Source organism: Squalius cephalus (assembly GCF_949319135.1).
Source record: "Squalius cephalus genome assembly, chromosome: 23".
In the NCBI taxonomy this organism is placed as follows: domain Eukaryota; kingdom Metazoa; phylum Chordata; class Actinopteri; order Cypriniformes; family Leuciscidae; genus Squalius; species Squalius cephalus.
In genome coordinates, this window is record NC_137144.1 from 26,962,877 (window position 1) to 27,034,965 (window position 72,089).

At 39.6% G+C, this 72,089-nt stretch overlaps 3 protein-coding genes and 1 long non-coding RNA gene across 7 annotated transcripts; all 4 read left to right on the forward strand.

Moving 5' to 3' along the window:
• Window positions 1-15,855: 15,855 nt before the first annotated feature.
• On the forward strand, window positions 15,856-32,719 carry LOC307151446 (uncharacterized protein). 3 transcript variants are annotated; one of them, XM_079859473.1, is made up of 3 exons: window positions 15,856-15,922; window positions 16,012-16,098; window positions 30,248-32,719. In XM_079859473.1, the coding sequence occupies exons 2-3, from the start codon at window positions 16,017-16,019 to the stop codon at window positions 31,588-31,590; spliced, it is 1,425 nt and encodes a 474-aa protein (XP_079715599.1). In that variant the 5' UTR covers window positions 15,856-15,922; window positions 16,012-16,016; the 3' UTR covers window positions 31,591-32,719. The 3 variants fall into 3 exon arrangements, with proteins under 3 accessions (XP_079715599.1, XP_079715597.1, XP_079715598.1); XM_079859472.1 differs by lacking the exons at window positions 15,856-15,922; window positions 16,012-16,098 and adding exons at window positions 27,836-27,933; window positions 28,091-28,201; XM_079859471.1 differs by lacking the exon at window positions 15,856-15,922 and having other exon boundaries at window positions 15,950-16,098.
• On the forward strand, window positions 20,337-23,162 carry LOC307151447. Its single transcript, XR_013819879.1, has 4 exons — window positions 20,337-20,473; window positions 20,809-20,841; window positions 21,597-21,695; window positions 22,932-23,162. It is a non-coding gene; the product is annotated as an uncharacterized lncRNA (long non-coding RNA).
• A 5,471-nt stretch (window positions 32,720-38,190) lies between the features above and the next one.
• On the forward strand, window positions 38,191-43,080 carry LOC307151445 (GTPase IMAP family member 7-like). 2 transcript variants are annotated; one of them, XM_079859470.1, is made up of 3 exons: window positions 38,191-38,810; window positions 40,814-40,924; window positions 41,554-43,080. In XM_079859470.1, exons 1-2 carry the CDS (start codon window positions 38,245-38,247, stop codon window positions 40,920-40,922), a joined length of 675 nt encoding a protein of 224 aa, XP_079715596.1. In that variant the 5' UTR covers window positions 38,191-38,244; the 3' UTR covers window positions 40,923-40,924; window positions 41,554-43,080. The 2 variants fall into 2 exon arrangements, with proteins under 2 accessions (XP_079715596.1, XP_079715595.1); XM_079859469.1 differs by lacking the exon at window positions 38,191-38,810 and adding an exon at window positions 40,641-40,754 and having other exon boundaries at window positions 40,838-40,924; window positions 41,554-43,074.
• LOC307151443 (uncharacterized protein) lies at window positions 40,505-58,036 on the forward strand. Its single transcript, XM_079859467.1, has 3 exons — window positions 40,505-40,650; window positions 54,529-54,615; window positions 55,028-58,036. The coding sequence occupies exons 2-3, from the start codon at window positions 54,537-54,539 to the stop codon at window positions 56,557-56,559; spliced, it is 1,611 nt and encodes a 536-aa protein (XP_079715593.1). The 5' UTR covers window positions 40,505-40,650; window positions 54,529-54,536; the 3' UTR covers window positions 56,560-58,036.
• Window positions 58,037-72,089: the final 14,053 nt, after the last annotated feature.

The following is a 72,089-nucleotide window of genomic DNA, read 5'->3' on the forward strand; positions in this document are numbered from 1 at the left end:
CAATTTACACATTCAAAGGATTTTAAATGCAGAAGAAGAGGCGAAAAGCATGACTCGCTGCACGTAGAGAGAAAGAGAGAGAGAACGTTTCAGACAGCGCTTGAATACCGAATTGATTCCTCTTTCTCATTTTTTTGCGCTTGAACGGACACACATACACAAAATGATGTCAAAATACCCTTCTCGGCAAGTATTATTTCGGTTATGTCACAAGTGAACAGTTGAGAAAGAAACCAGGTTGTGTGTCAGTATATTCGGCCGGTGCATTCGGTCTTAAAGTGACAGCAGCCTAATATTCCTGCTGTTGTGTCATTAATGTTAATAAAATAAAATAAAATGATCATCATCATCATCCACCATTTTCGAGAGAAAAGAAGATAGTGAGGAGTGGAAAACGAGCCAAAACCTTAAAAAAAAAAAAGAAGAAAAGAAAAAATTTAAATTGAGTAATTATGCCATCTATCAACAGAGGCTAATCTAACGAACTAGCCAGATTTTTAAACTATATTGCTATTTTGTCAATTAATATTTCAGTAAAACTGCATCCATTTTAAAAGTATTAGTTTCTTCTTAATCAGTTTCTTGCATTTGAGTATTTAAAATGTCTACGGTTTTAAGCCGTTTTCATTCTGCATAAATAAAAATGCCCCATTAAAGCCATCTTAAACATTGCTGTGGTTATGACAATCAGTGAATCAGATCTGGACAAATCAACAATCTATAATTACTAACAATGGTTTCGATGCAAAACAATTAAAAACACTGCAGGAATTTGCCCATAAAATATATTTTTTTAACAATCAAATCTAATCTGACTTGTAAAATATAAAAAACTCTATGATAACCTCGCTGTGTTATTTCTGATGGCTTTTTTATAGTAACACATAGTATCAGTATAAGCAGCAACTTCCCATGTCCATTATAGTCATCAGTGAACTTGTTGTTATATGATAATTCCCCTTCTTCTAGTTTGGCCGAGATCCCAGATAAAGTTCAATTTCCCAGCTCGCCTTGGAATTCATAATGTGAAATTTTCTGTTAAAACAACAACAAAAAACATACAAGGTTAATGCACAGCAACTATTGTTCACCGTAAATCTGATCATCTTAGGCATGAAACACTCTCTGCTAAAGCATGCATGTGTTATTTCATCCTGAAATGTGTTGAAAATCCAAACGGTTTTCGTCACACAAGGGTTGATCAAGGGTTAATGATCTTATGTTCTTTTGATGTTTCGTAATATTAAAACAACAATTTAAAGGTACATTCTTTGTGGTATCATGTGCCTGTACGCTTGTGCTGAGAGAACGAGTCCGAGTCAAGCCACATAATAATGAGTTCTTCCACGACTGGAATCAAAACCACAATATTATTACAGACAAACAAATGCACTGTGTTTCGAATTAGAGTTTATAAAGTTCACAATAATCCCACGACTGTAATGTTAAATGCTGCTTTCAGGAACGTTGTCTTCATATTTTGAGTTTAATCCTAAACACATGTGCACAGCTTTGCACTTGCCTCGTTTTCTGACTGCAGATTCACTCAGGATTCCTTAATCGTGACTATTCAAAGCAGTTGCTCGAAACACGAAAGACAGGGGAGTGATCACTGGCTTCAAACTGATTTTAATTCAACCAGACTCGTCTTTGGACTGGTTCTGTCGCATGTTCATCATTAAAGTTGAATATGAGTTCTGTAAAGGAATGTCAGGAGAGAGAGTTTGTGGGATACTTAAAGGGATAGTTCACTTTGAAATTAAATTTCGGTATGTTTTAGCTTACCTGAAGGGCATCCAAGATGTAGGTGTCTTTTTTTCCACAGTAGTTTCAATTTTGATATTTTTAGGTCAAACCGTTCTTGTCTGACAGTCATATCATGCAGGTCTATGGTCACTGTCTCAAAGAGCATGCACAGAGTCCAAATTAAAACAATTCCCCATCGTCCAAATTAAACAATTCCCCATCGTCCAAATTAAACAATTCCCCATCGTAAGTACACATTGATGGCCTAAGACACGAAACGAGCGGTTTGTGTGAGAAAACGAACAGTATTTATATCGTTTTTACCTCTTATAACACAGCCACGTCCAAGTGATCTGAGGGCGCGCGCGCATCCTGGTGTGTGACGTGTGCGCAGACTGGTGCATAGATATATATACACTAGATGTCGCCTTGGCTACGGCAGTTCATTGGAACGAATGTCTTTAATGCGACATCTAGTGTATATATATCTATGCACCAGTCTGCGTACACGTCACACAGCAGGATGCGCCCGCGCCCTCAGATCTCTAGGACGTGGGTGTGTTATAAGAGGTAAAAACGATATAAATACTGTTCGTTTTCTCACACAAACCGCTCGTTTCGTGTCTTAGGCCATCAATGTGTACTTACGATGGGGAATTGTTTAATTTGGACGATGGGGAATTGTTTTAATTTGGACTCTGTGCATGCTCTTTGAGACCGTGACCACTGACCTGCATTATAGGACTGACAGACAAGAACGGTTTGACCTAAAAATATCAAAATTGAAACTACTGCGGAAAAAAAGACACCTACATCTTGGATGCCCTTCAGGTAAGCTAAAACATACCAAAATTTAATTTCAAAGTAAACTATCCCTTTAAGTCAGATGTTCAGTGTGTTGCACAGCGTATCTTCCAGTGAAATGCACCGACATTCTGCGCTTGGATCTCTCAAATAATAAATCACAAAGTGGCGAGGTAAATGCCTGATGGGAAAGAGAAAAAAATCAATGAATGCAATTTAAAATTTCCCATATTCCCCTGAGATTCTCAACCATCTTTTGAGACATTTGTGAGCCGCCATGACAATCTTTCTACCTCATTAATGCAGGTCAGCACGCCAGACGGCTTCCAGAGTCCTCTTGTTATAACGTCAAATGTCATCAGCGTTGTCATGACTGTAACGATCGGCCTTATTGGAAGATGTTAAAACATGTGTCGTGTGTGACAGTGTCTCATGGCGTTGCACTTGACGGCCTCTTTACGTTCAACCCTAAACATGTCTGGCCATTCTGACGCAAACAATATATTTGCATGCAGTATACAAGGTAGAGATGTACATTTAGACCTCATCCAAGTGTTATTATTTCATTGTAATAAAAGTCTTTTGTAAACATAAATCTGTGCTTTCTGCCTATAAGCATATACGTGTTATTTTGGTTGCTGTAGCATACAGAAACACTGTAAGAGCTAAATGAAAGTAAACAAATAAACAAACAAACATTAGACATCTCACTGCAAATTAAACATGTCCATAACATACACATTTACAAACTAATTGGCTTTAGTAAATAGTGTGACAACTTAAGTTTTTAGTGAGCAGGCTAATGTAATAACCTTGCCTTATTGTACTGTAGTAAACCTCAATATTAATTATAAATTGTTTTAATTACAACAATCTCCTTTTAACCCTCAGACGGTCTTCGTTTCGGAGTCACATCCTGGGCCTTCCCAGTCAGAAGTGACCGGACACCTAAAAATGAAACTTCCTCCATCCCAGTAAAACCAATGCAATTTATTTTTGTTCTATAATATTTTTTCTTTTTAATTTTGTATTTTGAAAGAATTTAATTGAATTTATTAATAATTATGCAGTATTTATGGTCTATTTTTGCCATTGAAAATAATAAGAAAAAATTATATATATAATTTTATATATATATATATAAATATATAATTTTATTTTTTTATTTTTTTTAATACAGTATTTTAGTTTAATATAGAGTCTAGGCCTTCCAAAAAACAAAAAAACAAAATGTTTTAAGCAGATTAGCACCATCTGGTGAGAGTATGGAGAGAAAGCGTAGAACCATGGTGTTACCACTAGATGGCATGTACAGCTCTCTATGGAGAGGCATGTGAATTCCCCAGCTGTTTATGGACACATTTACTTTTTTTTTTTTTTTTTTTTTAATTAACAGAATTTGTAACAAAAAATGCAATTCATTTAATTGTAACACTTTATGTAAAATAATATTTAAACATTTTTATTTTATTTTTTTATTTTTTTTTGTCAATTTCCCATTCATTTCCTATGGGGGTAATTTTTGACCGAAGACCACAAGTGTGACTTTTTTTTTTTACGACAACTTTGGATCATGACCTAATTTTTTGTGTGTGTTCACATACCTAATGTCATAAAAGTCACCAAGTTTTGTAACATTCCGATGAAGCTGTGATTTTTAAAAATTCAAAACAGATTTTTTGTAATCAAAATTTATTGGTGTGTATGTGTATAAAAGTGTGTTTGTATGCGTGTGTGTGTGGGTGGGTGTGTCTTTTTGCACTCTTGATGTTGTAGAGTGTCACCCCTTTACAGCTGTGTACTTTTTTTTAGGATTGTGGCCGATTTGTAGATTGTACAAACAAAAATTAGAAGAATTTTTTTTGTCAATTTCCCATTCATTTCCTATGGGTCGGTCATTTTTGACCGAAGACCAAAATCGTTACTATTTTTTTTACGACCACTTAGCATGCTCGGATCATGACCTCAATTTTTTTTTTTGTATTCACATACCTAATACCATAAAAGTCACCAAGTTTCATAACATTCCGATGAAGCTGTGATTTTTAGAAATTCAAAACAGAAAATGCTTCGGTCAGAAATGACCGAGGACCGTCTGAGCGTTAAAGTGCTAAATGGACTAAATGACAACTGAATTAACTATGAATTATTTTGTACAGCTGACGATCTCAATTCAGAGAGAAAAACCTAAAATATATTAAATGACCAAATAAAGGCCTAATTTCCTGTAAACAATCAATCAGACGTTCAAATCAAGAGAAACGAAGCAATAATACAGTGTTCTGCATGTGACAGTAACAATTAAGCACACACACTCTACATAACATATCACTGATTTACACTGCATAGCCTGAACAAACACTTTAGTCTCTCTATAGTTTTTTTAGCTCAGGTTTAACATTTGGCTCAGGTTTAGTAAGAGTCCCCTTTTTAGAAAACCTTTCTCAGGTATTCACACCGCCCTCTATGGCTGGAGATAAAGGAGATAGGGAGATTTAATGGTACTTTACAGTTGCATTAGTTAACATTGAAAAATACTTTTATTAATCTTAGCTGATGATAATTTTAACATACACTAATACATTATTAAAATCAAAGTTGTATCTTTTAACATTATTTAATGGACCTGAGCTGACACGAACAAACAATGAATGTTAATAAAGATTCATAAGTATGATAACAAATTAATTGATCATTATTAGTTAATTTTAGTTAATGCATAAACTAATACTAACTAAAGGGACCCTATTGTAAAAGTGTTATCACACACATATCTATCTATCTATCTATCTATCAAATGTCCAAAAGCAATATGTGATGTAGTGAGAGTGCTGCAATTCGTTAAACCCTCATCCCAGTGATTCTTTCATGCTGCAGACATTAATTATCAAACTCATAATGACATTCTGGGTTAATTAAGGTGGTTTTATACTGTGGCTGGTATTACTGAGATGATTAAGTCACTCTTATTAGGCACTGATTCTCATCATAAACCCCTCATATTTCAACAGGGTTTCAGGGGTGTGATATTTTAATTAAACACAGCAACAGATTCAATCATCCTCTAACAGATGATTTTCCTGTTAGTCACCAGATGTGCACTGAACTAAATTCATTAGCAATACCAATAGTCAAAAATGCCACAAAAAAGGGTAATTTCAATGCATTTCAATAAAGTCTGCTTTGAAGTTCTATAATTAGATCTTAAAAAATAAAAATAAAAATAAAGCCTAGATCAGCAGTCCAGTTTTACAAATCACATTATACAACCCAAAAAGCCCCTGAAAAATTAATCTAGTGACAAACGATTTTTTTTTCAAATCAATGTATGAACAGAGACAACCTAAATTAAGTGTTAATGCAATTCTGTCATGACATCTCTCCGAGTGTCGGAATGGAAATGACAGTGTTGATATGTTTGGTTTTGCCGGTATAGATCTGCTACAATACTTGCTATCATACATGAATAACCCGTAGCTCATCTATACAGGTGGAGCTGGGGAAGGAGGAGGGTTTCTGAAAGTGCACTGATACAGCAAATGCTGACCAAGTATTTGAAGGTTGAGCTGCGAGCTCATTGGCTACTGATACAGCAGGAACCAATCAGCTGTGTCCTATAGAGACTGATGTGATCGCAAGCATATTGAGTTAATTAATCTAATCTAAGTGAACTAAATAAAGAACTAAAATAGGACTAAATAAATTCCCTCCCCCTAAAAATAGGTTTTATTTTCTGTACACAGAATAAAAACAGAAATATATATTTTTTCTTTTAATACGTATTTTATTATTTATTGAGTCCTTGACATGTATGGACTGTTGTTGTGAGATCTCCAGTGTGCGGATTATTTGGCTTTAAAATATTTGAGATGATAATGATAAAGTCACACTTAAGCCCTATTCGGGATTAACTTTACTAGGGTAGATGGAGTAATGTAATTTCACCACAGGACGTCTGTAATATTAATGGCCAATTCGCACGGGATAAGAGATCTCAGTAAAACTAGCAGAAGTGGGAGAGTAACTCGATTTGCGCATCGCCGCCACTCCTGTCGTCATGTGTGTGTTACGCTGCTTCCTGATATCATGTGCGCAAACACATATAACCTATATTTAAGGGTTCAAGCATGAAATGAAATGCTGAAACCCTATTGTAATTGTTAGGATTCGTAAAACGCATCGTGCAGGCCAAACCGTAAGGCCTAGAGACGTGAAACCTGGCCAGATGGTAGGCCTCAATTTGGGGACAACCTATCAGAGTATGACCCCGATTGGCCCATAGGTGACGCTACAGCAACCAAAAGTACAAAACCGCTCATAACTCTTAGACCGTTTGACCTAGACTCAAGTGCCTTACACCACTGTGATCCCTGGCTCAAGGCGGACAAAATGGCTATCTCCAAAAATTTCTGCTATGTTCCATTTTGTCCAAAACCTACTTTTGCGAACTAGTCCCTGGTTTTTCGCCCGATCGGAACCAGACCAGTCTAGGACAATTCTCTGGACTCTCTAGATCAATAATTATCGAAAAAAAAGTTGAACTTTTGCATTTGGGTGGCTGTAACAGGGTCATGTAGAAAAGGGGCGTGGCAAAATACACTCAAAAGCCTATAAATCCAAAAAGAAAACTCAAAACTTCACGAAAATTGGTGGGCATATGTGGCATAATATGGTGAAGAAGCATGCAAAGTTTTATGGAGATCGGACTATAGGTGGCGCTATAACTGTTAAAAAGCTTTGAAAATCCATATATTTCCTATGGTAAATTGCCTGTATTGGCTATAAAAGGTCTTTTCCATCTATTATGTCAGTGGTTAAATGCTTGCTAAGTAAAACTTAATGTATTTAATGTTTATGTGCTTAAAGGCCTGAAATGCTTGAACCCCGATAAATGCTAAAACAGTTATGTCCGGTCGAACGATGTATTAATTAACTTCAGATTGGATTGTGTTGGTAAAACACACTTATCTAACGCTAAAAGATGTTTCGTGCCTCTTTCTGATCTGAATGGTGTGTGTGAAACACTTGAGTTTTGCCACAGACTCGTTCCAGCGTCTAGAACGCAACTGATGCTTTCTCAAGCGCCTCCATACTTGAAAAACCACGGAAAACTACTTTTAAACAGGAAATTATGAAATATTTACGTACATATTTACAGCGGGTCTATTCGCATGGGATTAGTATTACCTGAGGGAATTTTTCCAGACCTTTTTACTGAAGGTAAAAATCGCCGTAATCTTTACTGACATTGTCCGTGATGATTACTGAAATGCACATTTGGACAGGACTAAAATCACAGAGAAGCTCTGGTGATAATGACTTTACCCCTCCTCTCCATGTTAAACTAGTCCCGTCTGAATAGGGCTTTAATTTGTGAAAAAGACACTACAAAGGTGTTTTATCAAAATGGTGATTTGCTTCTGAACAGAACAGCCAAACCAAACACACTAACAACATCTGATCCGCTGGAGCTGAATCATGAGACACGACACAGCGCTGATTCACACTGACACGGCTCATGCTGCATAATTGGCCTAAATTGCCAGAAAAGTCGTTTCCACACATCATTCTAACGAACAATATCAGGTTCAAAGAATGTCAACATTAGAGCAGTTGACCTGCTGTCTGCTTTATTTAAGAGCGAACGAAATAATGCTGTGCAAGAACACAGACTTCTAACCGCTGGAGACAAGTGCTGTATTTAATCACTCAAAAGATCAAGTCAGAGTTCTGGATGTACTTTCTTGAGGACGAAAGATAAGGTTGAAATAAATTATTTGTGATTCACGCATCTCAGATATGTGACCTGACCGTGTGAAAATCATGAAAAACTTGAACTGACTTCAAAAATTAGAGGTGTTGCAACTAGGGGTGTAAATCGGACAGTTCATCACGATACGATACGATATTTTCCGATACTTCAAAAAATTCCACGATACGATTCGATTCGATTCAGGGCTATATCGATCGATTAATCGATATTTAGATATTATGTTCACACAGTTACGTTTTTATTAACTCACAAATGCAATCAAAATATATAACATGAACGTTTAATTAAACTCTTTGAAAACTGCACACCCTCTCCCAATTGGGACATTTATAACAGAAGTGGTAATTTGCAAGTAGGCTACTCCGTTCTTGTTCATTTTCATAAATCATGTTTTTTATTATTATTGTGCATCCAAGTAATATCAGTCAAACTGCAGCTGGGTTGTTTTGATTAATAATAATAATAACTTAAAAAATACAGGTAAATTACAAAATTAAAGTTAATTGAAAGTGTTTTAATATGTTAAAAGTTTTTTTTTTTTTTTTTAGCAGAGCAGATACATTCACATTTCATCTTTCTGAGTCAAACAAAACCAAGTAATTGCTATGACAAATAATACAACACTCGGTTAATCTTCATAACGTTAATCTCCTCAGCTGACATAGACGCCTAACGAACTTTGTTGATAACGTAAACGCAGTACAGAGAGCTTTTCCCTCAAACGAGCTGCTTTAGTAAGGTTCCGTGAAAATGAAACGCCCTGAAAAAGATATCACGAGTTCATTGAAATTATCCATCCTCGATCACTTTTAGTCAGCTTTGACGAAACTCCTCTAACCCAGCGCGTCTTTTCAAAGTGACATCTGACCTGAATACTGCGCGCTAAGTCGCTAAAACGGACTTATCGTGTTGTGTTCACCAACAAGGGTGCGAGTGCTTGTCTGTTTCTGCTGTAAAACATGAACTCTCGATGCCTTGACAGCGGACAATACCGACTTTTGTGAAAAAAACTTGTTTTTAGGGTTTAGTCAGTCTTGTCAGGCGTCTTTTTCAGATGAGGAGATTAACGTTACACACCGGCAGGCGGTTGGTGAGTAAACGAAAATGTGCGCTTTGGCGGAAGGATGTTACGTGAGAATGTGGAGAGTGTCAAAATAAAGGTGTATATCGATATTTTAAGTGTGGAATCGATGCATCGTATCGTTAGACGTTATATCGATGTATCGTTACACCCCTAGTTGCAACCACATAGAAACACATTTAAAACCCCAGCAACCACTCAAAACACTTCGGCAATCCCATTTTGATGTTAAACTAGCATTTGAGAACGCTCTGTCTCGTTTAAACAAACTCTTGAATAGCAAACTTGCACTGCGATTTATGCCTATTTTTCATTTCCTGCGTCTTTATATGCAAAGCTGTAAAAATGATGTATTCTGATCAGGCCATCGGGCCAGTCAGTGTGCTCTTTTATGGAGATGAATCTGCAGCTGTTGGAAAAGTCAATATTACCTCCCGCCCCGTATCTTCAGACAGAGACGTGTTCCTCCAGCTGAAATTGACTTTCAATTGCTTCACTGTCACAGAGATCTCACTAGTAATTGAACACATGTTAAAGGCTCTAGGCAACAGAGAAACAAACTCACCTTCACTCCAGATTTCTGCACATTTTTTTTTGGTCCATGGAGGTTTGTGTGTGTCAATGCATTATACAAATTTTGAATAGAACAAAATGCAAGAAAAAAAGTCAGACAAAAAAACATAACATGTACGCAAATTCTCCAACGAGTAACCTGTTAACTCATATACAAGTGGCATCCTTTAGAGTGAACCTAAAGTTCATTTCTTAAGGTGCTCTTTACGTGTTGGTCAAATGACAGAAATTAAAGTATATTATGTTTTTTATTTAATATTTCGTATTTTTAGGGGATTTTATGGTACTAAATTATTTTTACTCTGTATTTATAATCCATTTATTCACTTTTTGAGCATAGACCTGAACATTAAATTTACAACTTAAACTGTCATAAATCTTGAATGCTTTAGAGAAAACAGACTGAAGTTTGATCTCTTTTCAAAGACAACTCTTGGCAGATTATTGCTGAAGTAAAAATGTTTTAAAGGTGCACTGTGTAATATTTAGGAGGATCTGTAGACAGAAATGCAATATCATATACATAACTATGTTTTCAGTGGTGTATAAACCCTTACATAATGAGCCGTTATGTGTTTATTAGCTTAGAATGAGGCATTTCTCTCCACACACACCGCGGGTCTCCTTACATCGACATGTTTCTACGGTGGCCCTGAACGGACAAACGCGTTTCGTCACTGTGTTGTTCTTCGTGTGAAGAAGCTTCAGCTAAATAAACACTGACACAATGATGAACAAGTGACAATAATATTTGCAATAACATCGTTTTACTGAATAATAAAGTAAACATAATTAATTTATCTTTGTAAAGAAACCTCATTGTTTAACTGGCAACTCTCTGCTGTCTCAGACGACGACATCACTTCCTGTCGGCCACCGTAACTTCTGTTGGGTGCAATTCGCAACATCACCACTAGATGCCGCTAAAAATCACACACTGCACCTTTAAAAAAGTGAACTTATAAGTTACAAAATTTTACGTTTATTGATAAGAAAATTTTTTATATGAAATATATATTTTCAAAAACATGTTTTACTCTCAAACTGTGAGAAGATCAAAGCCATAAATCTAAACAAGTTGTGTTCAAAATGTGAGCCTGATGCCTCAAAAAATGAGCTTTCAGTCAGATTTTGTTTGGCCACAGTACCAAAAGTTTCCACCAGATGAAATTTGTTTCATTCATTTCAAATGCGCTCATTTTTGACTGCGAGGAGCACAAGTGTGACTATTTTCTTCAAGACCATTTAATCTGTTCTAATCGTGTCCATGATTTTTTTTAGTTTTTTTTTTTTTGTTCACATAGCAAGTGCCGAAACCTTTACCAAGTTTCGTACCATTCCGATGAAGAAAAAAATAAAAATAAAAAACAACTGTAAAATTATTCGGTCAAAAATGACTGAAGAGCACCAGAGGGTTAAAGAAAATTCAGTTATTATTTATTCTAATATGCAAAATGTGTCACATCAGGTATGTTATTAATTGCATTTGGACTCAACCTGCACCTTAGACACATTAGAGCTATGATTTTCAGTCAGTAAACCTGAATTTGTGTTTGTTCCTCACATTAAGCATGATATTAATTTATAATTAGCATGCCTTCTAAAGAACATTGTGCAGCATTTACTGTTATGACACTTTTATGGTGCTTTTTGGAGCCTGGCAGACCGTAATCACGTTTCACGTTTAGAAAACGACATGAGGGTGAGTAAATGATGACTGAAGGGGAGAAGGTCAAGGGATGAGATTGAGGTGCCGAAAGGAAGGAGTTTATTTTTCCACCTGACTGGTGGCTGCTGAATTATCATCCGTTTTTTTTCCCTCGACTGGGCAAAAAGTCTGCTAAATTCCCACATGGTCAGCCATCAGTGTCTGAGCGAAATGACAAAATCTGCTGCCTGTTGAACTGTGAAACTACAAGCAGAGTCATTTACGACCAGCTATCTAAATAAGATGCCAAATGGAGAGCCAAATAACTTTTGGAGCAGTTCGGAAAGTTTGCAAGGAGTTTTGCTATAAAGTCAGTATTAGCGGTAGGGAGAAAAACACTTTTAAATAAGTTTAAATAAGGAAAACTTCAGAGCATGGTTTCAAAAACTGGGTTTTGTAGGCAAATGGAAAGCTAATAATTAGGTAAATCATTAAAATGTAGAATTAAAATAAATAAATATTTTTTTTTTATAAAACAATTACTAAAAAAAATTACTTGCATGTCATGTGATTGTGAATGTGTTGTTAAATTATGAAGCATCTTGAAGCTAAACACTTTAGGGTTTGCTTTGGATTGTTTCGCAAGCTAACACCCCAACACAAACACCAAAAATTTATGAACAATGATGTTGTAATAACAGCAAAGAAGTCATCTTGACTTTGGCCAACAGCATGACTGTCTGGATTATGTAAAGATATGGTGATGAAGAAAGAGTTGCCTGAGCCATCCTGAACAAACCTGGCAGGACAATCTGGTCTCAAGATGATGTCCAAAACAAGCCGAGATGAGGACCGAGTCACTTTCATGCATAAAATTGGGTAAATCTGAAGAACGTATTGCTCAAAGAACTTAAGACATTACGTATGAGAAACTACAGTCATAATTCTGTAAAAAATTATTTGCAGCAGCTTTCATAGATTGTTGATATGACGTAAATGTTTGCAAGGCCTCACCATGGAGAGAGCAGATGTGTGATTGCCTCATGTTAAATATATATGGTTGGGATTGTGTGCAGAGAGATTTAAAACAACATGGGAAGAACATTGGTGGGCTTGACCAATGAAAACTGTTTCTGATAGGGTGTGTTCATGCTTGTACTGTAGTTCGGTTCACTTGGTTCGTTTAGTTGGGACTAAAAAAGAAAATGATACATTTAGTCCTGGTTCGCTGACATTCACAATGTCATTTTTAACACTGAAAAACAAAAAACAGCTTCTATGACGTATATTTTGCAATTGAAATTACCAGCATTGTTGGGGATTACGCTACGTAATCAGATGACTTTTTTCAAGTAACTAAAGTAACGCATTACTTATAAATTTACAGCAAAATATCAGGCATACTTTTTCAAATAAGTAACGCAATATTGTTTTCACATTTCAACCCTCTGCAATGCGAGTAAATCACTCGTATGTGTGAACAAATTTCACGAGAGGCGACTAAAGAATGTCTTTAATTAGCGAATGGCTTGTAAATTGTACGTTTATAGTTGCCTGTACTTGAGTTAGAGGTTTAGCACAGATATAATTTCATCGCCCTCTGTCGTTTATCTCACACATGAGAGAGAAAGAGAGAGCTCATGCAGGGCTCATTGACAGAACTGTACCTGTCCCGATCGGACCAGCGCTGTGTCGTCATGAAAGTTTGTAATTTGCACGTTTTTAAGGCCTCGCCAAGAAAGATAACTTGCGCGCTGTGTGAGAAGTTTTGTGTGCACAAACTGCACATGAAAAGCACAACAGATTGAGTTTTCTTTCACGTCTTCTTGCACTTATATTTCACACAAAATGATGTCAAAATACCCATCTTGGCAAGTATCCTAGTAAGCATAGTCCGTTATGTGTTCAAGGAGACATATCATGCTTTTAAATCGTTCCTTTTTACATATAAATCATACATTTGTATATAAAGCGGAACTGCAATGCTTGGGTCTGAATTCCTCATTATTATAGCTCCACAGGCCCCTTTTCTACCCCTTTTCTGATGTGCGTCTGAGAGCAACTCGTTTTGGTGCGGTCTCTTTAAATACAATTGAGACACTTCATACCCCGCCCTCTCTCCAGGTGACACTCGGTTCAACTCCACCCCGTTCGGCCATTTTTGTAGTTTGATAGCAGAGATACGATTATCTAGCGGCACAGAAACTTTTTATTCACACGTTATTAACAAAATGTCAACAACGGAAGACTTGTCCAGCCAGCCTTACATGTTCGAGCCAGAGTCGGAGCCGGAGCGAGATGAAAATGAAGACGACGAACCTGCAGAACGTCTTCATATGGATGTATCGCAATGGTGTGTTACTGTATTTACACATGAAACTTTGGTCTTCCGACCTTTTACCACCGTGTCGATTTATTTTGATTAATATGTGCGAGGGAGAGAGAGCAAGACAGCGTCTAGTTTGGAGACGGTGTCTTGTTTACACTTTCGCCTGGCTCCGAAGAGAGAGAGAGTGCGTGCGCGCGACCGGGTCTCTCTCTCTCTGCTCGTTCATTCACAAGCGCGGCAGTTCATCTACATTAGACGGTGTAATGAAGCGTGTGGGTTACTACATCCAACAACCGAACATTTTAACTTACCCTCTCGTAACTTCTGCATCTTTTAGCTTGGACTACAAAATTGCAGCGAGAAATAAAAATGGCAGATTGCTCGAAGTGTTGGGCCGGAAGTCAATGTCCTTATTTGGCAGTTCCGCTGCAAATACTGTGACGTAATAGTTCACAAAACGTCATAGAGAACAGAAAAATCGGAACAGGTTGAAAAATAAGGCCCAAAACAGAATATAAAGATATCAACGAAGCACCTGAAGAGAATAATTTCAACTTTTCTGTACTTCTAAACACTCCAAATATACAACAAAATGCATTTAAGGGCTAAAAAAGTGGATTTAGCATGATATGTCACCTTTAAGTGAACATAAACAGTCGAGAAAGTAAACGCATGTGTATCAGTATATTAGATCTGTGCATTCACTCTTAAAGTGACAGTAGCCTAATATTCCTGCTAATGATAATCAAACAACAAATGACAAATAAAAAAATCACTCACTGCTCTTGACTGAATAACTTTTGTAACTTTAACAAGGATTAATTAATAAGGATATTTAATTTATACAGTGAAGACTATGCAGTTATTGTTTACTTTATACAATTTCTGTACATAATCTTCCTAATGTGTATCTAACTACTGTTATATCTTCCTGAAAAGCACTGTTTATTTCGTTTGCATCAACATGTTGTGTTGTTTATTTGTGCTATTGCAAATGGTTTGATTATTTGTTCTTATTTTATTACAGACTGTTTACTTGACTTTAATAGTGTTTAGCCAATGGCGACTCGTAGAGGGTTGCATTTATTGACTGACATCTCTATTGTCACCTATTTTTCTGCAAACCAGAATGCTGGCAGAGCTGAAAGGTTTGTTTGAGCTGCGCTCTTTACTGTACAGGAATGATTTAGCATTTCCTTCATTCTGAGTCTTATTCATTTCACTTTTGGCATGAAAGGGCCTGCCAAAAATACAACTTTTTTGGTCGTTATTAAAAAACTAACAAGCAAGCCCAGCCAAGGTGAGAAACAAAATGAATAAGTAATGTAACACATTCGTTTTTTAGAAAAAGTAACTAAGTAATTAAATTAGTTACTTTAAGGAGTAATGCAATATTGTAATGCATTACTTTTAAAAGTAAATTTCATCAACACTGCTTACCGAAGATCCAAAGCAATGCTGTGTGCTGGGCTAAATGCGTTTCTTTGTTGACACCACAACCTGTTTTTGGTTCGTTTAGATGCCTTCGGTCCGTGCTGCGTTAATATTTCAGTCGATCCGCACCAGAGTTTGTTTGGAAGCAGATCGAGATCCCCTGAAAATGTGGGTCTCGATCTGCTTGTTTGGTGACACCAGGGTTCGGATGGCAGTGTTCACACTTATTCAGATCAAGCGCACTAACAGAGCAATCGCACCACAGTTTGTATTCATTAAACCACACCTGGCTAGTTTCACGCTCTCTTAGTAGCAGTCTGGAGCTGAGCCCATTCCCAAAACACACACACACACACACACACACACACACACACACACACACACACACACACACACACACACACACACACACAAAACCTGTCACACTAGTTTAGTATCTTAACGAACATCTTAACCCATGTTTGAGCACAGTTGTTTTAGCAAAGCAAGAGACGGGACAGAACTACATTTACAGCATTTCTAAATAAACTAACTGTAAGTAAAAACTTTTTCCTACTTATGTTGATGTGGGTAGTTCGAGTCACAGATGTTTAAAGTTGCATTTGGCTACATGTATTCTTTAGGTTGTATGATGAAATTAACCAAGATAAAACCCAAGTTGCTTTTTACGGTGATTCTGGCATTTCACATCATGTCTGTACAGGCAGAAGGTAATGTACCTGCTCTTTACTGTTTACTGATTGTGTGTGTGAAGTTTTAGATCAAAATACCCCACAGATATTGTTATATAGCATGTTAAAATTGTCCATTTTTGAGGGTGAGCAAAAACGCACCGTATTGTCTGTTCCTTTAAATGCAAATGAGCTGCTGCTCCCGGCACAGGGGGCGGAGCTTCAACAGCTTGCACTCACACACACATGCACAGAAAATTTCAAAAACTTTTAGCCTTTTATGTTCAAACCGGAGTCAGACAAAGATGGAGAGACTCAAGAAGAAGAGACAACATGTAGAAGCAACAGGACATTTCTGAATGTAGTTGATGTATTTATGAAGCTGATGTGTCGTTATCTTCTAGTCATTGATTAGCATATTCTGTCATGATAATCTATAAATCGTGTTCAGGGGCGGGGTTTATGTAAATTCTAGGGTTGGTGATGTCACTAACCCGGGAGGAATGTTGTGTAGTCTCTACCAGCCGTTTGTTGTAGTCCTTAAAAAGCGATTTCTGTAAAACAGGGGTGTCAAACTCATTTTCATTGAGGGCCACTTCAGCATTATGGCTGCCCTCAAAGGGCCGGTTGTAACTGTAAGACTTTTAAAATTTTTATATATTGTCTCTTTATTTGATTATTACTTATTTAAGTTATAATATTGTATATGCATTTGCAGGGGTGTTTCTAGGTTTTAAAAACATCAGGGGATGAGCCCGAAACATCAGGAGCTGGGTAATAATGATTTGATACAGAGAATAATGTATATTGTATATATGCAGAGGCAAACTGGCTCAAAAATTCAGCCTTGGCACTATACACCAGCACACATTACCACACAGTCATGCGTATTCAAATGTGAGGTTGTTAGGGGGATCGGGTAGCCTGACTTCGTCATACTCATATTCTAGTCAGAATGTGAGTCTGATACCGCTCCATAGAGATTTGATTATGGGGCGTGTCTCAACCGAACTAGGAAAAAAAAAACCTCTGCACTCAATTGGATAGACCTACAACCAATCAGAGCAACGGAGTAAATGACGCATGTCCTTCATTCATATTTTCAACCAACAAAATGTCGCGGCCTCGCGGGCGCTGCTCTCTGTTCCTCTTTTAAAATGAATGCGCTGTCGATATCTTCTATAACAGACGCGATGGCGGAATCTACACATGATGTTTCATAAACAAAGTTCGGGAGGAGCACGTACAAATAATCAATCCAATATCAACTTGTCATCAAACAATACCATGTCTAACGTTACCGAGGAAGCATATTCACTCTGTCAACTTACCTAACACTCCTTGACAGTTTTTCAGCATCCCTCGGTCCTTCCACCACCCCGAATCCTCACTCGTCTTGTTCTCTCACAACCAGGAACACAGCCTATGGCTACCGAGCCCACAGCCCTCTCCTCGGACAGCACGTCATATACGCATTTATTCTATCTTACTTATTTGTGTGAACTCGTGACATCTCATATAGCCTACGCATTTATTCTATCTGACTTATTTGTAAATGTGAACTCGTGAAATCTCAATTCTCCAGCTGCAGTCGTCTTTGTTGTAAACTAATTCAAATCAAGCGCTCTTTGGTGACGTGGGTGATTACGTAACCGCAGACCATCTGTCCATCATCGATTAAAGCCCGCCCTGGCAATTTGATTGGCTCGGCCTTCTAGGAGCCGAGCATAATTACTCCTCAATGGATCGAGTCCAGACCGAACTTCCCGACCAAAAAATTTTGTGGGCGGGGTTCGGGCTGGCACCCAGGCTAGGGATCGGGGACATGCTCCCCCGATAAAATTTGGATTTCTCGGACCTACATATGTGCATTTTAAGGTGTTTAAAGGCCAAAAAATGTGGATAACAATAGCTTTAAAAGCATGTCAGTGGGCAGTAGCATAAATTATGTAAAGATAACAGATTCTTAAAAATGAGAATGAGGATAAATGTTGCAATGAATTATCCACACTACAAAATGGAAATGCAGAATGTTTCTGCTTATTGTTGACTATATACAATCACATATTCCAAACAGGAACGGCCTTAAATGAGAAATCTTTCAAGGATTATTTTGCATAGATGTTACATTTCAATCAAAAACCAGTGCAATCTTTGTGTGTCCAGAGGCAAATGAGCAATTTATATTGCCATTAAAGATTGGTTTCAGCAACTTGTTTCTTTCCTGAGTTAATCAGTGTTTTTGGCACTAATCAGTTTAAAGTTCAATTGTTCACTCATAAAAACAGTCACTTGTCGCCACCTACTGGCTTAATGATGCAAGTGGCGCAAACACAGACAAGCGGAGTGATACAAATGGTGAAAAGGCTAATACTGGTACCTATATTAAAATAATATAAAATATCAATATATTATTCTTCAATCAGTTCTATGCAGCAGAATCAGATTTAACAGGTTTATTTTTTGACCAATTGTCAAAATAAAGTATAGTCCTACAAAGCTATTTTTATCAGAGCATGAGCAGAGCAGGGAGAGGACCAGTGAACGAGAGGATCGTGATTCGTGTAATTTTACCAGTGTTGCCCAGCACGGCTATACACACCATGTTACAGCACAGTAGTGCTATTGCAAAAAGAAACAAGTCCAGAGAAATTTCATGTCGGCACGTTTTTTTAGCGGACTTTGCCTTTCCCGTGAGCGTGAGCAGAGCTCGCAACTCAAACACACACACACACACACACACACACACGGAGGTTGCTTGCGGGACATTGAGCAGAACGCGCTGTGAACACGGAGCGGAGAGCACAGCGCGCACACACAGAACGCGCTTTGAAGTTATGCATGTTCGGAAGCGGACTCGCACGCAAAGTCATAAAACCCAAAACACGCTGAGCCAGAGTCAAACCATCGCCGAACACGGAGGGGGCTTTTTAGTAGGCTATCTTTCGGCCAAAAACCGAAAATGTTATTTTCGGCCAAAAATTTTTGGCAGCCTAAATTTCGTTGCATCCCTAATTTTAAGACACCCATATGCTCTCGCGGGCCATATAAAATAATGTGGCGGGCCTGAGTTTGACACATGTGCTGAGTTTGACACATGTGCTGTAAAAGCAAATATCTCCCTTTGCTTTGAACTTTGAGCGTTGTAACTTTGCAGATGTTGTTTATGCTCAAACAGCAACATTACACACTAACTAAAGTTAGAAAAGTGAAATAATAATCAACCGCCCCTTTAACTAAACATTTTTTTAATAAATATTGTACCTATAACTCACAACTGTCTTCATTTACTCAGTCTAATGTCATTCCAAACTCATAGTTTCCTTCGTATGAATCGGTATGTTTGTCTCTTTTTTATCTCTGAAAATCCTTACACAAGATCAATTTAGGGGAGACCGGGGACAGTTGCAACAGGGGATGGTTGCAACATGCCATTTTTTCTCCAATCAGAAACAAGCTAGAGTGATGACACTCATACTGAACATGCACAGTTAGACCCTCCCCCCACCAAGAAAACAGTAGACATATTCAACATCTGCTGCTGCATTTATTGAACAAAACTTGTTTTGGAGGTATGAAAGTACATTTTTTCATTAGATATATTTTTGTCATACTGTCCTGAAATTTTGTATGAAATAATCAAAACTTACTTAGTTTGAATTATTGTTTTGTTGACTTCTAAGTGCCATGGTTAGCATGTGTCAAAGTCAGTGTGTCTAGCAGGCACATGATGTTCTGTCATGGCTGATAGGGTTGGGGACGGTTGCAACAAATTATAAATTGCATGTTTAATAAAAGTTTGTTGCATTGCAAATTGTTCAATACTTCCTGTCTGACACTGAAATATGGAGAGATTGAATAGCATCTGTAACACCTGCACACTGAATCTATGTAGGACTATGTTCTACACATGAACAAACAAAACTCAATAACCGTTATTTGATAAATATGACTAAATAAATAAATAATAGGCTACAATAATATTATTGAAATAAACAATACTATAATATTATAGTAGGCCTAAAACAATTAATATTTTCAGAATTATATGCTCATTGAGACAAAAAGCTTAAGTTAATTAATGAAATTTAAGGTATTTTTAATCATGTTGCAACCGTCCCTGAGTTGTGTTGCAACTGTCCCCTGCACTGTAAAATATTTCCAGGATTTCACAATATATAACTGTAATATTTCACAGGTAATTACATTATTACCACTTCACAGGCTTTAACTGTGATATTTCACAATATAATACCGTATTTAGACTTTTACTGTGAAAATAATGCAGGCGCGGGGCTTTTACAAGAAACTACTGTGAATTCCGTAATTTTCGCGCTGCAACTGCGTCATCTGAGCTCCCCCGGAGCTCCCTGGCCTGATCTCCTCCATGGTCTCACTCGACGGATTCAGTGCGGTAAGTGTTTAATTACAAACTTTGTCAATTTGATGACTGTTTTTAATATGAAATTGCATGTTATTTAAAAGTATGAACCAAATTAGCGTTAGTTAAGTTCTGTTTCATGTTTTTGTAACTTAGCTGGAGCAGATTCGCGTCTAGGTTTGAGCGCGCAAATTTGAATGATCAGACGTTGGTTGTGTTAATAAGTGTATTAGTAGTAAGTTACCGTATTAAGTTATTAACTGTGAGGCTTCACGTTAGCTACACCGTCAAAATTGAACTTTACCTTTGCTTAATGCTTTTCTTAGTTAACGTTCGTTACTCTAATAGCGTTTTCTCTTTTCCCACAGCATTTTTCTACCACCGGGAAATAAAGTTATAAGGTAAGCTGTGGCCTTAATGTGTGTATTATGACAGATGATCAACTAGACACATTATGGTGTTGTGGATTTGTGCAAAGGTGGAATAAATTAATCTCAAATTAGTAACGTTAGCTAGCTGGGCGTCGTCCATATTTTTCTGCCGTGTGTGAAACGGAGCAGCCGTTGTCTGTCTCGTCAACAGAAAAAATAAAGTGCATTTTATCATAAAAAAGATATAGGAAAATAAATGTGTTTATCACTGAATTAGTGGAGCTTCGTTAGCTGTGCTATTCTAAAGTAAAACAGGTCGGCATCTGGAGATATTAGGAGCCATTTTGTCTGTGAACGGGTAATAATTCTAGGAGGAAGAGTGCAAGCAGAAACAGCCACATGGAGATGGACTGGCAACAGGCTCTTCCTCCATCCTCTGCAAACAGTACGTGTAAATGATGTAAATTGTTGTGTGCAAATGCATTGCCTGGGTAAATCACACACATCTAACTTACTTTGTTGCAGGACTATTCTTGACTGTGTGTTTGTGATGTAAATGTTTTTCAGTTGCTGTTAAGTTATTTAAATGGTTGCTGTTTAATTTAATCCAAGTAATGTCACCTTGTTAAAACTGAGCTAACTTTAGTTTTGCTCAGTACTGCAACAGCAGTGACCCACTGAAGGTGATGACTGGGAACTGAAACCTTTTTAATCCCACTTGAATTAAACTAACATCTTTCTTCTCTGTCTTTTTGTTTATATGTGCTTCTTGGGCATCAACCCAGAGACAGGTACAAAATCAAAGAGGCAGAGAGGACACATAAACCAGCAAGTCTGTACACTGATCAGGAAGCTCATTGACTTTGAATGGATGTCAGTCTAATGTAAGTTGTGTTCCAACTTCAGAACAGACTAACGAAACACTGTCTCTGTTTTAAGCTAGAATTGACTTTATGCACAGCTGCACTACTTCCTGAACTTAAGCCAGCTCCTTTATTTCCTGTCTTACATTATTGGACGCACTGATTAATCCAGGTGTGTCTGATTATTGTTGCTATGACTACTGAGGTCAGGCACACCTGAATTAATCAGTGTGTCCAATAATGTAAGACAGGAAATAAAGGAGCTGGCTTAAGTTCAGGAAGTAGTGCAGCTGTGCATAAAGTCAATTATGCAGTAAGATGTTTACTTAAGCTATTAAAGGGTTAGTTCACTCAAAAATGTAAAGTCTCTCATTAATTACACTCCCTCATGATGTTCCAAACACACATAAGAATTTTGTTCAACACAAATTAAGATAATTTTAAGAAGTCCGAGAGCTTTCTGATCCCGCTTATAGACTGCAATGTTATAACCGCTTTCAAGCCCCAGAAAGGTAGTAAAAACATTGTTAAAATAGTCCATGTGACTACAGTGGTTCAACCTTATTGCTATGATGCGACGAGAATACTTTTTGTGCGTTCCGCACTATTAAGTATATTTGCATCGCTTCATAACATTAAGGTTGAACCACTGTAGTCACATGGACTATTTTAACAATCTTCTCTACCTTTCCGGGCCTTGAAAGTGGTAATAAAATTGCTGTCCATGGAGGAGTCAGAAAATATCTTAATTTGTGTTCCAAAGATGAACGAAGGGCTAACGTGTTTGGAATGAGGGTGGGGTTTTGGGTAAACTATCCCTTTAATCTGTTCTACGAGTTTAGACAGGCTGCAAAATGTCTAAAATTCATTGTTCTTACGTTTATTTGAATTAAACATGCCTTTTCAATGTTATAGGTTATTGATAGGTTAGAATAAAAACGTCAAATTTACAGACTTACTTTACAATAGTTTTAAGTGTAAATTTACATCACATTACTGGCTTACTGAGTTGCATTACTATGTACGCATGTCATGTAATTTTTGCTTAACCTCAATCATGTTACTTTCAGAGTCCTCTGGTTTGTTGATTTAATATTAATTGATATAGTACTATTCACATGATTTATCTTGAGTTTTACAATTGTAATTTCTTAAATTGTACACATTTTAGGATTAGTTTTACAATGCGTGTACCATACTTGCAGGTACTTGCACCACAGAGTAACTTAAACTTTTTGTCTTTCTTATCTTTTGTAGATAGTGGACAGAACCCATACTATGCAGGTGCCTGCTGCAAGGGAAGGAGCGAGACACCTGCAACCCTCTCTTTTCCCACCTTTTTGTCTTTTCTTCCCTCTCTCACTCTCTCTTCTCTCTCTCCTTATTTCTCTTTTCAGCTCCTACGTTGTGAAGTACCATTATCACATAGTAAACACATGCACAGTGCACACACATAGACACACATTCCTGTTACCCAGTGTTCATTCCTGTTACCCAGTGTTTATTCCTGTTATTAAATTGTATTTTTCAAGTACCATTATCACATAATGGTAAACACATTCACACACATATTGACAGACATTCATGTTACCCAGTGTTCATTCATGTTACACAGTGTTTATTCCTGTTATTAAAATGTATTTTTCTTCTAAAAAAATAAAAGTTAAACCATTGTTTTTATCAGTTTTGTTTGGTCCATCATTTATGCTAAATCACATTATAGACATGGTTAAATACAGTAATTCTACAGCAGCTTACTGTTAAATTACAGTAATATGATAGACTAACTGTAATTGCACAGTAAAATACAGTAATTATACAGCTGCTTACTGCTAAATCACAGTAATATGACGGCATTGTTATTGTGAAGTCACAGTAAACAGCTGTCATTTCACAATTATTTACTGTAAAAATGATACGGTAACTTACTGTGAAAGTCATGCAATTATTAACCTGCAATTTATTGTAAATTTACAGTGAAATAATTAACAGTGTGGGTAGGGGTCAGTTGCAACATCTGACTTCTTCCATTCAAATAAATACTGTGAACGATATGTCATATATAATCATCTATGGTATGGGTAATTAGCAGACAGATGCAAGTTTAATATATAAAAATTTGGTTGGTCTAGTCCAAATAGTCTCTGAGTAATTGAGAGAAATGCAAAAAGTGTTGCAACTGTCCCCGGTCTCCGCTTGAGAATCAAAATTGCATAAGGTTTGTTTTCAAAGAATAAACCTTTCTTGCCCCATTTTTTTTTCTTTGCATGATGGTTTCAGCTTCTCATGATGATGATTTCAGCATCCAAAAAAGTACATCAGAATTTTATTTTTATTTTTTTACTTCAAATCAACCTTTTTTTATATAACTCCGTCAAGAAGTTTCAGATGTGGCTCCCTTTTAGCAAGAATGGAGGGAAACTAATGGAGCATGAGCACAGTGAGTGACATCACTGTAGGTTGTTTCTGATTGTTGGAATTCAAAGTGTTACAACCGTCCCGTGTTACTACTGTCCCTGGTCTCCCCTACTGAGTTATCCCTAAAGTCCTCTTGTAACTCACAGACTGCAGTCTACTCCATAGGTTCACGGCTCGCGTCACGAGCCTTCAGCTGATAACGCTAATGTGAATGAGACATCCCTTATGAAAAACAACTATAGGAATCTTGTAGTATTTTGGGACAATATTATAGTAATCCAATGGGAATACTATAGTATTTTGGGACATAGCCTACTATATAAGTACTATAGAGGTATTACAGAACATCACAGAAGTATTAAACGAGTCATTCTACGAAACGGGTGCCATTTCCACTTTGCAATTTTCCAAATTTTCATTAAGAACAAACTTATTTTTGAAAAACTTACACCTTTAAAGATATGTTAATCCTCCCAAAAATTATATTTTCCCACCTCAGGCACAAAATCCTTAATAATATTATCCTTTTTATTCAGGCATGGGAGTCCTTCTTGTACCACCCCGTCACGGACAATATGTATGCCATTAGAGTAGTAAAACAAGAAATATATTTTTTAAATCTAATGTTTTCCTAATAGTAAATTGTCCCTTTTTTGTTAACCATCAATCGAAAGTCTGTAATTTAATCCATTATTTTTTTTCTTAGTTTTTAATCTTGAAATATGAATTCGACATTTCAATGGCCTCATTGTTTGTACTGAAAAAACAAATTCACTTAGAATATACAAATAAAGTTACATTTATTTGATTAGTCCACACAACAAGAACATCATTAAACATTAATTTATGCAAAATTGTATTTTCTTTCCCTAAAATTTTAACAAAAATGACCCTGTGACGGGGTGGTAACTGGTGTCACGGAGTGGTTCACTGTGACAGGGTGGTATGGACAAAGTGTTTCTCTATATGATCTGTTGGTTTTAAACTTTATAAAACTGGGGGAGGGGAAACATTATAATTATATAACATAATAATTAGAGATTTAATGGAAAACTTTGGTCATGCTCTGAAAAACTGAAAAGAGCATCATATTAGTATTAGTAGACTGTATGCATAATATTTGCTAACACTTTATTTGTCTTTTACTTTTACAACTACTTGTCACTTTTACTAACCCGTACCCTGATCTAACAGTCTACTAACACTGTACTACAGTCTACTAATACTCAACTGAGAGTTAGTTGACATGTAGTTGAAAAATTACTTTTTACCTTGTAAGTGTACGTGTACAGTAGTGAAGTATTTTTACTTTCAGTGTTTTTCTTTGGAAAACTTTTACTTCAAAACATCCCAAAGCATAATGTCATACTTTTTACTGCACTACATTTCATAAATAAAAGTCTATGGTCCAATTTTTTTTTAACCTTTGATTCTTAAGTACATTTAGAAATATTCTAAATGATAAAATCTTCTAAATATTCTAAATCTTGTACTTGAGTAAAACTTTGAATTAGGCTACTATTTATTACTCCAATGTAATTAAGTATTAAATGAAATTCAATATAAAACGTAGTGCAGTAAAAAGTACGACATTATGCTTTGGAATGTTGTGAAGTAAAAGTTTCCCAAAGAAAAACACTCTGATAAAGTACAGACACTCGAAAAATAGTGAGTGATTGAGTGAGTGAAAGCGATATGTTGAGTGAGTGAAAGCGATATAGTGAGTGAGTGAGTGAGTGAGTGCAATAGTGAGTGAGTGACATGGTGAGTGAGTGAGTGCAATAGTGAGTGAGTGACATGGTGAGTGAGTGAGTGAGTTAAAGCGATATAGTGAGTGAGTGACATGGTGAGTGAGTGAGTGAGTTAAAGCGATATAGTGAGTGAGTGACATGGTGAGTGAGTGAGTGAGTGAGTGAGTGAGTGAGTGAAAGTGATCTAGTGAGTGAGTGAGTGCGATATAGTGAGTGAGTGACATGTTGAGTGAGTGAGTGAGTGAAAGTGATCTAGTGAGTGAGTGAGTGAGTGCGATATAGTGAGTGAGTGACATGTTGAGTGAGTGAGTGAGTGAAAGTGATCTAGTGAGTGAGTGAGTGAGTGCGATATAGTGAGTGAGTGACATGTTGAGTGAGTGAGTGAGTGAAAGTGATCTAGTGAGTGAGTGAGTGAGTGCGATATAGTGAGTGAGTGACATGTTGAGTGAGTGAGTGAGTGAAAGTGATCTAGTGAGTGAGTGAGTGAGTGCGATATAGTGAGTGAGTGACATGTTGAGTGAGTGAGTGAGTGAAAGTGATCTAGTGAGTGAGTGAGTGAGTGCGATATAGTGAGTGACATGTTGAGTGAGTGAGTGAGTGAAAGTGATCGTGAGTGAGTGAGTGAGTGAGTGAGTAATAGGTGTGTGAGTGATATAGTGAGAAACAGGATTAAGTTAACAGTAAAACAAAATTTTGATTATCCTATCTTAGAATCCTTGATTTCACATATCCTCACATTCAAATGGGAACCAGAACCACCCCGTCACATCCCTTACCACCATGTCACAATAAAACATGTTACGGGGTGGTATGTGACGGGGTGGTAAATTTTATCCCAAAATGGCCACAGATCTTCCATGTGGTCAAGTTCCTCACTTAGCATACATGCATTCAATCTGAAATACAATTTTCTTTGCATTAATAATGTAAAAAAATAAATAAAAATCAGTTTTCCCTCTTTATTTTGCGTGACGGGGTGGTTGATTTGAGCTTGACGGAACCTGCCTAATATGAAAAAGGAACAAATAACTAATGTAAAAGAATGTCAGTACTTGCCTGCTTTTGTTCTTGGTGGCTACAAGGCTCAAATGATGTCACTTACGCTTTGTGATGTCATTTAAATCAACAGTCCATGATTTATAGATAAAACAAGTTAGTGTGACGGGGTGGTAAGTCAAACTGAGGGACGCACACAAATCATTAAATATTTACAAAAAAAATAAGGTTTACTTTGAATAAATATATCTTATGTAAAAAGGGACACAGTATAATCCTGAAAATAATAAATGTTTTATAAAAAACAACAACTTATTTGGTGATATTTTAGATGCAAATGTCATGTTGGTCAACACGGACATGTGAAATTGGCTATGTACTAAAGAAAAATTATTAAAAATAGTATTTTAATCTTTAAGAATAGTATTTTATCATATATCATGTTAACAAGAACACTTGAATTAATAACTTTAAGCTTTTGAAACACATTTTGGGACATTTTTGTGCCTTATGCATCTCATCAATTGTTGCGGACCCAAATGGCACCCGTTTCGTAGAATGACTCAAACACTACTATAGAAATCTAATTACTATAGTTCTTTTTCGTAAGGGATGTAGACAAATCTGGCTAATACGAGTTTAACACCCACTAGTCTATATCACACAGGGATCTACTCACACAGTAATCTCAAAAAAGAAAGCTCAAAAGCCATTTTGTCCTCCTTTCCGGTTCTGTGTGTTTATTAGGAAGGATGTAGAACTTAAATTCATAATTTGTTTGTTTATTGGCGGTACAGAAAACGACACAGCAACTCTTCGGCATGATTGTCCCGTGTATTTCAATGAGCGCCAAGTTAGGCAATGTTTTCCTCCACGGGCTAAATTCACATCACGTGACGGGGCGTTCCCGGGGGCGTTCCCAGACCAACTGTCTGTGTCTATATAAAACTTGTCGTGCGTGCGTGCCTTCGGTACTGATATGCGTTGTATACTAAACTCACTGAAAATGCTGTTTCAAAACTCATCTCTTCCAAGCTGTTCGACCTTGGTTGCATTATATGATTACTTATTATAAGTGGACATACGACTCAATGGTAAATATGTCTGGGAATCACTCGATCAGTATCAAAAGTGAAAGCAAACAAATAGGATTCACTGTCAGTGCTGTTAAATGAAACGATCATAGGCTACTGTGAGTAAATATGCTTCAGAATTTTGGATATATGGTAAGATTACATTTTAAATTCACAGATCAACGGTGGCTTTACTCTCCAGTTTGAAAAATGAAACCAAACACGACAGAACCAAAATGGCTCTTCACACTGATCCTTGCTCTTCACATCACATCTATACATGGTGAAGGTAATGTACAATGCAAATTCGGAACTATACTGTTCTGATGCATGCATTACTGTCTTTTTACTTAAAACAGCAATATAATTAGTCTTGTACATAATGTTTAAAAAAATATTATCATATTTGTTGTACTTTATACAATAACTAAAAAATAAATAAAAAAAATCAATAACTTAAAATAAATCTGACCACTGTAGTGGACACCATGCATTTGGGGATTTACAGTTTTTTACGATTGCTATGACAGATTTTTCAATACTTTTAACAATTTTCCAAAACTCTTAACACAGTTAGCACTACACCCGTCTGTGTAAGCTATACTATTAACACATTTCTTGTTGCTTTAACACAAAATGCATACAATTAACACAAATTTAAAATGCTTGAACTTCTTTTACACACAAGCTCAAACAAGACCAAAACAATGGATTTTTACTGCCAAATTTACCAATGCTTTAACACTGTATGTCAGAACAGATAACACCATGTTCTAAACCTAACCTTACAGGCTAAAGTCAAGGTGAACAGCTGCTTATATTGTGAACTGAAACACAAATATATCCCCTGTATTTTATTCTATTCTTACTGAGAAACAGCCGATTGAATTATGCAAATAATTAGAAGATGACTCTTTTTTATTTTTATTTTATTTTTTTTATTTTTTTTATTCTGGTGCTTTTTCTGTTCGTATATTTTGTATTTTCACAGTATTCCATTGCTAGTGAGAAACAGCTGACTGAAGTTATGCAAATATGGGACAATGTGGCATTCCACCATTCCCGTCTATAGTCACAGCCAGGTTTGAAGCCCATCAGAGGATGATGTCCATTTTCCTTGCCCCTTACTTCCCTTTCCTCAACCCCATTGAGGAGTTTTCTCAGCCTGGAGATGAAAGGTTTTTGACCATAGTCCACAGGACCAAATGTCCCTCCTGTATGCAAAAGATGCTGCATACAAGACATCACAGCTGAACACTACCAGGGGTGGATAAGGCATGTTACTGTAAAAGATTCTTCCCAAGATGCCTTGCCAGGGAAGATATCAGGTGTGATGTGGATGAGAACGTGGACAAATGCAGAAGACCGGGCAGATTAGAAGATGGCTTTTTCTGTTTGTATATTTTGTATTTTCACATACAGTATTACTGTAAATGGCAGCTATATGCATATTTTTGTTATCTTGCAGAAATGTCCTGTTGCAAATAAAGCCGTTACTGCAGCAATTCTGTCTCTGTCTTCTTTTTTTTTTCATAAACCATACATTCTATAAAGCTAAGAAGGGTCATTTATTTAGTTGTATTGAATTTCTTCTGCTGCTGCTGCTGCAAAAAAAAAAAAAAAAAAATAAAAAAAAATGCATGCATTTACATTACAAACAAAACAAAAATGTAGAGAGACTTCAACAAAAAAAAATTAAGAGAATTAAATTAAAACTGCAGTGCAAAACACAATCTATGATCAATACAATATACTATCTGTTGTATAAGGGCATACCTGACACATATAAAATAATGCAGTTTCTGTAATTTCAGCTGATGATAGTGTTTTTTTTGTCATTGTGTTATGATTGACTAAATGTTCCTGTTGGAAGAGAACATGTGTTAGTGTTTTGAATAATTATTTGATTTTGAAACATGTTTGCAGTGTTTTGTTAGACATAGTGTATTGTGTAAGTGTATTATTGTATTTTGAAAATTAGTTTTGGAGTTTAGTTTACAATGTGTGATTTTGAGCATATAATTAACCGTTTTGCCAATTGTGTGTTTTAGGTGTGTTGGTGCGTTAAGAGTTTAGGAAACTTGTTAAATGTATTGAAAAAACTGTCATAGCGATTGTAAAAAACTGTAATGTAAGTCAGTAGAAATTTGTAAGCAAATATTTTCTTTAAAAACAAATAAACATAATGTAATTAATTACCATGAGAGTGTTAAAGCAAAAATGTTTTACATGAGCAATTATATCAGAGTGAGTCAAAACACTGTATATAGTTAGTAGATTCACTTTAAATTCAAATAATATTTTCTGATATTTTCATCTTTAACTTTCTCTTCAGCTTCTCATGATGATGATGAAGTGAGGATCCTGATAGTGGGAATGCGAGGCGACTCCAGATTCAGCGCTGCAGATATTCTGTCAGGAAGGAAAGACGGTGGACAGGAGGACAGAGAGATTGTAAAGACTCCAGTAATTACAGACGAGGGTCGTAGAATGATGCTGGTCACTGGACCAAACCTCTGTGAGGACGACACAGCGAGACAGAGCTTCACAACAGCGCTGCTTCTCTCGTCTCCTGGACCTCACGCCGTTTTAATGCTCCTGAATCTGGAAGATGAAGAATCAGAAGAGTGTGATGTTGTGAAGCGAGTCCAGGAGCTGCTGGGAGCAGAAGTTCTTCAGTACTGCATTGTTCTTCTGCACCAAAATCACCAGGAGCGTTTGACAGGAGCGTCCAGAGGGATCGCTGGAGAAATGATCAACGCATGTGGAGGCAGATTTCACATGATCAGAGACTCTGAACCCAAACCTGCTCAAACAGCAGCTCTCGCAGCGGAAATAGACAAGCTAGTCTGGCTCAACGCTCACCGATTTTACTCAGTATTGACACAAACGTTAAAAACAGAAGAGACGAGTCAAGATGTGCATGAGGAAAATCAGGTCTTCTCACTAAAATATGACAATTCAGTCGAAATTGCACGATGGATTTTACTCATTTTACTGATTGCTGCACTTATTTTCTCTAAAGGACAGCATGAACGTTTTTATTTTAGAGAAATACTGTTTGCACTTGTAAGTTTTACGGTCACTTTAAGAAACATTCTGAATCCAAATGTTGCCGTTCCGTTTAATTTGATCGTGTTCTCATCTTTCACAATAGCAGTGACATACTATGACTTATCGAATTCTCGACACGGACATCAAATCATAATGTATTTAATCATGATCTTTGCATTTCCCAGTATAGTGTTCATATCAGGTCTAGGACTGGCCCTGGGAACAGTTGTCAGCGTCAGGTCGTGGTCAGACGTGCTCATCGCGTGTCACGCGGCTCCTGGACTCACATTCGGGGCTCATTTATGCACAATTTATTCCATTAACCCAGATCAAATGCAGACTCGAACAACTCTAGTGTTTGCACTCAAGTTATTCCTGTTTTGTTCAGTTGGAGTGATGCTCTCAATGGGGTTTGCGGCTGTTTTTACTCTGTTTTTAGTGAAGATGACAATAATGCTGATAATAGGATTTACAATAGTGGATTCCCATTTAAAGAGAGAATCTGTAAAGTTTGTTATTTTTTTCATGATTTTTCCATGCTGTTGTGTATTTATTGCTTCTTTCATTTCATTTTTATGCAGTGTATCATTTCAATATATTTTTACAGTAATTTGCAGCCGGTAATAGTGACTACATCACAAAATAATCTGATTGACTTTGGATCAAAACAAGTTAATGCTGATATTGGCCCAATGCACTTTTAGAAAATCAACTTTCTTACTGCACACTTTCACACTAGTTTGTTTAATTTGTCTACTAACAAATTTATTTCTGAACCATCCCAAATATTTATATCACAATGCCATATACACCATATCTCAAATTATGTATTCTGTGTTGGAATTTGTGTGTGTGTGTGTGTGTGTGTGTGTGTGTGTGTGTGTGTGTGTGTAAATACACAATTTAAAAAATATATTTAGACACTTAACTACATAATGCTACATAATTATGTGTAAATAAAAACATAAATTACAAAATTCTCTTAACTCTTTGTTTAGATCTCATTTACTTGCTACTGAAAGTCTCAAACAAACTGTGTTTTCTCATTGTTATTTCAGTCGGTTAATAGTTTCTTATGTGCTTCACCTAAGTTATGGACGAAATGGTTTTTTTTTTAGGTTTTTGTTGTCTGATGTAAATGATTGCATTCGCTCAAACATATTCTCCTGTTTCCCTCATTTAGATACTGTCTGCAGTCTCGCACATGCTAGGATTTGGCATGGTTTATTTCTTATAAAGATCTTAAAAGAGAAGCAGCACCTAAAACTGAGTTTTTCATTCAGATGATCTGAAACGGGGTGGTAAAGTGTAATGTATTACTGAATTATGGCTGTTATGGTGAGAAGGAAAAAAAACCCTTTACTAAAATTATAAGTGTCACAGATGCAACACCATCATCAACACCAGACCCTTCAGCTCCACACACTCGATCGGCTTCACCTGAACACTAATCCAGCACCAGCTCATTAGCACACACTACATAAGTAGTCACTTCTAACACAATCATCTGCTGCGTTCCAGTCCAAAACTGTCATGCCCTTCACTCGCTAACTTCCCTCCGTCTCGTTCACTCGGATGTACGTCATTGCTTACGTCAGTGCCCACTACTGGCGGAAACTGCAATGGGCTGAATTGGAACGTCCTAAGCCCTTGATCACTTGGAATCAGCTGGAGTTGATTTATTTATTTATTTATTTTTCCCTTTAAGAATTTGTTTAATGCAGCATCCAAATGTTTATAGGTGTGTTTGAGTTGTTTTAAATAAAAAAAAATTAGAATATATTATAGAGTTGTTTGTTGTGGTGGTGATTAGACGAGATATGTGGGGACGTCACAATCGTACTGCATTGTGGGACATATAGGTGCCTGAAGTGTACATTTGAAGTAGACTCGCTCCCTCGAGGGAACGAGGGTCTGTCCATATAAACTTCCCTCGTCCACTTCACAAGTGGAACGCGCTTCAAAATGGCGGCAGGGATTCCCCCGAGGGGAAGTGCTTAGGGAAGTTCGCAAGTGCGTGTCTAAAAGTGGACTGGAATGCAGCCCTAGTCTTGTTGTTCACTACTGGTCAACTTACCCGGCTCCTTACCTGTTCATCTCACGTTTGAGACTATTCCCTTCGTCATCCTTCATCTTCAGATCATCCGCTCATCTTCAGCCATTGCGATCGGGCCTCGTTTACACTGTCAAGGTGTTTCTCAATGTCAAGGATACTTCCTTGACAGGACTGGTTCTTCCAAGTCACTTCCTTCAGAGGCTAGGCGAGGCTCCTCTTCAGCATTCTACTGTCTATGGTTTTTCAATGGCTCTGGAACAGGCTAGCAAGTGCACGTCAGTGCGTCATTACGTCAGTGAAAATGAAAAACAGAGCGTTGCTATGGACGCAGTTCTGTTCACTCAGGCAATATAATCGTTTTTAAATCAATAAACTCCTTTTTAATCATATTGATTATTTGACTGTCAAGTGTGTTTAAACAGTGCAGGTCAATTTGATCCATAACATAATGGATGTAATTATTTTTTTTAAACAAATGTTTGGTAACGTAAATATATTTACATTTGAAAGCATATTGACCCGTTAACGCTCGTTAGTCCGTTAACGTCCAACATTTTGAATTTTTTGAACAAGATAGCAAAGCTGCGCGCATAGGATTGTGGGTGATTTGAGAGCGCGAAGGCTACACATATGCATCCTTTCCTGTATATGGGATATTTTTCGAACGGAGGACTCAGTCCTTGGTGGAAATTCCGAGGATCCTCGACATTGGAACAGTCCTTCGACGGATGTCGATGACGTAGCATCCTCGAAATTCTGGCTTCCGAGGATCCTTCCTTGACATTGAGAAACGCCGTCAGTGAAATGTGACCCAATTCCGATTTTTTGCTCATATGTGACACAGATCGGATGTGTTCTATGACAGTGTAAACAGGAAAAAAACGCATGCATTCGGATATTTCGAGATCGGTTTCAGGCCTCATTCATATGTGGAAATAAATCGGATATGTGCCAATGCGACTGTCATGTAAACAGGCAGATCGGATTTTCTGAGGCATTAGGCAACGTCTCCGTGGTTTAATGACGAGAGAAACCAAAGGGACGGATGACCCGACGAAATATTGTGTCGTCGTATGAGAGGAATGTGGACAAACGTTGACACAACATATTGTTGTACACAACAAACTTTCGGACCGACAGCTCCTCGTTAAAGCCAATATTTAAACACAGTATGCTCCCGCCAGTCCTGAGATCTCTCACACACACAATAACTGAAGCATATGTGCAATGATGGCACTTTTCGTCCTCCTTCGCCTCAAAATCATGGTGATGTTTGGCGAACTTAGCATATATCGCAGAGCTAGCATCAAGCATATTTCGCGAACACTCACCTGAGGATTTTACTCGATCTCTGCCACCAGTCAATAAACCTTTCTGTGAAATGTATTAGGCTACCTCTGCCTCATTCTGTCCGCTGACAATTAGAAATAAAAATAAATATATTTTAAATCAAGTTGTAACGTCTGTTTTAGTTTCATTCTGTTCCTGTTTTGCCTGCCTTAGTTCTCTAGTTAGATTCACTGGTTGTTAATTAGTTCCCACTCCTGTTCCGTTTTACCTTAATTATGTTCCATGTCTGTTCAAGCCCTGAGCTCTTTCTGTTCAGCGTCCGGTATCGTCTATGTTAACGTGCTTGTGTTTGTTTGTTCTCCTACAATCTCCTGGGTATTACATGTGGATTTAAATAAAGACTGTTTTTGTTATTAATCTCCGTCTTGTGCTTCTCTACAGCCTCACGTGACACAAGTACGACATAAACCCTTAAACTGAAGAATATAGGTTGGATTTTTTTTTCTTTTTTCGTCAAGTCGAAACCAACTCAATTACTTGCTTCATGAGACAAAGGATAAAAAAGATGAAATTAGCCAAAAGAAAATTAAACTGGCTCCTCATATTGATTCTTGTGTTTCACATCTCATCTTCAGAAGGTTTGTATCTGCTCTCTTCTACAATTTAACCAAGAATTCAGATGTTTTTATTAATTTTACTATAATTTAAACTTCAGTTCCTGCATAAATGGTCAATCACAATGCATTGACATTTATGCATTTGGCAGATACTTTCATCTAATGTGACTTATTTTTATCAGTTTCCCTTGGATTTGAACCCTAATGGCATGATTGTTCCTCTGATCCAAATATACAGCCTTTAGAGCAAATATGTAAACAGAGATATTGTAAATCAACAATAGATATGAGAAATATTGAGATATACAATGTATCTTTATATTGCCCAGCCCAAATTTCATTTTCCCTATCAGATTTTATCAAACTTGCCAAATCAGATTGTTGTTGTTTACATTCACTGCACAATATTACCATGATATTCTTATTTATCTGATTTAGGACTCTAGACTGATTTTTGGGTTAATTTTTTCATTACCTTCAGGAGTGCAAAATCTCAAATTTCATATTCAGTAAAATGAGACATACATTAACAGCTCCATTGTGGATTTCTAAGACATCAAGGTCAATGTACTTGTGCGACTTGTTTTCACAGCACATCTCCGATTATTTTTCTTACCCCTCTGCCAAATAATGTTTTTCTTTGCATTATGGTTTCACTTTCTCTTCAGCTTCTCATGATGATGATGAAGTGAGGATCCTGATAGTGGGAATGCGAGGCGACTCCAGATTCAGCGCTGCAGATATTCTGTCTGGAAGGAAAGACGGTGGACAGGAGGACAGAGAGATTGTAAAGACTCCAGTAATTACAGACGAGGGTCATAGAATGATGCTGGTCACTGGACCAAACCTCTGTGAGGACGACACAGCGAGACAGAGCTTCACAACAGCGCTGCTTCTCTCGTCTCCTGGACCTCACGCCGTTTTAATGCTCCTGAATCTGGAAGATGAAGAATCAGAAGAGTGTGATGTTGTGAAGCGAGTCCAGGAGCTGCTGGGAGCAGAAGTTCTTCAGTACTGCATTGTTCTTCTGCACCAAAATCACCAGGAGCGTTTGACAGGAGCGTCCAGAGGGATCGCTGGAGAAATGATCAACGCATGTGGAGGCAGATTTCACATGATCAGAGACTCTGAACCCAAACCTGCTCAAACAGCAGCTCTCGTAGCGGAAATAGACAAGCTAGTCTGGCTCAACGCTGACGGATTTTACTCAGTATTGACACAAACGTTAAAAACAGAAGAGACGAGTCAAGATGTGCATGAAGAAAATCAGCTCTTGTCTGTAATATATGAGACTTTAGGAGGAGCGGCTGGAATCATAGGATGGATTTCCCTTGTTTCATTTACAGCTCTTGTTGTTTACACTGAAGGAAATGACAAAATCTTGAATTTTGGGGCAAAATTTGCAGCACTTGAATTGTTTATGGTCTATCTAAGACATTTTCTGAGTCCAGGTGTTGCTATACCGCTAAATTTGGCCTTGATAACATCAACTGCAACAATATTTACAAGAGACATTTACAAGAGACAGGAAAGTGAAGGATTTCAGCAAAAGTTTAGCAGAAGCAGCACTCAAAACATTATAAATATCTTAGCGTATGCAATAGTAATTGGTTTAATTGATCTATTGCTTATGTGCATAGCAATTATGTCCATACCATTTGTTCTGGGTTCATCTCTGGTCTTTGGCACAATCATCAGCGTCAGGTCGTGGTCAGATGTGCTCATCGCGTGTCACGCAGCTCCTGGAGTCACAGGCGGGGCTTATGCATTCATATTTCACACTGAAAATATTAGTCGTGAATCTCCAGTCTTTGTGCTCGGGTCATTTCTGTGTTGTATCATTGGGGCGACACTTTCAATGGGGTTTGTGACTGTGTTTGCTCTACTTGGTGTGAAGATGACAATAATGCTGCTAATATCAGGGCTTACAATGGCATACTGGGATTTAAAGCCTGAAACTCTAGAGAAAGTGATCGGTTTAACAGTTTTTGGTCTAACAGTAACACTGTTTTTTTCATGTGGTTGTGTGCTCATTGGTTCAGTCTTTCTATTTTAGGGCAGATGATGAGTTTTCTCAAAGTACTTCTTGAAAGCTTAGTCAGTTCTTACTTGTTTTATGCAGCATTATTGTTAATAGTAATTTGTAGAAGTCAGACTGCATCACTTCAAGTCACAAACAGTGACTAAGTTATAATTGTTGCTAAAGCTCTGGATCAAAACATCTATTAAACATCTGAAAACATTGCTTTGTATTAATATATGCTTTATATATATATATATAATCTAAATTTTGGCAACTAATAAGCATAAGATATGTTTATTTAAATAAGCTTTATAATATATTAAGCCTTTGAAATCACTAGGATTTCAAGTTTTTTAAGTTTGTTGTGGAATTAGACAAACTATCTACTATAGTGCATTTATATATTCAGATATTTTCTTTCAAACAGTCCTCTCATATTCCTTCTTGCTGAGTTCATGTATTTAAATCCTTCATACTTTTAAAAAATATCTCTAGATCTTCAGCAGTGAACTGAAATAATCTGAATTATGTTTCACCATCTCGATTGGCTGTTCTCTTTAAACATCACATCTTCATGTGAACATGATCCAGAGTTAGTCACAAATTCAGAATATCAAACATGGAATTGACAATGTTTGAGATGAGCAAAATATGTGCAGAACCGATCACCTTTTTGCCCATACAAAACCTGTCATACTGGTTTAGTGTCTAGTCGAACATTTACATTATTGTCGAGTACAAGAGTTTTAGCAAAGCAAAAGACAGAACAGAACTACAATTACAGTGTTTCTAAATAAACTCACTGTAAGTAAAAAATATATATATATCTGTCTTGTCATTTCGTTTCGTTGATCTGGGTAATCTGAGATGTTCAAAGTTACATTTGGTGACATGTATTCTTTAGGCTGTACGATTAAATGAACAAAACCCAAGTTGCTTTTTACACTGATTTTGGCATTTCACATCATGTCTGTACAGGCAGAAGGTAATGTACCTGCTCTTTAATGTTTAATTTTTTTAAATAAATAGTATATCTATAATAACCCACGACTGTCTTCGTTTGCTCACTCTGATGTCACTCCCAAACCTAAATGACTTTCCTTCTTCTGCATCAGAATATTGGTCTCGTGTTCCTGTATAAATCCCTAAAAAGAGAAGCAAAATTAAATGTGATAAGGCTTGTTTTGAAAGAGCATATATTTATTACCTCATTTTTCCTTCTTTGCATTTGCGTTCCTTCTTTCTCTTCAGCTTCTCATGATGATGATGAAGTGAGGATCCTGATAGTGGGAATGCGAGGCGACTCCAGATTCAGCGCTGCAGATATTCTGTCAGGAAGGAAAGACGGTGGACAGGAGGACAGAGAGATTGTAAAGACTCCAGTAATTACAGACGAGGGTCGTAGAATGATGCTGGTCACTGGACCAAACCTCTGTGAGGATGACACAGCGAGACAGAGCTTCACAACAGCGCTGCTTCTCTCGTCTCCTGGACCTCACGCCGTTTTAATGCTCCTGAATCTGGAAGATGAAGAATCAGAAGAGTGTGATGTTGTGAAGCGAGTCCAGGAGCTGCTGGGAGCAGAAGTTCTTCAGTACTGCATTGTTCTTCTGCACCAAAATCACCAGGAGCGTTTGACAGGAGCGTCCAGAGGGATCGCTGGAGAAATGATCAACGCATGTGGAGGCAGATTTCACATGATCAGAGACTCTGAACCCAAACCTGCTCAAACAGCAGCTCTCGTAGCGGAAATAGACAAGCTAGTCTGGCTCAACGCTGACGGATTTTTCTCAGTATTGACACGAACATTAAAAACAGAAGAGACGAGTCAAGATCTGCATAAGGAAAATCAGCTCCAGTCAGTAATATTTGACACTTTATGGAATTCCCTTGTCTTACTCTCTTTACCTCTCTTGTTCACTTTAAAGGAAATGACAAAATGTTGAATATTGCTGCGCTCATATTGTTTATGGTCTATCTAAGACATGTTCTGAGTCCAGATGTTGCTATACTGCTATATTTGGCCTTGATAAAATCACTAGCAACAATATTTACAAGAGACAGCAGAGAAATAGAAGATTTTAGCAGAAGTAGCAGTGGTCCAAACTTCAGAAATATCATAGGGGATTTAATAGCAAATATTTTCATTCTTCTAATACTTATTTTCACAGCAATTATATCTTTACCATTTCTTCTGGGTTCAGCTCTGGTCTTTGGGATAATCATCAGCGTCAGGTCGTTGTCAGATGTTCTCATAGCGTGTCACGCGGCTCCTGGAGTCACAATAGGGGCTTATGTGTCTTCACTTTGCAATCTTCTTCACCAGTCGCCAGTCTTTGCCAGTTTTCTCAGGTCATTTCTGTGTTGTTCAGTGGGGGCGACACTCTCAGTGGGATTTATGAATGAGTTATTTGCTCTGCTTGGTGTTAAGATGACAATAATTCTGTTAACATTAGGATTTACAATGGTACATTTCAATTTAAAAAACAAACCGCTGACTCAGTTCCTAATTGTTATTATACTGGTTTTACCATTTGGTTGTGTGCTCATTGGTTCAGTCTTTCTTATTTTATGGCTCATGCTTGTGTGTGTGTATGAGTGTTTGTGTGCATGCGTGCGTGAGTGTTTACGTGTTGTATAATATACACAGAAATACATAGCCTATATATTTTACATTAGTATTATGAAAGCTATTGACCACAAATTGGCTAATAATAATGATGTGTTATAATTTTATGACGTCAGCAAAGACATTAAGCATATAAAGTTCTTTCAAAAAGACTACTGTGGCAGTAATATGGAACAGAGATCGCAATACTGTGGTTTACCAGATATAATTGATCACCTGATTATTCTGGTAGCATGGTATTTATGTTTAAAACATGGTAATGTCATGGTATTTTAAATGCTTTTGTGTACTTAAACTGTTCTGTTTGAAAATGTATTTACATGCAGGAGTCATTCAAAGAGCCATGCAGATGTTGAATTTAATAAAGACCTTCATCGCTGGCTTGGATTGTAATAGATTGTAGTAACGTTAGGTAAATATTCTACTTCATCCAGGGATATTAGTGCCCTACAGTATCCCGTTAATGTACCGAGTCTGAACCTGTTACAAACGATTCAGCTCGTGAGTGAGCAATCCAAATGATTCAGACCGCATCAGCATCCGAAAGAGATCATTCTGATATTCAACAGAACCGACTCAAAAGAGTCATTCATTAGCGAATCGTCACCGCTAACTTAGTTCTGAAAACAAACATGCGTAAGAAAATACACGACAATACTAACAAAATATTGTGGATGACTGTGTTTCCCAGTTAGCATACAATAATGTTGATCGTCAAACAAGGATATTTCCGTAATATTTTACCAGGGTACAACAGTATTTTTCTGAGGCGCGCTCAACAGTCCAAAGTTCAGTTTGACTTGATTGACAGCGACACGTTCAAGTCCCGCCCATTTTGCTGAAACAGGAAATATGATTGGTTAGGAAACCGCCGCGAGGATGAAATCAAAGTTCTGATTGGTTTTTGAGTATAGTATATAAAACTTGCCGTGCGTGCGTGACTTCGGTTCTGGTATGCGTTGTATACTAAACTCAGTGAAAATGCTGTTTCAAAACTCATCTCTTCCAATCTGTTCGACCTTGGTTGCATTATATGATTACTTATTATAAGTGGACATACGACTCAATGGTAAATATGTCTGGGAATCACTCGATCAGTATCAAAAGTGAAAGCAAACAAATAGGATTCAACTTCACAGTCAGTGCTGTTAAATGAAACGACCATAGGCTACTGTAAGTAAATATGCTTCAGAATTTTGGATATATGGTAAGATTACATTTTAAATTCACAGATTAACAGTGGCTTTACTCTCCAGTTTGAAAAATGAAACCAAACACGACAGAACCAAAATGGCTCTTCACACTGATCCTTGCGCTTCACATCACATCTATATATGGTGAAGGTAATGTACAATGCAAATGCTGAACTATACTGTTCTGATGCATGCATTACTGTCTTTTTACTTAAAACAACAGTATAATTAGTCTTGTACATAATGTTTAAAAAAATATGATCATATTTGTTGTACTTTACAATAACCAAAAAAAAAAAAAAAAAAAAATTCAATAACTAAAAATAAATCTGACCACTGTAGTGGACACCATGCATTTAGGGATTTAATGTAAGTCAATAGAAATTTGTAAGCAAATATTTTCTTTAAAAAATAAATAAACATAATGTAATTAATTACCATGCATTAGAGCAGGTGTCACCAACCCTGCTCCTGGAGGGCTACAGTCCTGCAGATTTCAGCTCCAACCCCAATCAAACACACCTGGACCAGCTAATCAAGCTGTTCAGGGTTGCTTGATAATTACAGGCAGGTGTGTTGGAACAGGGTTGGACCTAAAGTCTGCAGGACAGTAGCCCTCCAGGAGCAGGGTTGGTGACACCTGCATTAGAGTGTTAAAGCAAAAATGTTTTACATGAGCAATTATATCAGAGCGAGTCAAGACACTGTATATAGTTAGTAGATTCACTTTAAATTCAAATAATATTTTCTGATATTTTCATCTTTAACTTTCTCTTCAGCTTCTCATGATGATGATGAAGTGAGGATCCTGATAGTGGGAATGCGAGGCGACTCCAGATTCAGCGCTGCAGATATTCTGTCAGGAAGGAAAGACGGTGGACAGGAGGACAGAGAGATTGTAAAGACTCCAGTAATTACAGACGAGGGTCGTAGAATGATGCTGGTCACTGGACCAAACCTCTGTGAGGATGACACAGCGAGACAGAGCTTCACAACAGCGCTGTTTCTCTCGTCTCCTGGACCTCACGCCGTTTTAATGCTCCTGAATCTGGAAGATGAAGAATCAGAAGAGTGTGATGTTGTGAAGCGAGTCCAGGAGCTGCTGGGAGCAGAAGTTCTTCAGTACTGCATTGTTCTTCTGCACCAAAATCACCAGGAGCGTTTGACAGGAGCGTCCAGAGGGATCGCTGGAGAAATGATCAACGCATGTGGAGGCAGATTTCACACGATCAGAGACTCTGAACCCAAACCTGCTCAAACAGCAGCTCTCGTAGCGGAAATAGACAAGCTAGTTCGGCTCAATGCTCACCGATTTTACTCAGTATTGACACAAACATTAAAAACAGAAGAGACAAGACAGCTCTTGTCTGTAAAATATGACACTTTAGGAGGAGCGGCTGGAATCATAGGATGGATTTCCCTTGTTTCATTTACAGCTCTTGTTGTTTACACTGAAGGAAATGACAAAATGTTGATTTTTGGGGCAAAATTTGCAGCGCTTGAATTGTTTATGGTCTATCTAAGACATGTTCTGAGTCCAGATGTTGCTATACCGCTAAATTTGGCCTTGATAACATCAATTGCAACAATATTTACAAGAGACAGCAGAGAAATAGAAGATTTTAGCAGAAGTAGCAGTGATCCAAACTCCAGAAATATCATAAGAGATTTGATAGCAAATATTTTCATTCTTCTATTTTTTACGTGGATAGCAATTACATCTTTACCATTTGTTCTGGGTTCATCTCTGGTCTTTGGGACAATCATCAGCGTCAGGTCGTGGTCAGATGTGCTCATCGCGTGTCACGCAGCTCCTGGAGTCACAGCCGGGGCTTATGCATTCATATTTCACTATGAAAAGATTAATCGTGAATCTCCAGTCTTTGTGCTCGGGTCATTTCTGTGTTGTATCATCGGGGCGACACTTTCAATGGGGTTTGTGACTGTGTTTGCTCTACTTGGTGTGAAGATGACAATAATGCTGCTAATATCAGGGCTTACAATGGCATATTGGGATTTAAAGCCTGAAACTCTAGGGAAAAGGATTGGTTTAACAGTTCTTACACTGTTTTTTTCATGTGGTTGTGTGCTCATTGGTTCAGTCTTTCTTGTTTTAGGGCAGATGATGAGTTTTCTCAAAGTACTTCTTGAAAGCTTAGTCAGTTCTTACTTGTTTTATGCAGCATTACTGTTAATAGTAATATGTAGAAGTCAGACTGCATCACTTCAAGTCACAAACAGTGACTAAGTTATAATTGTTGCTAAAGCTCTGGATCAAAACATCTATTAAACATCTGAAAACATTGCTTTTGTATTATGTGTTTTTTATAAAATATCTAGTTTACATTTTAGCAACTAATAAGCTTAAGATTTTCTTTTATATAAATAAGCTTTAAAATATTTGATATAATATTTGAATATTAAGCCTTTGAAAACAATAGGATTACAAGTTTTTTTAAGTTTGTTGCGGAATTAGACAAACTATCTACTATAGTGCATTTATATATTCAGATATTTTCAAACAATCCTCTCATATTCCTTCTTGCTGAGTTAATGTATTTAAATCCTTCATGCTTTTTCAAAATATCTCTAGATCTTCAGCAGTGAACTGAGCGAAGACAGCCTTCGGTCCAACCCTTCTTGCAGGAAGGAAAGCACGACACTGATCGGGCATTTCGTGGGATCTTCACAACGGGAAGAACACCAGTTGACGAAGAGGTTCCACTTCAACGCATAGGCATGTCTTGTGGACGATGTTCTAGCGGAAGTGATGGTAGCCACCACCGCTGGTGGTAGGGTACTCAAACCTGCCTCGTCCCGTCCAGGAGCCACACGTGGAGGTTCCAAAGATCGGGACGAGGGTGCCACAGGGTGCCCCGTCCCTGAGAAAGCAGGTCCTTCCTCAGGGGAATTGGCCAGGGAGGTGCTGTCGCGAGGAGTACAAGTTCGGAGAAACAGGTCCGGGTGGACCAGTGTGGTGCAACCAAAATTACCTGCACCTCGTCCTTCCTGAACTTGCACAGTGTCTGTGCAAGAAGGCTCACTGGGGGAAACGCATACTTGCGGATGCCCCGCGGCCAGCTGTGCGCCAGTGCATCCGTGCCGAGCGTGCCCTCGGTCAGGGAATAAAACTGGTCGCAATGGGATGAGTCATGGGAGGCAAACAGGTCTACCTGAGCGTCCCCGAACTGATCCCAAATCAGCTGAACCGTCTGGGGATGGAGTCTCCATTCTCCAGGGAGAGGCTGAAACCGTGAGAGCTCGTCGGCTGCACAGTTCAGGTCTCCTGGAATGTAAATGGCTCGAAGCGACCTCAGATGCTTCTGACTCCATATTAGGAGGTGGCGGGCGAGTTGCGAGCATCTTGAACGGCATCCTGTGAAGGGAGCGGTTCAAGACGTGCAGGTCCAGGATTGGTCGTAACCCACCGGACTTCTTGGGTACAATGAAGTAGAGGCTGTTGAAGCCGGACTTCATATCGGCTGGAGGGACAGTCTCGATCGCACCCTTCGCTAGTAGGGTGGCGACCTCCGCTCTCATGACAGGGGCATTGCCACCGACCATAGACCAACGCTACTTTTGCGTCATCGAAGGGCAACGCCCCTTTTTGGGGGAAGACAAACGGATTCCCCTGAAAACAGAACTCGCTCGCTCTAGACCAGCAAAGTTTCTTGATAGCAAAAATGGCACAAACATACACTCTCTTTGCCGGCCGAGGACCGTGAGCGGTATTTAAAGAAGCTACTGGATAGGGAGTTAAAGAGGTGTCCCTTTGAAATGGTCGAAAACTGGATTAATGACCCCACGCAGTGGCCAAATATGGACTATTCTGACATCTACCACTATCTCGTGGAATCACCAAGTAAGTAACGTTAGCCTATTTTTTGTCATTAACACACTCACAGTATGACAAACTAGACGATGAGGCCATGTCAAGAGGAGTCGGTGGTTTACTTGGATCATATTTCACTTGATTTAAGCTATTGACAATTTTGTTGTCGACTAACGTTAGCTATACTAGTAACTGAAACCCCAATCATGTCAGATGCTAAAAACATAAATAGTCCGTACCTTAAGTGGGGTAGAGACAATGAAAAACATGCCCCATACATATTTTGCCGTACACTGTAAACCTTTTTACAACTTTCAAAGTCCTAGCACTTTCTAGACACAAGCAGAAACCAGCCAAGTCCACTTTAGTCCTAGCCTGCCACTATTTCAACAGTAAAATCAGTTAACAGCCAAGGTAGCGTGCCTAGTGAGAGCTAACGTTAATCACGTAGCTGCTAGCAGCTTCGTCTTTCTAACTAGTAAGTTATAGCTAGTCGACAACAAAACTATGTCAATAGCTTAAATCAAGTGAAATATGATCCAAGTAAACCACCGACTCCTCTTGACATGGCCTCATCGTCTAGTTTGTCATACTATGAGTGTGTTAATGACAAAAAAAAATAGGCTACTTACTTGGTGATTCCACGAGATAGTGGTAGATGTCAGAATAGTTCAAAGAGAGTGTATGTTTGTGCGATTTTTGCTTTCAAGAAACTTTGCAGGTCTAGAGCGAGCGAGTTCTGTTCTCAGGGGAATCTGTTTGTTTTCCCCCAAAAAGGGGCGTTACCCTTCGATGACGCAAAAGTAGCGTTGGTCTATAGTGAAGCGGACTCCCCTGAAGCGGGGAGGAGACCGTGCGAACTGAATCGCGTAGCCGAGCCTGATGGTTCTCGCGACCCAGCGGAACAGTCTGGGAAGCTCTAGCCAGGCTCCCAAGAACTGTACCAGCGGGGTCATGCGAACCACAGACGTACCCTCGGTAGTGCAGTGAGGCAGAATGACCGGCCCGGGCGGGGGGTCCCTAATGGGTCATTAGCCGCGTCCTGCCAGAGGAGGCCAGGGAAGGACCAGCGTTCGAAGGGGGCGTCCTCTGGCAGGGGTCTGGCGACAGAGTGGGACGAGAGTGGTGAGGCTCGTGAGCGGCGTGCACTGTCATCCAAGAACTCTGTGTGCTCAGAGATGGGTGTGTCAGTTCTTTCTTTGACCAAATTAGGGCAGCGGGGTCGGGAAAACCAAGGATTCTCCCCCGCCCCTCCACCGGGGGAAGAAGTGGACCTGCTACCATCTCCTGGGAAGAACTGATCGCCATCTCTGAGCAGCCCGTCTCAGGAGCGCCACTTAGCCTGCCGTTTAGCAGGCGCGGGGCGGGAGAGGGCTGTGGCGCTTTCCTGCTGCTTCCTCCATGACGCGGCCCGGGTGAAGGCTGCTGCTGGGGCCGTGCAGGAGGGGCGGGAGGACGCCCTCGGCGGTGAGCAGACTGAGGATTCTGTGCCGACGGCTGGGTGGAGGCAGCAGCGGGCCGTCGGGGCAGAATATACTTGATCGCCTCAGTCTACATCTGGGGTGCGTTTCCCGAAAGCATCGTTGGCCAACTATGGTCGCAAGTTCCGTCGTTACCAATAGAGTTCAATGGACATTGCGATGAACTTGCGACCATAGTTGGCCAACGATGCTTTCGGGAAACGCACCCCTGGGCAGTTGAGAACTGCTGGGCAAAGTCCTCGACTTCTCCGCCGAAGAGGCCAGCCTGTGATATGGGGGTGTCGAGGAAACGGGTTCGCTCGGCCTCCCGCATATCGACCAGGTTTAGCCACTGGTGTCTCTCCTGGACCACACATGTGGACATCACCTGACCCAGGGAGCATGCGATCACTTTCGTTGCTCGGAGAGCAAGGTCATTGGCGGCAGGCAGCTCATCAAAGAGCCCTGGTTCAGTCCTCCCCTTGTGCATGTCCTTGAGCATCTAGGCCTGGTAGACCTGCAGAGTGGCCATGGCATGCAGTGAGGTGGCTGCCTGCCCCGCGGCTCTATAGGCCTTCGCCACGAGAGGGGAGGAGAACCTAAAGGCCTTGGAGGGGTGCTTTGGGTCGCCACGGGAAGAAGCACTCTGCGGACACAGTTGAATCACAACAGAGCGTTCAACCTGGGGAACCCCAGTGTACCCTTTGGCAGCCGCCTGATCGAGAGGAGAAAAGGCGGAGGAGGTCACCGAGCCATCACAGGAAGACAAGGGAGCCTTCCAGGACCTTGTGACCTCCTTGTGCACATCCGGGAAGAAAGATATTGGGTTTGGACGCAGATGGGGGTCAGCGGTCGCACCCAAAAACCAATCGTCCAGCCGCGAGCGCACAGGGCCAGGTGGCGGGGACCACTCGAGCCCAATGGCCGCGGCTGTCCGGGAAAGCATGGTCGTCAGCTCGGGATCAGACTCGGGCAATGCTGGCACGCTAAATTTGGCCTTGATAAAATCACTAGCAACAATATTTACAATAAGCCAAAGAGTAATCAAAGATTTTAATTTTAGCAGAAGTAGCAGTGGTCCAAACTTCAGAGATTTCATAGGGGATTTAATAGCAAATATTTTCATTCTTCTAATACTTATTTTCACAGCAATTATATCTTTACCATTTCTTCTGGGTTCAGCTCTGGTCTTTGGGACAATCATCAGCGTCAGGTCGTTGTCAGATGTTCTCATAGCGTGTCACGCGGCTCCTGGAGTCACAATAGGGGCTTATGTGTCTTCACTTTGCAATCTTCTTCACCAGTCGCCAGTCTTTGCCAGTTTTCTCAGGTCATTTCTGTGTTGTTCAGTGGGGGCGACACTCTCAGTGGGATTTATGAATGAGTTATTTGCATGGTGTTAAGATGACAATAATTCTGTTAACATTAGGATTTACAATGGTACATTTCAATTTAAAAAACAAACCGCTGACTCAGTTCCTAATTGCTATTATACTGGTTTTACCATTTGGCTGTGTGCTCATTGGTTCAATCTTTCTTATTTTATGGCTGATGCTTGTGTGTATGTATGTGTGTGTATATTAGTGTTTGTGTGCTTGTGTGCATGAGTGCGTGAGTGTTTGAGTGTTTATGTGTATTAGGACGTGGTGTGTGTGTGTTGTATAATATACAGAGAAATACATAGCCTATATATTTTACATTAGTAATATGAAAGCTATTGACCACAAAATGGCTAATAATAATGATGACTTATAATTTTATGATGTCAGCAAAGACATTAAGCATATAAAGTTATTTCAAAAAGACTACTGGAACAGAGATCGCAATACTGGGGTTTGCCTAAATATAATTGATCACCTGATTATTCTGGTAGCATGGTATTTATGTCCAGGCCAGCTGACAATCTTGCCTGGGCCCAGGACGAGATAATCTTAGATGCACCCCTGCAACCAGATCTCTCCTTTTCCTTTGCTCTTCCTCTCCTGTTCTTCCTCTCCTGGCTGTTCCTCTCCTCTGTTCTTCCTCTGTCCATTGTTTGTTCATGTTACTTCACAGTGCATTAACTATAAACTATTAACTATTGACTGAAAACAGGATGTAAATACAGGTATGAGCACTGGCTGAATAAATATCATTTTTATTCATATCTTTCACATCTACTGCAGTCAGATTTACCCGTGTTCACTCTGAAGGAATCACTCACATGGCTGTGCACTTGTAATGACACATCAAGGATGTTAAGAGGCTAAAAGCAGGTTTAAAACTTGCCCCATTGAAGTCAACAGGGTGCAAATTTTAAAAAGAGGATAACACGGTGTAGGCAACACCGATTTTTGTCGTTGTTCTCTGTATTGACAGCACTCCAAATGTACAAAAAAATGAGCTCAATGTTAAAATTGACCGGAGTTCTCCTTTAAAGGATAATTCCAGTATTTAACACCTTGAGTCTATTTTGTAGTTTGTTTTGGATGAACTAGAGTGGTGGACACAGAAATTTTGACGATGGGTCCTGTCTCGACTTTTTGACTTTTTTAGAATCGCCTTTGACCGCTTCAGAGTGGGCATGCACGAAAATGTCCTTAAAACAACCCTTAATGTTCGTTTTCAAAACTGTGCAACTCACCGAGTGGTTAGTGGTGTTCGTTGATGATTAAAATCAAGTAGCGTAGCGAAATACAGTTTCTGTCGTGTTTTATTTGTCATTTTGTAAAATCCCATTGATTTCTGTTGGCGGACTCATTGCTCGTTGATATTACTCCGCTACCGGAAACGGAAAAGGGGTCTATTTACATTTGGTTGTAGTCTTTTCGCTCGGTTCTCCGTCTCTCAGAAGGCTAGCGTGAGCAGAGCAACTGTGCTCCCGGAGTAGCGAAATAAACAAAAAATCCTTACATCTAAAATCTTTTTTTACTGTCTATGCACTAGACACCGAGTTCCGTACCGTGTCCTTGTACAGCAAAGTGGTTGTCGCCATCAAGTGGTCGGGAGTGTGCTAACGCTTCAGACTCAAATATCGAGCGGAAGTTTATACGCGGTTGTGATGTATCTGAAAAAATAGTTCGACTAAAACAAATAACACGGACTGAAATCATACATTGCGCCGATATATTTGTTTTTAATCATCAACGAACACCACTAACCACTCGGTGAGTTGCACAGTTTTGAAAACGAACGTTAAGGGTTGTTTTAAGGACATTTTCGTGCATGCCTGTAGACAGCCACTCTGAAGCGGTCAAAGGTGATTCTAGACGAGTCAAAGAGTCGAGACAGGACCCATCGTCAACATTTCTGTGTCCACCACTCTAGTTCATCCAAAACAAACTAGAAAATAGACTCAAGGTGTTAAATACCGGAATTATCCTTTAATATATTAACACATATAAACATAATACAAACACTTAATACAACCAAAATAAAATATTACTTATGGAAATACTCTTTTTTTCCATAGGGCTACAATAGGATGGATTTCCCTTGTTTCATTTACAGCTCTCTTGAAAGAAATGACAAAATGTTGAATTTTAGGGCAAAATTTGCAGCGCTTGTGTTGTTTATGGTCTTTCTTAGACATTTTCTGAATCCAGATGTTGCTATACCGCTAAATTTGGCCTTGGCAATGTCAACTGCAACAATATTTACAAGAGACAGCAGAGAAATAGAAGATTTTAATTTGAGCAGAAACAGAAATTCGATAGCAGATATTTTCTTTCCCATAATACTTATTTGCACAGTAATTACATCTTTACCATTTGTTCTGGGTTCATCTCTGGTCTTTGGGACAATCATCAGCGTCAGGTCGTGGTCAGATGTGCTCATAGCGTGTCATGCGGCTCCTGGAGTCACAGCCGGGGCTTATGCATTCATATTTCACACTGAAAATAATAGTCGTGAATCTCCAGTCTTTGTGCTCGGGTCATTTCTGTGTTGTATCATTGGGGCGACACTTTCAATGGGGTTTGTGACTGTGTTTGCTCTACTTGGTGTGAAGATGACAATAATGCTGCTAATATCAGGGCTTACAATGGCATATTGGCATTTAAAGCCTGAAACTCTAGAGAAAGTGATCGGTTTGACAGTTCTTACACTGTTTTTTTCATGTGGTTGTGTGCTCATTGGTTCAGTCTTTCTTGTTTTAGGGCAGATGATGAGTTTTCTCAAAGTACTTCTTGAAAGCTTAGTCAGTTCTTACTTGTTTTATGCAGCATTACTGTTAATAGTAATTTGTAGAAGTCAGACTGCATCACTTCAAGTCACAAACAGTGACTAAGTTATAATTGTTGCTAAAGCTCTGGATCAAAACATCTATTAAACATCTGAAAACATTGCTTTTGTATTATGTGTTTTTAATAAAATATCTAGTTTACATTTTGGCAACTAATAAGCTTAAGATTTCCTTTTATATAAATAAGCTTTAAAATATTTTATATAATATTTGAATATTAAGCCTTTGAAATCACTAGGATTACAAGTTTTTTAAGTTTGTTGTGGAATTAGACAAACTATCTACTATAGTGCATCTATATATATATATATTCTCTTTCAAACAGTCCTCTCATATTCCTTCTTGCTGAGTAAATGTATTTAAATCCTTCATATTTTTTCAAAATATCTCTAGATCTTCAGCAGTGAACTGAAATAATCTGAATTATGTTTCACCATCTCGATTGGCTGTTCTCTTTAAACATCACACCTTCATGTGAACACGACAAGTTAGTCAAACACGGAGTTTACAGAATGTTCATAGAATTGTGAAACAATGGAATGATTTTAGCTCAATTGCTTTGTGAAACAGACCTCGAGTTACAAAATGAAATTAACCACGACAAAACCAAAAGTGGCTCCTTATATCAATTCTTGCATTTCATATGATATCTTCAGATGGTTAGTATCTGCTTACCTCTATGTAGTTTGGTGATTTTTTTTTATTAATTTTCCTTTAATTTAAGGTTTATATGACTATTTAAATGTATGCTGTTAGATTCACATTTAATGTGACATACATTCAGATTAAAGGATTAGTTCACTTCAGAATGAACCCCCACAACATCCAAATTATTCATGTCTTTCTTTCCTCAGTCGAAAAAAAATTAAGGATTTAACAATCCAGTATTTTTCTCCATATAGTGACTTCAGTGGGGTTCAACGTGTCTCTACACGATCCCAGCTGAGGAATAAGGGTCTTATCTAGCCAAACCATCGGTCATTTTCAAAAAAAAAAAATTAACATTTATATACTTTTTAACCACAAATGCTCGTTTTGCACATCCACAACTTCACGCATTACGCATTCACGCAGTTTGTGAGTTCTCTGGGAATTAAATCCATGATGATGGCATTAAGACTATGAACCTCTCATTTAAAAAAAAAACACCCTTAAAGTCATATCCAAACATTTTTATGATTAACCCCGATATTTAAATTTGTACTTTTCCCGTCCAGCTTCTCAAGATGATGATGTTCGAATCCTGATTGTGAGAATCCTTCGAGTGTGGGAATCTCTCGTCTCCTGGACCTCACGCCATTTTAATTGTCTTGAATCTGGAAGATCAAGAATCAGAAGAGTGCGATGTTGTAGTTTACATTAAAACGAGGCACAAATATTTGAATTTTGGGGCAAAATTAGCTGTACCTGTATTGTTTTTTGTCACACACACACACACACACACACACACACACACACACATACATACATTATATATATATATATATATATATATATAATATGAAGAGTTCAGATGCAAAAGCCTCTAAGTGCCATCTGAAATTTTCTTCTAGAATGATCATTTTTATCTAGTTCGTATATTTAAGTTCAATAATTTCACTTAAATGGCAATGCAAATTACCTATTAATTGTCATTTAAGTGAAATTACTAAACTTAAATATACAAGCTTTATAAAAATGATCATTCTAGAAGAAAATTTCGGATGGCACTTAGAGGCTTTTGCATCTGAACTCTTCATATATATATATATATATAAACCCACACACTTTAACAAACTAAAATGTCATTTGGCATTTATATACTGAGTGCCTCTAATAAATCTTAAGTCAGTCAGCAGTAATGATATTTCCTTTGAAATTGATCCTTCCTTTGATCATGAATTATCAGGACCCCTTCCAGACCCAGCTGTCCGTTGGAGATTAAGTATTTGCAAGATCTTGTGTGGCCTCTCAAACATGACTTTAGTGGATGTGAAATTTGGTTCAGCTGCTCATGGCTCAGTTCTCTATTATCAATGTAGTATCTCGAGAAATTTGCATCCATCCTGAAGCCCCCTTATTCCCTCAACTTCCATTACATGGCTATAAATTAGAAAGACACGTAAATGATGTCCCCAGTTATTATTATCATATTGAGAGTTTGGTGGTCGCTCGTGAATTATCATACCCTGGAAATCCAGAGTTCTCGCGAGAGCACAAGTTGAATTTGCTCAGCGAGTTTACTCTGGCGTGGAGTAATGATGCTCATTAAATATGCCCTAGTATCCGAGCTGCACCAATCACATCGGGTTATCTGATATAAGCGGACCAGAGGTGAGATGACGACAGCGCTGTGACGTCGAAGTCATTAGTAAACATTGCAAGATGGCTATGAATGAACACCAGTTGTTTGAAACGGCTTTGGCCGCTACAATGAACGAGTTAGGCTCGGCTTTTTATCTAAAAGAGGAACAGAAGACGCCGCTCGAATCCTTCCTTTGCAAGAAGGGCGTTTTTGCTGTTTTGCCGACCAGATACGGCAAGAGTCTAATCTCCCAGTTAGCTCCGCTGGTAGCTAAGCGGATGGGGCTTGTTGTGATTGGTCGTAGAGTTATCCAATTGCGTGCAGTGAGATTTTCAAATGCATGCTTGGTGCCGCCCCTCGAGCTGGCCGATTTTCATTAGTCGATGCCAGACCATTAATCTTTCAGATTTAGGTCTGGATTTCCAGGTTAGAATTATCATGCATCATTAAGAAGAACACAAGAGAGCAAATTAGAGAATCCACGCTGGAAGCAAATGCATTATCCACGATTAACTATGGGAAGTATACAGTGTAAGAGGGGAGTCATCTTGTGAGGCGCTTGCAGTAAGGATTCTGAGGGGTGTACGGCAAACATCTGTTACAGATCTACCAGGCTCTCACACCAGCCAATCACAGCGCACTCCTTCTCCTGAATACTGATCACACACACCTGCACCTCATCACCACCCTCATCACTCCCACTATACACACACACTTCACCCCAGCTCATTGTCTGGTCTTGTTTCTACACGAAGTGGACACTTACCTTGTTTCCTCCTGCGATCATAGATATCTCCAGTGAACTTCTTCCAGTCTCCTCTCTGTTTCATCTCTCTCCCCTGTATCCCTCTGCAGCGTTCCTCTCTGTCTCCGTTCCCACCTGTGCGCATCAGCTCTGCCATCCATCTCTTCATCTACCAATCATCACACCTGTGAGAAGGAACATTCCTGTTCACCGCCAATATCCCGCTCTGCAGATTATCAATAAACTTCTCACTTAGTGCTATTCTGCTCATTCTCAATAAACATCCTGTTAACGTCCATCTTCCTCTCCTGAGTCCTGCCTCCATAACATCTGCCATGAAAATGGATATTGGCCTTGAGCCAGTACAGTGACTTTTGTAGTGTAAATGTGTCAGCTTCTGGGTTTGTTACACACCCTGATGTGCCGTACCTTGGTGCTATAGCCCTGACACTAAAGTGTATGATCCAACTGAAGATCATCCCTTTGGGTTAGCTGAAGTGTCCCAATGTTGACAATATAACAGAAGCTACACACATTAAATTCAGAAATGGTCAGGCTAAACTGAGAAGAAATCATAAGTATTTCTAGCAAGTTCAATGCCAGTTGGCACCAACTGGTTTGCCTTGGTGTGATTTTATCACATCTACCCAAAGGGACATCACAGTTGAGAGAACGTGGCGAGATGACTCCCTGATCTTGGAAATCTTGACCTTTTCTTTTTTTCTACATATATTGAAACTTACCTTAAAAACCAATAAGTTCACACATAAACATGCACACACTCATACTGGTAGTGTCCTCCACACTGAGTTTATTAAAAAGGGACATATATTCACTAAATGTCACTATGAAATTCATACATGTACAATCTATACTTATTTTATACTTGAAAAGACCATTTAACAAACATTCTTCAATAGAAAAAGAACTGGAGCTGACGTACTCTCTAGTTACCTCAGGATGGGCATCCCCAGATAAAGCAGAACTAGTTCTGAGTGCGTTGCGATAATATCGGAAGTACACTGGTTCGATTACGGGAAATGGGAAGTGTGATTTCAAAAGTGATAGCATAGAAACAGGATTCAACTTCACTGTCGGTGCTGTTAAATGAAACGATCATAGGCTACTGTGAGTAAATATGCTTCATAGCTTTGCTTATATCGTAAGATCACATTTTAGATTCGCAGATTAACAGTGGCTTTACTCTCCAGTTTGAAAAATGAAACTAAACACGACAGAACCAAAATGGCTCTTCACACTGATCCTTGCACTTCACATCACATCTATACATGTTGAAGGTAATGTACAATGCAAATGCTGAACTATACTGTTCTGATGCATGCATTACTGTCTTTTTACTTAAAACAGCAATATAATTAGTCTTGTATATAATGTTTTTAAAAATAATTATCAGATTTGTTGTAGTTTACTTTCGATACCTAAAAATAAATCTGACCACTGTAGTGGACACCATGCATTTAGGGTTGTAATGTAATGTACAGTAAGTCAATGTAAATGTGTAGGTAACTAAATATTTTCTTTCAAAAAATAAACATTGTAATAAATTATATGCATTAGAGTGTTAAATCAAATTTTTTTTACATGAACCATTATATCAGAGTGAGTCCAAACACTGTTTAGTTCGTAGATTGTTTGAATTTGAATTCAAATAATATTTTCTGATATTTTCATCTTTAACTTTCTCTTCAGCTTCTCATGATGATGATGAAGTGAGGATCCTGATAGTGGGAATGCGAGGCGACTCCAGATTCAGCGCTGCAGATATTCTGTCAGGAAGGAAAGACGGTGGACAGGAGGACAGAGAGATTGTAAAGACTCCAGTAATTACAGACGAGGGTCGTAGAATGATGCTGGTCACTGGACCAAACCTCTGTGAGGACGACACAGCGAGACAGAGCTTCACAACAGCGCTGCTTCTCTCGTCTCCTGGACCTCACGCCGTTTTAATGCTCCTGAATCTGGAAGATGAAGAATCAGAAGAGTGTGATGTTGTGAAGCGAGTCCAGGAGCTGCTGGGAGCAGAAGTTCTTCAGTACTGCATTGTTCTTCTGCACCAAAATCACCAGGAGCGTTTGACAGGAGCGTCCAGAGGGATCGCTGGAGAAATGATCAACGCATGTGGAGGCAGATTTCACATGATCAGAGACTCTGAACCCAAACCTGCTCAAACAGCAGCTCTCGTAGCGGAAATAGACAAGCTAGTTTGGCTCAACGCTCACCGATTTTACTCTGTATTGAATGAGAAAAAACAGTTAAATTCAGAAAGGCTGGAGCTTTTGAAAAAACTACACGAAATAGAGAAACTCCTTACAGAAAAGGCCGATCAAAATGTAAATGAGGAAAATCAGCTCTTGTCTGTAATATATGACACTTTAGGAGGAGCGGCTGGAATCATAGGATGGATTTCCCTTGTTTCATTTACAGCTCTTGTTGTTTACACTGATGGAAATGACACAATTTTTTATTTGGGGGCAAAATTTGCAGCGCTTGAATTGTTTATGGTCTATCTAAGACATGTTCTGAGTCCAGATGTTGCTATACCGCTAAATTTGGCCTTGATAACATCAATTGCAACAATATTTAAAAGAAACCCCAAAGTACTTGAAGATTTTAAGTGTAGCAAAAGTAGCAGCGGTCCAAAAGAAAATATCATAGGGGCTTTCATAGCAGGTATTTTAGTGTTTTTCATTTTATTTATGTCCATACCATTTGTTCTGGGTTCATCTCTGGTCTTTGGCACAATCATCAGCGTCAGGTCGTGGTCAGATGTGCTCATCGCGTGTCACGCGGCTCCTGGAGTCACAGCCGGGGCTCATGCATTCATATTTCACAATGAAAAGAAGAGTATTGAATCTCCAGTCTTTGTGCTCGGGTCATTTCTGTGTTGTATCATTGGGGCGACACTTTCAATGGAGTTTGTGACTGTGTTTGCCCTACTTGGTGTGAAGATGACTATAATGCTGCTAATATTAGTATTTATAATGGCATATTGGCATTTAAAGCCTGAAACTCTAGGGAAAGTTATTGGTTTTACTGTTCTTACACTGTTTATTTCATGTGGTTGTGTGCTCATTGGTTCAGTCTTTCTTATTTTAGGGCAGATGATGAGTTTTCTCAAAGTACTTCTTGAAAGCTTAGTCAGTTTTTTCTTGTTTTATGTAGCATTATCTTTAGGAGCATTAATAATTTGGAGAAGAAACAGCAACAAGAACAGCAAATGACACTGTGTATGTGTGTGTGTGTGTGTGTGTGTTTATATAATATACACAGAAATACATAAGCCTAAATATTTTACATTCGTATTTTATAAAAGGAAAAAAGCTACTGACCACAAAATGGCTACTAATAGACCCCTTCACGGTTGACGTCACAGGAAACTTCGCAGTGCGCATGTCGGGGTCAGAAAGTTCATTCCATCCCATTGAATTGTGTGTTAACCAGAGAATTTCTCGTCAAGAAAAAAATGCCTACTTGTTGCGTCGTGGACTGTGAAAATCACACCAGTTGTGGAGTCAAGTTTTTCAGGATTCCTGCAGGATCTCATCTGTTTAAAATAAATAAATAGACGACATCTGTTCAGATCTATTTTTTTACAGTCTATGGTCCAGATAGATACTGCTATCTGCTAAGTAGCATGACACAGGTCACAATTAATGCCAGATATCGAACTTCACCTAGGCCTAACTATTAAACCAGTCTACAAACCAAGCAGTTCTATCGAACAGTATTTTTTCAAATTTAACATTGTTAAGTTAACAGTGTTAAATTTGAAACAATACTGTTCGATAGAACTGCTTGGTTTGTTACCACAGTTATCTATCTGCGTGTTTCCTCGGCGATGAAGTTCCACATTTGCGGCTATCCAACACGAAAATGCATGCAGCAAAGCCTTTCACAATATTTTCTTCAGATAACTCCAAATTTCTCCCACACACTGGACTTGATTTTTGATGACTGTCGACAACTTTACAATCTCCACTAGCTATTCTTTTCTTCAACTCCTCAGCATCCATCTCGACGACTGCAGATCGCGCGCGCGGTTATGATGAATTTTTAAAAGTGAAAGTAGCCTATAGGTAATGTTATAGATCCTTTTTACGTTTGCATGTGATTGTTTTAAACCCGTGTTTATATTGGTTTCCCCCGTGTCCGACCCGACCCGCACCCGTATCCGACACAGCTGGATATTTTTCACCCGTTTGAGCAAAATTTGCGGGTCACCCGTCCGAATCCGTGCAGGACTCTAATCAGGCAGACAATCGCCATTAGCTAAAACAAGTTTATTATGGTTCTGTTCCTGTTCCTGTGATGGCAAAGACAGTGCATAATCTCTTCACAAAATATATGCCGAATAAACTATTAGCCGCACCATTTTTCTGACCCCATGCTGCGCGCGCACCCAACCTAGGCGTTCGATGTTTACAAACATTGAAGGGGTCTATAGTGATGTGCTATAATTTTATGACGTCAGCAAAGACTTTAAGCAAACAATTTCTTTCAAAAAGACTGTGGCAGAGATGGCAATAATTGATCACCTGAATCTGGTAGCATGGTATTTATGTCTATGTCCAAAACATGGTAATGTCATTGTATTTTAAATGCTTTTGTGTACTGAAACTGTTTTGTTTAAAAATGTCTTTACCTGCAAGGGTCATTCATAGTCATATAGATGTTGAACTTAATAAAACAAGGACCTTCATTGCTGGCTTGGATTGTATTCGGTAAATATTCTATTTGTCTATTCTATTTATTTCAGTAATATTTTACCAGGTTTTGGGTTTATAACTTTGCATTGGGAATATCATGATATTCTTATTACACAGTAGCACAGTATTACAGAGCCACTAAAAGGACCTTTACAAAATTAAAAAATATACAGACTTTCGTGTGCGCATGATAAACCATTAAAGGGGTGGTATAATGCCCATTTCACAAGATGTAAAATAAGTCTCTGATGTCCCCAGAGTGTTTATGTGAAGTTTTAGCTCAAAATACCCCACAGATATTTTTATATAGCATGTTAAAATTGTCACTTTTTGAGGGTGAGCAAAAACGCACCGTTTTTGTCTGTCCCTTTAAATGCAAATGAGCTGCTGCTCCCGGCACAGCTCGTGTGTTAGCAGCTTCCTCACACAGACATGCACTGAAAATTTAAAAAACTTTTAGCCTTTTATGTTCAAACCGAAGTCAGAAAGACGGAGAGACTCAAGAAGAAGTGGCAACATGTAGCAACATTTCTGAATGGTTAGTTGATGAATATATGTAGCTTATGTATAGGTATCTTATAGTCATTGATTAGCATATTCTGTTATGATAATCTGTAAATCGTGTTCAGGGGGCGGGGTTTATGTAAATGTTAGGGTTGGTGATGTCACTAACCCGGGAGGAATGTGGTGTAGTCTCTACCAGCCGTTTGTTGTAGTCCTTAAAAAGCGATTTCTTTAAAAGCAAATATCTCCCTTTGCTTTGAACTTTGAGTGCTGTAACTTTGCAGATGTTGTTTATGCTCAAACAGCAACATTACACACTAACTAAAGTTAGAAAAGTGAAATCATAATCAACCACCCCTTTAAACTTAGCATAGACAATGCACACTGAGTCACCTATTGCAACATCAGTCCAATTCACAGTGTGGTTTCTTGGCCGCCATAGAGTATGCGTTAAAACAGAACTAAGGCCTTGAAATATGATGTACTGCCCTAAAGAAAGCCTTATTTTGACCACCTTTTTAAAAGTACCAGTCTTTTTATAGACCTTGAACTTGGCAAATAGTACAATGTGCACAGCCATATTGTGCCATCAGCCCATTTCGTGTACATTAGCCCATTAGAGGTACTACCTAAGAAAGCCAAATTTTGAGCAAATAGGCCTAGATTTCTATTAATTCATGTGCATATGCTCTCTTTTTCTTCATAGTAAGATGGTAGGGACGCACCAAGGAAATAGGTTGTAGTATATATAAAACTAGAAATTTGAATGTGTAAGCATGCAAAAAGTTCCTGTGCAAGTTCCTAAGCATGCAAAAAGTTCGGTGAGATCTGATCTCTCCATCGTCAAGTCTGTCTGTGATTTACATGAAGAAATAAATCCAGAAGAACTGCGGCAACGTCTCGAAGAAACCTTCCTGCAAAGCTGTGAAAAGTTTTAGGCACTTGTGTAAAAATTCTGCAAAATGAGGATGCTTTCCATAATCATGTCATAAATAGATTTTATTTATCAGTTAACTTCTATTATTAAGTAAATCAAATCAATATTTGGTATGACCACCCTTTGCATTTAAAACAGCTTTTGTACAGGTACACTTGCGCATAGTTTTATAGGTAGCTTTGCAGGAAGGTTTCTCCAAGCGTCTTGGAGACGTTCCAGCAGTTCTTCTGGATTTAGTAGTTTGTTTCTTCATGTAATCCCAGATGGACTCGATGATGGTGAGATCAGATCTCCGCGTGGAACATACCAGCTGTTGTCGGACTCCTTGTGCGTACAAAAATCTAACTGGATTATTACAATTAATGGCAAAAGAAATGTAAGATAAACAATGTGATTACTGTGCATAATGCGTGAAGTCGTGGACATGCAAGATGAGGATTTGTGGTTAAAAACTATAGAATTTTTTTAGTTTTTTTTATGGCAGATGGTTTGTCTAGATAAGACTCTTATTCCTCGGCTGGGATCGTGTCGAGACTTTAAAGCTCCACTGAAACTGCAATTTGGACCTTCAGCCTGTTGGACCCCATTGAAGTCACTATATGGAGAAAAATCCTGGAATGTTTTCCTCAAAAACCTTAATTTCTTTTCGACTGAAGAAACAAAGACATGAACATCTTGGATGACGTGGGGTGAGTAAATTATCAGAAAATTTGAATTCTGGAGTGAACTACCGTAAAACTTCAAATAATAGCCCGGGCTTCTATTTACCCAAATCGCCGAACTGTACCGGCTTGTATTTGAGACAGGCGTCTATAAGAGACAGGCCTTTAATTTAGTGTTGAGATGTTCAAGCATGACAGTATGAGGTTACCACATTATATTATGTTTTATTTATAATTAATTCGAATGTGTTTAACAAATCATTTAATGTAAGAAATGTCTTTGGCTATTGGCAGCATAAAAAAATACATAAAAAACGAAACGATGTGACAGCAATGGGCAGAACACAAGTTAGGCTACCGCTAAAATCCATCGAGCATATGAACTTGTTGCCCGAAACACATCAACAAGAAAGAATGAAGGCTACCCTGTAAACAACTGCAATCATGTGAAAGAAAATTACTCTATTCATCACTATCATCATCCCCGCGATCATCAATTACAAGTTCATTGGCGAATTCCTCCTCCACGTCGCTCTCCTCCACTTCTCCCTCTCCAACCTCCACTAACTCTGCCTGCCTTGCTTGCACTAACAGCTCCCGCCCCGATGCACATGGCTCTCCCTCTTTAAAACAATGGATAAGGTGATCCTCGCTTCCATCAGAAGCTACTGTCAGGCCACATACCTAAGGATAACATCCCGAAGTTAATGAAATATATTATCTCCTCTTTCTCCCTCTGAGTCCCTCACACACACACACACACACACGCGCGCGCGCGCGCGAATAGTGATGAGTCGTTCATGAACGGTTGCTTCTGTCACGTGAAATCTAATCAAAACATAGACCAGACGATCTGACGGGTATTAGAAGATCAAATACAACCCGATACTAAAAAACAGACCAGGCCTCTATTTGAGACCGGCCTTTATTTACCCAAACCTGTCGTCACACCAGGCGTTTAAAAGAGACAGGCGTCTATTTGGGACTCGGCTATTATTTGAAGTTTTACGGGTAATCCTTTAAGAATCAGTGTGTGTGTTCTCTGGGAATTAAAGCAACACTAAAGATTATTTTTTACCTTAAAATAATGTTTCCAAAATCGTTTCAGTGGTTCATCAAGTTGTAACAGGGTGAAAGGCACTTCTGCATTGGCTTTGCGGCCCTATATCCGCTATAACCGCACTATGCAAGTTTGCCAGATCGGGTAGCGTTTCTGTACAAATTTGACTTGCTTTACGGCAAGCTTTACAATAGTCATTATTTATTTTTTCTTCGTTTCTGATGTCGCAATACATCATACTTTCGTAAAATCATGCAACATACCTTGTCTGTGGACATCGTTCATTCCAGTGCCGGTGCTAGATAAACAGCGAGCGTTCGTGCGACAGTAGGCTGCGGTATGCTAAATTATTTTCGACCGCGGTAATGGACAATTCCGCTTCCAACCTATAGGGTGACCAAAGACGTCTTTAGTGTTGCTTTAAATCCATGATGATGCCAATAAGACCATGATCGTTCCTTTCATTAAAAAAAAAAAAAAAACACCCTTAAAGTCATATCCAAACATTTTTATGATTAACCCCGATATTTAAATTTTTACCTTTCCCGTCTAGCTTCTCAAGATGATGATGTAAGAATCCTGATTAATTACTTTTAATTAGTGCTTTTCTTGACACTCAAAGCGCTTTACATGGAAGGGGGAATCTCCACAACCACACCAATGTGCAGCTCCACCTGGATGATGCGACGGCAGCCATATTGCGCCAGAACGCCCACCACACACACACGCACACACCAGCTTACTGGTGGAGAGGAGATAGAGTGATGAAGCCAATCAGTATATGGGGATGATTAGGAGGCCATGATGGACAGGGGCCAGCCAAAATCCAACCATCTCCTCCATGTGACGGCGGCTGGAAACGAGAGCTTCAGCACTTCTTCGCCTGGATGGCATGGGAAGTGAGCTAGGGCTCCCTGCCCATGGACGGGGCAGGCTAAAGAAGCTAGTCCAAAGGATCCGATTGGCCACCATCAACATCGGCACACTGACCACACGTGGCCGCGAACTGGCTGACGTCCTCAAGAACCGCCGCATCGACATCGCGTGCATACAAGAGACGAAATGGAAGGGTGCAAAAGCCAAGGACATCGGCGAAGGATACAAACTCATCTACTACGGTATTAACCCGAAGCGAAATGGAGTCGCAGTGGCCGTCAATCAGAAATTCCGGAACCAGATCACCGATGTCTCGAACATCTCGGACCGCATAATTTCCATTAAGATTGTCTCCGGCTCAATCACCATCCATGTCATCTGCTGCTACGCCCCCCAAACTGGCTGCACCGACGAGGACAAGGATGAATTCTGGGAAAACCTGGATGCACATCTGCGGATTGTGGAACCAGAGGAGTACTTGTTCATCGGTGGAGACCTAAATGGGCACGTAGGATCAGCGAGACATGGCTACGAACAAGTACATGGTGGACGGGGGCATGGTACCCGCAACGACGATGGCCACCGCATCCTGGACTGCGCCGAGGCCCACGACCTCACCATCGCCAATACGTTTTTCAAGAAGAGGCCCACCCACTTGGCCACCTACAACAGCGGTGGAATCGCGACACAGATCGACTACTGGATGATCCGTCGCCATGACCTCAAGCTCGCCCTCGACACCAAAGTGATCCCATCGGACAACATTGGTCCCCAACATCGACCACTCGTCCTCGATGTGCGCCTTAACCTATAGCGGCAACCCCAGGTGCGCAAGACGGGGCCTGAACGAATCAAGTGGTGGAAGTGGAGCGAACACAAGAGCCAGCTGGCAGCAGCATTTGGCAACCTTAACATCAATCCCTGTCAACCAGCAGAGGCCATGTGGAGTGAGATTACCACCCAAATCCACACCATCGCCACTCAGGCCCTTGGTAAGACGAAGCCAGGAAGAAGATTTATCGACAAAGCAGTCTGGTGGTGGACTGAAGAAGTGCAAGCGGCGATCAAGGCAAAGAAGATGGCCTACAAGAACTGGTTCCGAACACAACACCCTGCTGACCTCGACCGATACAGGACCCTCAAGTCTGCGGCTAAAAGGGCAGTGGCCACTGCCAAGGCGAAGCACCTTGACGAGCTGTACAATGAGCTGGACACATCAGAGGGGGCAAACAAGATCTACCGCCTAGCCAGCTCCCGTCACCAGTCTACACAAGCCATCGCCCATGTAGCCACCATCAAGGACGTCAACCACCGTCCGCTGCAGGACCCACCAGCCATTCTCTAGCGATGGCACGACTACTTTTTTGGAATCTCCAATGAAGAGTTCCAACACCCCCCAATACCAAGCATGGACACCGTTGTTGGTCCAGTCCCACTAACCACCATCACCGAAGTGTCACAGGCTGTCAAGAAGATGAAAAACGGGAAGGCAACTGGACCCGATGACATTACTGCCGAAGCCTGGAAACTCATGGGATGCAGAGGCGCAGAAATCCTCACGCTACTCTTCAACCAAATCATTGCTGTTAACAAGCTTCCCCAAGCCTGGACAACTAGCACCACGGTGCCGATCTGGAAAGGCAAAGGGGATGTCATCGAGTGCACTAACTACCGGCCAATCCGACTCCTATGTCACACGATGAAGATATTTGAGCGCATCCTGGACTCCCGCCTACGCTCTATCATCAGTATCACGCCAAACCAATGCGGTTTTGTCAAGGGCTCTGGAACCACAGATGCCATCTACGCCGCCCGCCTGCTAATGGAGAGGCATAGGGAGAAGAACATACCGGTCCATATGGCCTTCCTCGATTTGGAGAAAGCTTTCGACAGAGTTCCCCATGACCTTATATGGCGAACACTTTGATCGCACCAAGCCCCAGAAGAGTACATGTGCTGAACCAAACTCCTCTACCAAGGTACCACAAGTAGCGTCCGGTGTCCTGTTGGAACCTCGCTACCATTTGACATCCGGGTTGGCGTACACCAGGGATCAGCCCTATCGCCGCTGCTTTTTGTCCTCTGCATGGACACAGTAACAGCCGACATCCAAACAAACCATCCATGGACGCTGCTGTATGCTGACGACGTCTTCCTCGCCAAAGAGACCCGCCAGGAACTCAACGTCCAAGTGCAGCAGTGGAATGACCACCTTGGCGAAAGTGGCCTCAAGCTCAACCTGAATAAAACGGAATTCATAGAAGGTGGCGCCCACACCGACAGCACAATTACCATCAATGGGAAGGACCTGAAGAAAGTGGAGAAGTTCAAGTACCTTGGCTCCACCCTCTCGGCTAATGGTGACAGCCTTCCAGACACCAGAGCAAGAGTCAACGCTGCCTGGATGAAGTGGCGCCAGGTCACTGGTGTCCTCTGTGATCGACGCATGCCCATCCACCTCAAGGCAAAGGTTTACAAGACGGTAGTCCACCCAGTCGCCCTCTATGGAGCAGAATGCTGGCCTGCAACCACCAAACACGAACAGGCCCTCCACACGATGGAGATGCATATGCTCAGTTGGACATTGGGACTGATCCGACTGGACCACGTTACGAATGAGGATGTAAGGAAGATCATGGGAGTAGCACCAATCACGGAGAAGATGCGAGAAGCCCGCCTCCGATGGTATGGCCATTTGATCCGAAGTGACGTAGAGTCAGTGGCGAGAAGAGCACTCCGGCTCAGCCCTGAGGAGAAAAGGCCACGTGGAAGACCGAAAAAGAGGTGGATGGACCAAATCAAGGAAGACATGAAATACATCGATGCCGCCCCCGAGGATGCCTTGGACCAGAGAAAGTGGAGAAAGGCTTGCCGACAAGCGGACCCTGCACCTGCGCGGGACATACGCTAGGAAGAAGAAGATGGACAGGGGCCAATGGGCAAATTTGGCCAGGATGCCGGGGTTACACCCCTACTCTTTTTCCAGAGGACATCCTGGGATTTTTAATGACCACAGAGAGTCAGGACCTCGGTTTAACGTCAGAAGGACGGTGCTCATTTGACAGTATAGTATCCCATCAGTACACTGGGGCGTTATGACCCACACAGACCACAGGGTGAGCGCCCCTGCTGGCCTCACCAACAACTCCTCCAACAGCAACCTGGTTTTCCCAGGAGTCTCCCATCCAGGTACTGACCAGGCTCAGCCCTGCTTAGCTTCAGTGGGCAACCAGTCTTGGCCTACAGGGTGATATACAGGGTGACCTCACGCCGTTTTAATGGTCCTGAATCTGGAAGATCAAGAATCAGAAGAGTGTGATGTTGTAGTTTACACTAAAGCGAGGTACAAATATTTGAATTCTGGGGCAAAATTAGCTGTAGTTGTATTGTTTTTTGGTCTATTTCACACACATATACACACACACATACATATATATATGTCCTGCACTCACTAGTAAAAAAAATATCAGAAATTATATCTGGTGTCTGAATAATTTTTGGTTTGACTGTATATGGAAACCTACCTGAAAAAGCAATAAGTTCAAACATGCACACACTCATGGTAGTGTCTTCCACACTGAGTTTTTTTAATTATTTATTTAAAAAGGGACATATATACACTCAATGTCACTATAAATTCATATGCGTACATGTACAATCTATACTTATATATACTTGAAAAGACCATTTAACAAACATTCTTCAATAGAAAAATAACTGGAGCTGATGTACTCTCTAGTTACCTCAGGATGGGCATCCCCAGATAAAGCAGAACTAGTTCTGACTGCGTTGCGATAATATCGGAAGTAGCAATACACTGGTTCGATTGCAGGAAATAGGAAGTGTGATAACAAAAGTGAAAGCAAAGAAACAGGATTCAACTTCACTGTCGGTGCTGTTAAATGAAACGATCATAGGCTACTGTAAGTAAATATGCTGCATAATTTTGGTTAGGCTATATGGTAAAATTACATTTTAAATGCAGATTAACAGTGGCTTTACTCTCCAGGTTGAAGAATGAAACTAAACAGGACAAAACCAAAATGGCTCTTCACACTGATCCTTGCACTTCACATCACATCTATACATGTTGAAGGTAATGTACAATGTCAAGCAAATGCTGAACTATACTGTTCTGATGCATGCATTACTGTCTTTTTACTTAAAACAGCAATATAATTAGTCTTGTATATAATGTTTTTAAAAATAATTATCAGATTTGTTGTAGTTTACTTTCGATACCTAAAAATAAATCTGATCACTGTAGTGGACACCACGCATTCAGGGTTGTAATGTAATGTACAGTAAGTCAATGTACATGTGTAGGTAACTAAATATTTTCTTTCAAAAAATAAACATTGTAATAAATTACATGCATTACAGTGTTAAACCAAAAATGTTTTACATGAACAATTATATCAGAGCGAGTCTAAACACTGTATATAGTTCACTTTAAATTCTAAATTCATATTTTCTGATATTTTCATCTCTAACTTTCTCTTCAGCTTCTCATGATGATGATGAAGTGAGGATCCTGATAGTGGGAATGCGAGGCGACTCCAGATTCAGCGCTGCAGATATTCTGTCAGGAAGGAAAGACGGTGGACAGGAGGACAGAGAGATTGTAAAGACTCCAGTAATTACAGACGAGGGTCGTAGAATGATGCTGGTCACTGGACCAAACCTCTGTGAGGACGACACAGCGAGACAGAGCTTCACAACAGCGCTGCTTCTCTCGTCTCCTGGACCTCACGCCGTTTTAATGCTCCTGAATCTGGAAGATGAAGAATCAGAAGAGTGTGATGTTGTGAAGCGAGTCCAGGAGCTGCTGGGAGCAGAAGTTCTTCAGTACTGCATTGTTCTTCTGCACCAAAATCACCAGGAGCGTTTGACAGGAGCGTCCAGAGGGATCGCTGGAGAAATGATCAACGCATGTGGAGGCAGATTTCACATGATCAGAGACTCTGAACCCAAACCTGCTCAAACAGCAGCTCTCGTAGCGGAAATAGACAAGCTAGTCTGGCTCAATGCTCACCGATTTTACTCAGTATTGAATGAGAAACAAGAGTTACATTCAGAAAGGCTGGAGCTTTTAATAAAACGACACGAAATAGAGAAACTCCTTACAGAAAAGGCCGATCAAAATGTAAATGAGGAAAATCAGCTCTTGTCTGTAATATATGACACTTTAGGAGGAGCGGCTGGAATCATAGGATGGATTTCTCTTGTTTCATTTACAGCTCTTGTTGTTTACACTGAAGGAAATAATAAAATGTTGAATTTTGTGGCACAATTTGCAGCGCTTGAGTTGGTTATGGTCTATCTAAGACATGTTCTGAGTCCAGATGTTGCGATACCGCTAAATTTGGCCTTGATAACATCAATTGCATTATTTAGAGAAAGGAGCATCACTCAAGGCATCATGGTTAATTTAGTGTATGTAATGGTACTTAGTATATTTGATCTATTGAATATGTGGATGGCAATTATGTCCATAGTATTTGTTCAGGGTTTACCTCTGGTCTTTGGGACAATCATCAGCGTCAGGTCGTGGTCAGATGTGCTCATCGCGTGCCTCGCGGCTCCTGGAGTCACAGCCGGGGCTTATGCATTCATATTTCACTATGAAAAGATTAGTCGTGAACCTCCAGTCTTTGTGCTTGGGGGATTTCTGTGTTGTATCATCGGGGCGGCACTTTCAATGGGGTTTGTGACTGTGTTTTCTCTACTTGGTGTGCAGAATACAATAATGCTGCTAATATCAGGGCTTACAATGGCATACTGGGATTTAAAGCCTGAATGGAAAGTGATCGGTTTAACAGTTCTTACACTGTTTTTTTCATGTGTTTGTGTGCTCGTTGGTTCATTCTTTCTTATTTTAGGGCCGATGATGAGTTTTCTCAAAGTACTTCTTGAAAGCTTAGTCAGTTCTTACTTGTTTTATGCAGAATTACTGTTAATAGTAATAGTAATTTGTAGAAGGCAGACTGCATCACTTCAAGTCACAAACAGTGACTAAGTTATAATTGTTGCTAAAGCTCTGGATCAAAACATCTATTACATTTTACATATTTACATTTTAGCAACTAATAAGCTTAAGATTTTCTTTTATATAAATAAGCTTTAAAATATTTGATATAATATTTGAATATTAAGCCTTTGAAATCACTAGGATTTTAAGTTTGTTGTGGAATTAGACAAACTATCTACTATAGTGAATTTATATATTCAGATATTTTCTTTCAAGCAGTCCAATCATATTCCTTCTTGCTGATTTAATGTATTTAAATCCTTCATATTTTTTTCAAAATATCTCTAGATCTTCAGCAGTGAACTGAAATAATCTGAATTATATTTCACCATCTCGATTGGCTGTTCTCTTTAAACATCACACCTTCATGTGAACACGATCCAGAGTTAGTCACAAATTTGGAATATCAAACATGGAATTGACAATGTTTGAGATGAGCAAAATATGTGCAGAACCGATCACCTTTTTGCCCATACAAAACCTGTCATACTGGTTTAGTGTCTACTGTCTAGTCGAACATTTACATTATTGTATGAATAATTTTATTACAGGAAAAAAGCTATTGACCACAAAATGGCTTCTAATAGTGATGTGCTAATTTTATGATGTCAGCAAAGACTTTAAGCAAACAATTTCTTTCAAAATGACTGTGGCAGAGATGGCAATAATTGATCACCTGAATTTGGTAACATGGTATTTATGAATATATGTCCAAAACATGGTAATGTCATGGTATTTTAAATGCTTTTGTGTACTGAAACTGTTTTGTTTAAAAATGTCTTTACCTGCAAAAGTAATTCATAGTCATATAGATGTTGAACTTAATAAAACAAGTACCTTCATCGCTGCTTGGATTGTATTCGGTAAATATTCTATTTGTCTATTCTATTTATTCAGTAATATTTTACCAGGTTACCGCAGTATTTTTCTGACGCGATTTCAACAGTCCAGAGTTCAGTTGGACGCCAGTGATTGACAGCGACTCTCAAGCCCCGCCCCTTGAGCTGAAACAGGAAATATGATTGGTTAGGAAATATGCCGCACGGCTGAAATGAATGTTCTGATTGTTTTTTGAGGATATAAAACTTGTCTATTGTGCCCGTGCCTTTCGGTTTTAATATGTTTTATAAACTCTGCTGTTAAATGAAACGATAGTACTGTAAGTAAATATACTTCATAGTTTGGGTTATCTTTGGTTATACATTTTAAATTCCAAGATTAACAGTGGCTTTACTCTCCCCCAATTTAGTTTTCTATAACAGAAAATTAAGTTAATAAAATAAAAATAATAGTTAAATTAAAGCTGCATTCCGCAGTTTTTCCTCTTTGTCGCCATCTCTGTTCGAAATCTGCCATTGCAGTTATTCACGGAATTATCAACTTTACATGGGTTGTGCCTCGGCTCGGCTCGGCACGGCACAGTGCGGATGAATCCAATGTTTTAAGGAGAATGTTCGGCTGTCAGTCACAGCGCCGGTGTGGATACTGGCATTCGCAATCACAGATTCTACTTTTTGGAAGTATGACCAACATAAGAATTTTCACCAGAAAATGTCGTCTGAACAAGTAACATCTACTTTTGTTCTGACCAAATAAGGGGAAAAAAGCATTGCAGTAAATTGCGCCGATTAAATCTAACAATCGCTTATCATATCACGTCAAACCGTGCAAATTATACTTTGTTCTCAAATTGTTAATGCCAACAACATCAGCATTGCATGACTACATTTAATGGCCTTCCGATATTTATCCTTGTATTCCCATGGGCCCGGTTGCAGTCTCTTTTTTCTTCGAAGTCCGAAGTCTTTCGCGTTTTACAACGGGTGAATCTCTAGTTGTCACTGGTGATTGTCGTTTGAACCTTTCTGGATCCGCCATCAAATTGATAAGTTTAATCATATCAAGTGCAGTGAGAAAAGGCTATAAATCTCAACCTCCAACACCCTCACACTCATAGCCGACTAGCCGAGACTCTTCTTTATGTGTTCAGATGTGACGTAATGACGCAAAGACATGCTCGAATTTCCCGCGTAAATCCACCAGTACCACTGGAATTAAAAACATTATTACAAGCTTACCATTTTGAATCGAGCGAAGGCAAGCAGAGAGTTTTGAACACTGGCTGATTATGTACTTGCTCAAAACTTTATTTTGGATCATTTTTAACCCAAAAAAGCTACAGACTGCAGCTTTAAGTAAATCAATTTATACAAGAAGTTTGTTTTCATGGCAGCTGTTTATAATTCAAGGTGCACCTTTTCAATATGCAAAAATGGAGGTTATAAGCATTTGGGTTTATAACTTTGCATTGGGAATATCATGATATTCTTAGCACAGTATTACAGAGCCACTAAAAGGACCTTTGCAAAATTAAAAAATACACAAGACTGTTACGAAGTGCTCCGAGACACAAAGGTTGAGATCCAAATGCAGCTTTAATTAAGGGGCAATCCAGACACATAATCCAATATACAGGCAATAGGTCAAAACACAGGTAGGCCGTCCAAACAAACAAACAAACAAACAAACAAACAAAACAGGCAGGGGTCAGAGGCAAAAGAGTAGTCTACGGAACAGAAACCAAGAAACCAGAAATCCAAAAACCAAGAGACATGAAACCAGGGAAAACGCTCAGAAATGCAGTGCAACAACATACAAAACTTCGCCGTGAGTGAATGAGTGAACATGGTATAAATAGGCTGAGATTAACAGGGTAATGAGACACAGGTGAATGCAATCAGTGATGATGAGTCCGGTCACTGAGTTATGGGAAATGTAGTTTGTGAGGGAGTGATAATAGTCTGGTGTGGAGTGCCCTCTGGTGGCTCTCAAGGGCACTCCAGCTGGTGACCGTTACATAGCCCCCCCTCAAAGGAGCTGCTTCCAGACGCTCTAAAATTGTCCAGGAGGGAGGTGGAGCGGAGGCGGACCCAGGGGCGGGATGGAGGGCCAGGCCCGTGGAGCAGAAGAGGACCTGGAGACTGCGGCAAGACGGGAGGCCAGGGCGGAGCAGGCAGTGCAGGCGGCCAGGGAAGAGACGACCCTTCAGGTGGCCAGGGCGGAGCAGGCAGTGCAGGCGGCCAGGGAAGAGACGACCCTTCAGGTGGCCAGGGAAGAGACGACCCTTCAGGTGGCCAGGGAGGAGACGGCCCTTCAGGTGGCCAGGGAAGAGACGACCCTTCAGGTGGCCAGGGAGGAGACGACTCTTCAGGCGGCCAGGGAAGAGACGACCCTTCAGGTGGCCAGGGAGGAGACGGCCCTTCAGGTGGCCAGGGAAGAGACGACCCTTCAGGTGGCCAGGGAGGAGACGGCCCTTCAGGTGGCCAGGGAAGAGACGACCCTTCAGGTGGCCAGGGAGGAGACGACTCTTCAGGCGGCCAGGGAAGAGACGACCCTTCAGGTGGCCAGGGAAGAGACGACCCTTCAGGAGGCCAGGGAAGAGACGGCCCTTCAGGTGGCCAGGGAAGAGACGGCCCTTCAGGTGGCCAGGGAAGAGACGACCCTTCAGGTGGCCAGGGAGGAGACGGCCCTTCAGGTGGCCAGGGAAGAGACGACCCTTCAGGTGGCCAGGGAGGAGACGACTCTTCAGGCGGCCAGGGAAGAGACGACCCTTCAGGTGGCCAGGGAAGAGACGACCCTTCAGGAGGCCAGGGAAGAGACGGCCCTTCAGGTGGCCAGGGAAGAGACGGCCCTTCAGGTGGCCAGGGAAGAGACGACCCTTCAGGTGGCCAGGGAGGAGACGACTCTTCAGGTGGCCAGGGAGGAGACGACTCTTCAGGCGGCCAGGGAAGAGACGACCCTTCAGGTGGCCAGGGAAGAGACGACCCTTCAGGTGGCCAGGGAAGAGACGACCCTTCAGGTGGCCAGGGAGGAGACGGCCCTTCAGGTGGCCAGGGAAGAGACGACCCTTCAGGTGGCCAGGGAGGAGACGACTCTTCAGGCGGCCAGGGAAGAGACGACCCTTCAGGCGGCCAG

Coding starts and splice junctions, on each gene's coding strand:
- LOC307151446 (XM_079859471.1), top strand. CDS start 15,975: ATGTTTAAAGTTGCATTTGGCTACATGTATTCTTTAGGTTGTATGATG. Junction 16,099..30,247: donor CATGTCTGTACAGGCAGAAG/GTAATGTACCTG, acceptor CTTTCTCTTCAG/CTTCTCATGATGATGATGAA.
- LOC307151445 (XM_079859469.1), top strand. CDS start 40,846: ATGAAACCAAACACGACAGAACCAAAATGGCTCTTCACACTGATCCTT. Junction 40,925..41,553: donor CACATCTATATATGGTGAAG/GTAATGTACAAT, acceptor CTTTCTCTTCAG/CTTCTCATGATGATGATGAA.
- LOC307151443 (XM_079859467.1), top strand. CDS start 54,537: ATGAAACTAAACACGACAGAACCAAAATGGCTCTTCACACTGATCCTT. Junction 54,616..55,027: donor CACATCTATACATGTTGAAG/GTAATGTACAAT, acceptor CTTTCTCTTCAG/CTTCTCATGATGATGATGAA.